Here is a 71731-nt window from a genome sequence, read left to right on the forward strand (position 1 = left end):
TAGCTACAGATGAAGGCTCAAGACTCTATACCCTAAGTAAAGGCACATTCTAATACAACTAGAATCTGCTTTGCTCAAAAACAAGTCACTTAATACTTTTCTATAGTGTGCATTTATCTAGAAGCAGAGGATACGCTCTCCAAAGACAGACAATTACAACATTTACTGTAAACCAGATTTATTTCCTCGGGCAGCATTTACACAGAATTTGGAACACTAATTGGAAAAACACTCACAGAGCACAGAATGATTTAATTAAATCTTTAAGTAGAAATCAAGGCTGGAAATTAAAAAAAAAAGAAACAACCAAAAACCTGTAACATAAAACCATGTCTTCATTTACTTAAAAAATAAAACTCATTAATGAGTCAGGAAAATAGTTTAGCATTAAAGTATTTATTCCATAAAGAAAATTTCTGAGCCATTCTGTCCAGTTCTTTATCATTCACTGCAAAAGCAAATACAACTGTCCTATTTGATATATTTTTCCATGAACTTCTTGTGGAATTCGGATCGTAGAGTATCGTTTACAAACCTTTTATCCTTCTTTAGTTCATCTACCCCCTTGGCACAATTCTTGAACACAACGTCATCATCCCATCTGAAAAAAGAACAGTTTTGAATAATGTGAATATTTCTAGAATTGCTTTGTTTTAGTTTTACAGCTAAGGAATATATATGGAATATATATATATATATATATATATATATATAAAAAAGTACCCCTCAATTATATATATATATATATATATATATATAAAAAAGTACCCCTCAATTCCAGACAAAAATTTAGTCTGATTGATGACATTAAGAATCAAATTATAGTCTTTCGCTTCTGCAGACAATAGACATCACTCTAGGTTCAAATTCTCCCTCATTAACTGGCAAGTATGCTGCTAATCCTTCTTTGACCTGAGGGAAGATTGGCGCAATACTTGGCTGAGTGTATCACCCGAGGTATCCATGTGAAACAGCAGAGACAGAGTGGAACAAGTCTCAGAGCTGCAGAACACTGTAAATACTGTTCAACATAGCCCCTCACTTTCAAGAACACTGCTCTACATTACTGGTGAACGCTTTGATCAAAACGGGGGTTTCTCGTTCAGTCAGATGGGACAGAGGCAGGGAGAGGAATTTTGTTATTGCTGATTGCTTTTTGCTGATGAAATGAAATCAATGGTAGCCGCAGCAGTAAAGAGCTTGCTACTGAATTTTCCAAGAAGTTCCCCCATCCCCCCATATCACAACACTTTGTCCAGTTTTTGCTTTCTGAGTCAGGTTTTGCCATGAAAGACACAGGATGGATCTTACCTCTTCAGACAACTGTCTTAGCCTTAGGATAAAGCACAGGAAGACTGGTGAACAAACTGAAGAGCTAAGACTGAATTAAAAAGTACACAAGAAATTGGGCACGCTCAAGCAGAAGCAAGGACAGCGCTTCTGCCTGCTGACTATAGTACAATACCTTCGCTTCACTTTGAAGACTACTGGAGCCTGGGCTGGGCCGGTTAGGTTCAGCAGGGGGTTACCACTCAGAATATTTTCCATTCGAATCCTCTCTTCTTCAGCCTTTTGCTCTTGTTCCTGCCAATACGGGGAGGAGGGGATTAGAAAGGAACGTAATACAATTGTTTTATCATTTCTGCTTCACTAGGGCTACCAGATGTCCAGGTTTCCCCAGACATGCCCTCCCGACGCAGCTCCGAGCATGAGAAGAGGTTGGGGGTGGGGCTGTGGCGGAATGGGGTGTGACTTGAATGGAACAGGGCGGGGCCATGGGTCTATGTTTTACAATCATAATATCTGGTAACCTTATGTCATTTTTAGAAAGAAAGCGAGAGAGAGAGAAAGATAGAGAGAGAAAGAGAAAGAGAGATATGAATGCAATTTAAATGCACAGGCCTGCAGTACTGTGTAACTCAGTGGTCTCAAATTTGCGGCCCACCAGGTACTATTTTGAGGCCCTTGGTATGTTTATCATAATCACAAAAGTAAAATAAAACAGTTTCTTGATCATATGTCTCTTTAGCTATAAATGACAATATTATTATTAAGACTTAGCCAAAAGGAGTTTTACCTCATGCAAAATTGTCATTTCTTTAATAAGACGTTAACTATTTTTTTCTGAGGCCCTCCAAGTACCTACAAATCCAAAATGTGGCTTTGCAAAGGGTTTGAGTTTGAGACCACCGGTGTAACTGAATGTACAAGAAGTTTATGTCTCCTCATCAGAGGTACTAGAAAAACAACAAATCCCAAAAAGAGGAACGGATGAAAGGTATAACTTAAATATCAAACAGAATCACTCCATTGAAAAGACAAAATAAGACAGGCACAATATTAATCCTTAAAGCGAAAGAAAAAAGCCTCAGATCGCTGGAGAGGTGATCTCACACTCTACCACCCAAACATCACAGGGAAAAAAAGAGCATTACAAATATAAATACTTTCACAATCTCACTAGATGTGCTGCTTAAGGCTGACAATCGTTTCGTGGCTCCAATGATGGTCCCCGGGTGTCACATACCCTGATTTAGCTCACACCTTTTTAGTAGAAGCTCTAGGTGACTTACATTCAAATACAGTAGAACTTCTTTGTCCCCGGAGGGCATCTTGTGGCAATGGAGAGTTGAATGACTTGCCTAAAGGGGCTGGAACGGGATTTGAACCTGGCTTCCTTGTTCTCAGCTTGCAGCTCTAGCCATCATGCACTGCTTTCATTGTATGCCAATAGATCTCACGCATATTCACTGGGGAAATCCTGAAAACCCGACTGGATTGCGGCCCTCGAGGAGGGACTTTTGACACGGCCTCCTATCTCTCGTTTTAAGTGACCTGCATATAGGTATGTTTGGAGAGACAATTTGGGAGGAGTGCAGGCAGAGTCACAAAATAAGTGCATATTTTACCTCTCAACAAGTGTAAATGTGATGGCTATTTTTCAGCCAGGATTTCAGCAGCTTTTTGTAAGGCTATAGAAACCTAGGTTGTCTTCATTGAACAGCTTTCAAATAGGTACATACATGGCCTCCCAACCTAGGTGACCTGTTATAAAATTATTATCTGTGTGTCTCCTTTACTTGGGCTCTAACAGGCAAATTCTAAAAAGGCATCTAACTTAATGTGCAAAATATCCTTAATAGGCTCAATAATTGGGGAAAAATAATTTAATTGGGCGATAGGTGCCTATTTCATGATATTTAGTGGTGCCTAAGTGGGAATTTTTACGGGTGGAACGTGACTTAGGTTCCACTAAGTGTGATATTACAAAAACTTTGGCACCTGAAATGTAGGCCTTTAAAACCCTTGCCTACATTTCAGGCACCTAAGTTTTTACATAGCTGCCGCTAGCTGCGATTCTGTAAACGGTGCCTAAGTGTGATTGACCCGTGGCTGGCAGCAAAGAGAGCCCAAAGAGTTATGGAATGACATCAAAACCGTAATTAGCGATGAAGCTAAAAAAATACTCCAGAAGAGAAAGAACAGAACAAAGACAAGCAAAACTTTCCAGTGATAGAGAAAAAGTATCACAAATGAAACAAGTGTTTCAACGTCAAGTTCGGCAAGTCAAGAATGATATCTCAATATACACGATATTTCTTAGAAAATTGAATTGGAACATGTGAACGGAAAAACCAGATTAGCCTATCAGGATGTTAAGAGATTGCGGCAGAAATTCCAGCCTTGATTGGGGATGCTTAAAGATGCCAATGGAATGATATTGAATGATCCAGAAAGCATTAAAAAGAGATGGACAGAATAAACGGAAAATTTATACAAAAAAAAAAAAAGACAATGAGGATAACATTGGGGGAAATTGAACTGGAAACCGACGCCAAAGAAGAACCAGATATTTTAAAAGAAAAAGTCATAGCAGCAATTAAAGCTTTATCAACAAACAAGTCACCTGGTATCGATGGTATTCCAATTGAATTAATCAGAGGCTCAGAAGATGCTATCATGGCCCTCACTTGACTGAATAGATTTGGAAGGAAAACAGATGGCCATCCGATTGGAGAAGATCACTGTTCATACCTATACTGAAGAAAGGTGACGCCAAGGACTAACAACTACAGAACAATTGCATTAATTCCACATGCCAGCAAAATATTGCTGAAAATAATACAACAAATCATACGATGAGCAAGAATTACCCGAAGTTCAGGCTGGTTTCAGAAAAGTCAAGGAACAAGAGATATTATTGCCAATGTTGGATGGATATTGGAGAAGAAAAAAGAATACCCAAAGCCCCTATACTTTCTTTCGCTTCATTGACTACAGCAAAGCTTTTGACTGTGTGGATCATGATAAAACTATGAAGAACTCTAGCACAAATGGGAATACCCAAACACATAACGCAGCTGATAAAGAGCCTCTACAAAAATCAAGACGCTGCAGTGAGAACTGAATATGGCAACAATGATTGGTTTCCAATAAAATGTGGCATCAGGCAAGGTTGCATCTTGTCACCTTACCTGTTCAACCTTTATGGCGAAGGAATCTTCTGAAAAGCAAATTTGGAGGAAGAGGGCATTAATGGTTAAAATGTAAACAGCCTGCGCTATGCAGATGATACAGTATGTCTTCTTTGCTGCTGGTGATGAGCGTTGTATTTTCTGAGAAAAGCCAAAGCTGGAAGTCATAAAATGGGATTAGAACTGAACATAAACAAGACGAAGATTATGAAGATTTTGAGCTTGAAGGCGATAGAAGTTGTAAAGGAGTCCAATCTCCTGGGCTCTTTCGTAAATAAAGAAGCAACTAGCAGGAAAGAAATACCACGCAGAATAGCATTTGATCACTCTTCATTGAAGGCTCTCAACTAAGTATTCAAAGGCAAGAAAATAACATTCCAAACGAAGATCAGACTTGTCCACACACTCATTTTCTCAGTAGTCAATTATGGATGTGAAAGCTGGACACTATGGAAACTAGACAGAAAGAAGACTGCCTCATTTGAACTTTGGTGCTGGAGAAGGATTTTATGCGTGCCATATACCGCCAGAAGAACAAATGAATTCTGGAAGAGATCAAACTGGCTATGTCACTCGAAGCCCAAATGATGAAATTATGACTTTCTTATTTTGGTCTTACTATCAGAAGAAAAAGATCACTGGAGGACATCATGTTTGGAAAGATCGAAGGAACCAGGTGGATAGGGCGACCTGCAATCAGTTGAAAACAACCATGGGGATGACGCTGGAGGACTAGCACAAAACCAGATTCTTTTTAGATCTGTAATTCATCAAGTCGCTAGGACTCAAACACGAGTCTGTAGCACCTAACAACATAACCTGTAACACATACACTATTCCATGTTAGCTGAGAGTGCCCTCCAGTGGACAAAAAGCCACGAAAAGCACCCAATTGCTTGCAGATTTCTTCTGCATGTTTTTTTGGCTCAGACTTTAACACAAATAAGTACATTTACATCTTTGAATTTTAGGTAATACAGGCGCTGATTCTATAAACAGTGCCTAGAAAAATGGTGCTGGCCACATGTCAATCACACTTAGGCACCATTTAAAGAAATGCGGCTACGTAAAAATTTAGGTGCCTGAACTTGCTAAACACGTACACAAAATGTAGGCCAAGGAGCTTAAGTTTTTGGAGAATCGCACTTAGCTGCACCTAAGTCACGCTCTGTCCATGGAAGCACCCACTTGTGTTAGATGCAGCTAAGCGCCATGCGATAGACGGCGGTGGCAAAGAAAGCAAACAGGATGTTGGGCATGATAAAGAAGGGAATCACAAGTAGATTAGCGGACGTCATAATGCCACTTTATAGAGCAATGGTCAGACCACACTTGGAGTACTGTATCCAACACTGGTCTCCCTACCTAAAGAAGGATATAACCCTGCTGGAGAGGGTGCAGAGGCGAGCCACAAAGCTAGTAAAGGGTATGGAGAATTTGAGCCTCGGGAAACTGGGCTTGTTCACCCTGGGGAAGAGAAGACTGCGAGGGGATATGATAGAGACTTTTAAAATAATAAAAGGATTTAGAGTCAGATAACATCGAGTAATAATAAACTTTCAATGATCATGACTGGAGTGGCCATCCAACATATTACTAATAACTGGAAAGATCATACTTGGTTAAACTTTAATTTTTGGTGGAATTCATTATGCCACATATATAGAATAGAAAGATCAATAGCGACACAAAATGGATTAAATGCCATTTTCCTATTAGTCAGACATCATATAATAATAGGAGGGGGGAGTGATACAAAGATAGGTTTTGTTACATGAATGATGGGTTTTGAGGGAGGGTGGAGAGAGGGTTACATTTATATGCTTAGAATATAATGTAAGATATACAAGTGCCTTGTCTCATTGTATTGATTATGAATATTGTACACTTGATGAAAGATTTTTAAAATGAATAAAGAATTTAAAAAAAAAAGAAGGATTCGACAAAATAGAGTAAGAAACACCGTTATTCACGTTGTCAAATGTGACTCGGACAAGAGGTCATGGACTGAAATTGAGAGGCAACAGGCCCAGGACAAATGTCAGGAAGTTCTGTTTCACACAACGAGTGGTGGACACTTGGAATGCTCTTCCGGAGGAGGTTATAACGGAAACCACCATTCTGGGATTCAAGGGCAAGTTGGATGCACAGCTTCTTGCAAATCACGTTGAGGGATACGGGTAAAACAGGGTCTTCATCAGGGAGCACCTAGCTTGGCCTCCGCGTGTGCGGGTCGCCGGACTAGATGGACCTAAGGTCTGATTCTTATGTTCTTATGTAATTACATTTTTTTTTAACCAACTGTTGAGATTGTTAGGCACCCTTTAAAGAATCAGCCCCTTGGTTCATGAAAGGTAATATATAAATGTAATCTAACAATGCAACAATGACATATTTAACGAGATTAATCTTTCACAGAATTAATTATTTGCTTGTGAAGGGAGCTGTACCCTGTGGACCACCTACTGATGACTGTCACTATAATGGCAGACTTATAGAAAGGGAAGTCACCTCCTTCCCCTCCCCCATCACAAATGGCAGTAAGCTCTGCTGAGATCAAATCCCACCTAAAATTATTTGTAAATGTTTCAGATTTCTGTGGTTAGCCTCTGAGAAGAGACGGTATTCCAGCAGCCACACTGGTTCTAGGAAATGCAGGGATCTTTTACAGCATTTTTTTCCATTGCTATTTCTATATAAAGCTACAATACAAAAGTCACATACTACTATGCATCTTTTCACTGCAATTTTATAAAGGTGAAGCTGCATAAGAAAACAAGTATAAAACTACACAAATTGAAAAGAACACACATAGTGTAACCTAATGACGTTTCCTTCTTTTCTCAGACTTGAACAACTACTCACTCTCTCTCCCCTACCATCTAATTTCTTTCCTCTCCTGCCATATACCCCCCATTTTCCATGATTTCCACTTACTACTCACTCCTCACTCATTCCCCCCTCCCTTACTACTACTACTTATCACTTATATAGCGCTGACAGGCATACACAGCGCTGTATATGTTGACATTTATAGATTGTCCCTGCTCGGAAGAGCTTACATGAAATATAGGGTTGGAGATGCAGAACCCAAGGTGAGAGGAGTTAGGAGTCAAAAGCACTCTGGAAGAAGTGGGCTTTTAACTGGGCTTTGAACACTGCCAGAGATGGAGCCCGCTATAGGGATTCAAGTAGCTTGTTCAAAACATACGGCGCAGAAAGGGGTCTTGTCTGTGTCTCTTATTGTTCTTGGTGTAGGTGTTTCGACATGCACAAACCTATGAGTGCGGACAGACAGATCCTACAAAACTGGCATCCTCACTCCAGCCAAATGTCCCTAATAATGTTCTTCACATTATAAGTACACATTCCAAGAGATAGAGCAGGAGGTTTAATACTTGAATTCTTTTCCCGGTATTATTTCCTTCAATTTCCTGGAGCAAAAGGAATCCCGTCTTCCCCAATATTTCTGAAAACAAATACTCCTTTTTAAAGTTTCCTTACTACAATATAGGTTGTAATATTGTTTAAAAGACCAACCAAAAAGAGCATATAAGTTTTTTGAAGAAGCGACCACATAGGCTTTTTCCTCATGGCAATCTTCTTCAGGACCAAGAGTTAGCATTGTCACCAACTAGAAGGATCTTCCAATAGATTTTCATTGAACTTGACATCTCTTTAATAGTTTGTGCTAGACCTTGTCCATATAGTGGGATAAAGGTGTTGCCATCACTGCAGCCTAGGCTTCTAGCATTATGATCTGTGCCAAACAGGATATAGTTATCCTTTGGTTAACAAGTAGTACCCCAAGTTACTCTAGGACAGAACTCCTCAATCCTTCTGGGGCTGCAACCCCCATTCGAGCAGACGCAGAAAGCATGCGACCCAAGGGCTACTCAGGACTATGAAATTCTATGGAGCTTGCGCCCAGATCATGACCCACGATTTGAGAAGTATCAAAAAACTCAGTAAAGCCACAATATTTACAAGTGGGATATTGGCTTGTTTCTACTTATGTTTCATTTGGAGTACTCTGATTTGAAAAAAAATGGTTTTCTGTGTATTAAACCAGATAAAGAAATCCATCTGACCTTGCGAGCCTGCTCTTCAGCACGCTCTTTCTTGATCTTTTCCAGCTCAGCAAGGAGTGCTGCGGTGTCATCGTCACTGTCCTCCTCGGACTCGTCTTCTTCATCATCTTCCTAATGGCAGCAAGGAAACAAAATATCAACCTGGTTACTTAAATCATACATCAGACACTCCATGTGAACAAGAGATAAAACAGAATGCAATCTTTAAATGTTTACTGAATTGTGAACAAACATGATCTTCAGACAAATCATCTTTAGGACAACGTTTAAACTTTAACAATTCAAGTCTCCCTTCCCTTCACTCCCCCCCCCCACTATTATTCAAGCTTCTGCCTAATTCAGCATTATCATTCTATACACATTGGTTTTCCTTCTTGGCCCTATCACAAGATTAGCTATAAATACCATGGCATTCTATAAGCCACATTAAAATCATGGCAGTAATTGGCAGCTCATTGCAAAATGTCACCTTTCCTGTAAGAGCGCACTCAGATCTCTTCTCTTTTTTTATTTTTTTTTTCCATTTTGGTAGCCATTTCTTTCTGCTCTCAGGAGGCACTCAAAGTATTCCTTCCAGTAGTAGCAGATCGGGGCCAACACACAGGACAACTTCTAAAGGAGTTTGGAGGGGGGGGGGGTGAGACCTGAATAACAGAATATGAAACCTTTAGGATAGGGCAACCAGACACAGCTAGGCCCCTCAAAATATTAACTTTCCCATGGGGGGGGGGGTTGGCACTAAATTATGCCCTCTACTTCCTTCCTTTTTTTAACATATGGGGCCAAAAGGCCACACTGGATGAGAGCTGCACATTTACTCACCAGTCTGCTGAGGAGACCGAGAAATACTGGTGAGCTCTGGGCTGTTTACATTATGATCCCACTTAGTAGTTCTCGATCTCCCATCTGCTGGCAGGAAAGCACATATCCCACTCATTGTGAATGGTCTGGAGAAATAAGGAACTAATGACAACACACAGATGAAAGATTAGCAAGGACTAGAAAGTCCTGTACAATCACCAGTATGTACTGCTGACTTACAGAAATGTCCACTGCTGAAAAAGGGCAAAATCATTTGATCTTTTATTTTCATTCATTTCAGTTTACTGAGATAACAAATGTGAGAGAAGCAAGCAGGGAGGTCACCAAGTTTAAAAAATAGAGTTTGATGCTCAGCTTTGACCACTGAACCTGAATGACAACCGACTTAATTCCTATGGAGAAACATACGTCTGTGAGTGGATCATCTGCGTCAAGGTTGGCTGCTGGGATCTGGTCTAACCGAGGTTTTTTAGACACAGAGGATGATGTTGTGTGCTCTGCAGGGAAACATCATTTAAAAACAATAAATTATGTCTGAATTGGGTATATTAGGTAGCAATAACTATACACACTGCTGAATAATTATGCAAATTCAATCCAACTTCTGCTCATATAACCAGCTCCAAGATTTAATATAATAAGCATCCAAACATATTTTTTTACTTCTAGGGTATTCTGATCTTATTTATTCAGTGTTTGAGGATACTGGGTGATATGTCTCTTTACCTCGAGTTGGTCGGTCTCGGTTTTTTTCCCTTACAACAACTCGCTCTCTCTCTTCCAGTTCTCTCCTGAAATCCCGGCTGCGCACCTCCTCAGGAGCATCCTGTGTGGTCTGTCTAAGCGTGGAGAGAAAAGAAACCCCAGTGTTGGTTAAAAAAATTTTGACATACAAGCGAAGCCAGAATAAGGAATTTTTGCTGAGGTGCAAATTAGATCATCTAATCTAATTTAATTTAGTTACCTTTAACCACAGCAGGTTCAAGACAGAGTATAGAGATAAAAAAATAAGAGGCATTTTTGCTTTTATACTATACCACAATAAAACCTAAAAAAAAGAATATATAGATAATACACATTATAAAGTCAGTATCAAATAACTCCTACCAACAAAAGGATTTGACCCCCCTAGTATCTAAAAAAAAAAAAATCCAAAATACTTTTAAAAGCCAGGTCTTCACAATTCTCACTTCAGTAAACAGCCGAGCCCACAGGCAAGGAGCTTTGTAGAGCACAGTTACTTACCGTAACAGGTGTTATCCAAGGACAGCAGGCATATATTCTCACATGTGGGTGACGTCATCTACGGAGCCCCGATGCGGACAGCTTTTTCAAGCAAACTTGATTGAAGATTTAAAGTTTGCTCTGCTGCTCCACGCATGCGTGCCTTCCTGCTCCACTAGAGGGCGCATCTCCCCCTCGTGGGCTCCAGTTCACTTAACCAGCAAAGAAGCCAACCTCGGGGAGGCGGGCGGGTTGTGAGAATATATGCCAGCTGTCCCTGGATAACACCTGTTACGGTAAGTAACTGTGCTTTATCCCAGGACAAGCAGGTATGATATTCTCACATGTGGGTGACCTCCAAGCTAACTGAAAAGGGATGGAGGGAAGTTGGCAATTTAAGCAAATAGATTATGCAATACCGATTGGCCGAAACGGCCATCGCTCCTGGACAATGTATCCAGGCAGTAGTGGGAGGTGAAAGTATGAACCGAAGACCACGTGGCAGCCTTGCAGATTTCCTTAATGGGTGTGCACCGGAGGAAGGCTACGGAGGCTGCCATCGCTCGGACTTTATGTCCCGTTACTCGACCATGCAGCGCGAGACCAGCCTGAGCGTAGCAAAAAGAAATACAAGCAGCCAACCAGTTGGACAAGGTGCGCTTGGAAACTGGGCGACCCAGCCGATTAGGGTCGAAGGACAAAAACAATTGTGGGACTGTCCGATGAGACTGAGTGCGTTGGAGGTAAAAGGCCAACGCTCTCTTACAGTCAAGCGTGTGTAGCGCCTTCTCTCCGGGGTGAGAGTGGGGCTTGGGGAAAAATACTGGCAAGACGATGGACTGGTTGAGATGAAAATCAGACACCACTTTAGGCAAGAACTTAGGGTTAGTGCGGAGGACCACCTTGTCATGATGGAATACCGTGAAAGGTGGGTCCGCCACTAGCGCCTGTAGCTCGCTAACTCGCCGAGCGAAAGTGAGTGCGAGCAGGAAGATCACCTTCCAAGTGAGGAATTTCAGATGGCATTTGTCTAATGGCTCAAAAGGGGGTTTCATGAGTTGAGCCAGGACCACATTAAGATCCCAAACCACCGGGGGAGGTTTGAGAGGAGGGTGGACATTCAAAAGACCTATCATGAAACGAGAAACTAAGGGATAGAGTGAAAGGGCTTTTCCTTCCAGGGGTTGATGGAAGGCAGCAATTGCACTAAGATGTACCCGAATGGAGTTGGTCTTCAGGCCGGAGTGAGAAAGATGGAGCAAATACTCCAGGACCAAGGGGACCAGGACCGACACCGGGTCCTGGTCGTGCGAGGAGCACCAGGACGAGAATCTGGTCCACTTTTGGGAATAGCAGGTTCTAGTCGAGGCCTTCCTCGAGGCTTCCAGTATTTCCTTGACTGATTGCGACACAGGGGGAGAAGTCAGGGGGAGAGAAACCAAGCATTCAGATGAAGAGACTGAAGATTTGGATGCAACAGTGAACCCTGGCTCTGCGATAGCAGAGAGGGAAACAGAGACAGAGGCAGTGGATCTCTGGTACTGAGTTGAAGTAGAAGGGAAAACCAAGGCTGGCGTGGCCACTGAGGAGCAATCAAGATCATAGTGGCTCGCACTGGTTTGAGATGGACCAGCGTCCGCAGAATCAGAGGAAAAGGCGGAAACACGTATAGAAACCTTCCCTCCCAATCTAGGAGGAAGGCGTCGGCCTCGAGGCGGTCCGGGGAGTACATCCGGGAGCAGAATTGAGGGAGTTTGTGGTTGAGGGGGGAGACGAACAGATCTATCTGAGGAGTCCCCCACTTCTCGAACACCTGTCGTAAGGTTTGAGCGTGCAGCGACCACTCGTGTGGCTGGAGGAGGCGGCTGAGTCTGTCTGCCAGGCAGTTCCGCTCTCCTTGTATGTACACCGCTCGGAGGAAGATGTTGTTGGAGATCGCCCACTTCAAGAGACGCAGGGCTTCCTGACAGAGGGCCCGAGACCTCGTCCCCCCTTGCTTGTTTATATAGTACATTGCTACCTGGTTGTCGGTTCGGACAAGAACCACCCGGTCGTGGAGCAGATGTTGAAAGGCCACAGTGGCGAGATAGATGGCCCGAAGCTCCAGCACGTTGATGTGGCAGCGGCAGTCCTCTGTTGACCACATCCCCTGAGTGCGTAGGCCATCCAGGTGAGCTCCCCAAGCGTACTCCGACGAATCCGTGGTGAGTACCTTGCTGTGTGGAGGGGCGAAAAAAAGTAAACCTTTGGATAGATTTGAAGAGTCGGCCCACCAGAGGAGCGATCGTTGCAAGGAAGGAGTCACTGTCAGGGGACGGTCGATTGGGTCCCGGGTCCTGACGCCATTGGGAGGCCAGGGTCCATTGAGGAATCCTCAGGTGGAGGCGGGCGAAGGGTATGACGTGGACGGTAGAGGCCATGTGGCCCAGAAGAGTCATCATCTGCCGAGCTGATACCGAGGTCAGCAGCGAAATCCTTCGACTCAGACTTACTAACGCCTCTTGACGTGGAGGGGGAAGGAAGGAGCGGAGTCGAACCGTATCTAGCACGGTCCCGATGAACTGTAAGGACTGAGAGGTGCGCAGCTGGGATTTTAGGAAGTTTACCTCGAACCCCAGATCCTGAAGGTAAATAATAGTCTGTCGGGTCGCTGAGATAACCCCCTCCTTGGACGGGGCTTTGATCAGCCAGTCGTCCAGGTAGGGGAATACCTGGAGGCCTTGCGCGTGTAAGGCAGCTGCGACCACCACGAGGCACTTCGTGAAGACTCAGGGTGACGACGCCAGGCCAAAGGGGAGGACTCGGTATTGTAGGCGCAGGTTCCCCACCTGAAAGCGCAGGTACTTGCGGTGAGCGGGGTGCATTGGAACATGTGTGTAGGCTTCCTTCAGATCGAGGGAGCAGAGCCAATCGCCCTCGTCGATAAGAGGGTAGAGAATCGGTAGGGAAAGCATCCGGAACTTTTCCCACACCAGAAATTTGTTGAGTCGCCTCAAGTCTAGAATTGGCCGCAGGTCTCCCGTCTTCTTTGGTACCAGGAAGTAACGGGAGTAGAACCCTTTCCCCCGTTGGTCGGGGGGAACCACCTCCACTGCCCGTAGGCGAAGCAGTTCTCGAGCTTCTGAGAGAAGGAGGGGTAACCGAGTTCGGTTGGGAGGGCACGTCCTTGGAGGATTGTCTGGAGGGTTTTCCCGAAAGTTGAGAGTATCCTGATGAGATCACGCCAAGGACCCATGCGTCCGACGTGACTTGTTCCCAGCGCGGGTAGAAGGCTCTGAGGCGTCCCCCAATGGGAAGGAGGCCTGGGGCTGTGGCAGAGGGGGCCAGCCCCCATCCGCTTATCCCTTCAAAAGGACGGGGATGGTTTGGCGGTCGCAGGCGGCTGGGACTTGGGCGGAGCCCGATGATGAGCTTGCGGGCGTCTGGGTGGAGGCCGTTAGAAGGCAGGGTAGACTTTTGAGGGTAGCGGCAAGGAGGGGCCCTGAATGGCCTGGACGCTGGTGGTTTTGGTTTTTGCCGAACGAGGGAGGCAAACGAGCGTTCGTGCTCCGAAAGGCGTTTCGTAGCTGCCTCGATAGTGTCATCAAAAAGTTCTTTGCCCACGCAGGGGAGGTTAGCCAACTGGTCCTGTAAGTTGGGGTCCATGTCGACGAGGCGTAACCGGGCTAGGCGGCGCATGGCGATAGCGAAGACTGCCACTCTGGAGGAAAAGTTCGAAGCCATCATAGGCCGCGTGAAATAAATGGAGGCGTAGGTTGGAGAAGATCTCCAGGAGCAGGTTAAAGACTCCTTGGCGTGAGGCCGGCAAGTCAGTCGCAAATGCTCCCAACAGTCCAATGAGATGTTTCAAGTAGGACGTGAAGGTGAAAGTGTAGCTTTGTACCCTAGAGGCCATCATAGAGTTCTGGTACAGTCTTCTGCTGAACTTGTCCAGGGTCCGACCCTCTCGACCTGGGGGGACCGCCGCTGAGACCCGGGAGGGGTGAGCCTTTTTCAGGGAAGATTCTACCAACAGCGACTGGTGGGAGAGCTGTGGTTGCTCAAAACCTGGGTATGGTACTGTACGGTACTTGGACTCCATTTTGGAGGGGACAGCTGTTACCATATAGGGGGTCTCCAGATTCCTGAAGAAAGCTGGCTGGAGTACCGGATTGGGCGGTAGGCGAAGGGACTCTCTGGGCGGTGACGGTAAATCTAGTTCCGCCAGGTACTCTTTAGAGTATCTTGAGTCGGACTGGAGGTCTAAGTCCAGAGCGTGGCCCATGTCCTGGACAAAGCGAGTGAAGGAGGGGCGAGACGTTCCCGGGGCCCCGTGTGGGGACGGTGAACGAGACCTCCGTCGGGCGGAGAAGGACGGGGAGGCTTCCCTCGAGTATCGAGGTTCATGCTCTGACCCGCGCTCCGAGACCGGGGAAACACTGTGGCAGTGTTCCGGGGTCGAGGACCTACGTCGTCTCGAGGAGCCCCTCTGAGACGATGCCGGGGTACGGGGTACCGATCGATGTCGAATCGGTGACCTCGACCCGGACTCCCTCGGCGAAAGCCTGGGACCTCGGCTCGGAGCCCCAGTCTGAGGGGGAGTTAGGAGGATGTGAGGGTTGGAGAGTGATAACTCAGTCACCTTCAGCGGTCCTGTACGGGGCGTCGGTGAACTGCCTCGTAGTGTGGGAGAACTCCGGGCCTTCTTAGAGGTACGGCGGTTCGAGGTTTCGATCGTTTTAGCGCGACGCTTTGCCCCGCGGCGGTCCGAGGAGGGAGAGCGTCTCGGGCGCCTCGGGGAGGAATCCGAGGAGGATGGAATGCGGCGAAGCTGGCGCACTTTGCCCTGAGGGTCAGGCTGGTCCGGCGCACGCGAGGTCGAGGTTGGGGCCGGTTGTAGATGGGCAAGTGCAGCGGTCAGCTCCGACGAGATCATCTCCCGGAGCAGGTCCTGGAAAACGGGCACGGACAGCATCGAGGGCATGTCCGATGCCTCGGTGCACTCCACCTGGGGCGACCTCGTATCAGAGTATTCCCGTGTGGTGGAGGCACGGCCCGAAGGCTTGGAAGGCTTCGCCAGGGCTGAAAGCATGGGGCTTCCACCATGCGTCGCCGGTGTCCCCGAGGCTGGCTTCTTCGCTGGTGCGGAACCTGAAGAAGGAAGAGGAGACTTACCCGGGGCCGAGGCTTTTTGCTGTCCCGAGGTCTTCGGGGTCGAGTCTCGAGGTGGTGCCGAGGTATTCGGGGCCAAGGTCAAGGCCGGGGTCGAGGCCGGGGCCGACCTTGAGGCCGAGGTAGAGGGTTGGTCGGCGGTGAAAAGGTCCACCATGCGGGCTTTTCTTCGACGAAGGGCCCGGTTCTGAAAAGTAGCACACTGGGGGCAGGAGTCGGTTGGATGGGCGGCCCTCAGGCAGAGGATGCACCGGCGATGCGGGTCTTTGATGGAAAGAAGCCGCTCGCACCAGGTGCACTTTTTAAAGCCGGTCAAAGACTGGGACATAGAAAAACGAAACTGGCTGAGGCCCAAGTAGCCACGCGGCCGCGGCGACCCGGAAGCCTCCGGGTCGGTCAAAATGAAGCAGGAACAGATAAAAAAATAAATAAAAGCGCGCACAGCGACTAAATCAATAAAACAAGAAAAAATTGCGGTGCTAGAAGGCAGTTGGGGCAGAGCCTAAAAAAACACGTCTTCTAGGCTCAGCGGAAAAATTTGAACTGGAGACCACGAGGGGGAGATGCGCCCTCTAGTGGAACAGGAAGACACGCATGCGTGGAGCAGCAGAGCAAACTTTAAATCTTCAATCAAGTTTGCTTGAAAAAGCTGTCCGCATCAGGGCTCCGTAGATGACGTCACCCACATGTGAGAATATCATGCCTGCTTGTCCTGGGATAACACAAGTTTTTCAAATGTACTCTAAACATAAGAACATAAGAATTTGCCGCTGCTGGGTCAGACCAGTGGTCCATCGTGCCCAGCAGTCTGCTCCCGCGGTGGCCCCCAGGTCAAAGACCAGTGCCCTGAGATAAGCCCTACCTGCTTACGTACTGGTTCAATAGGAACCCGTCCAACTTTGTCTTAAATCCCTGGAGGGTGTTTTCCCTTATAACTGCCTCCGGAAGAGCGTTCCAGTTTTCCACCACTCTCTGGGTGAAAAAGAACTTGTTTGTACGGAATCTATCCCCTTTTAACTTTAGAGAGTGCCCTCTTGCTTTCCCTACCTTGGAGAGGGTGAACAACCTGTCTTTATCCACCAAGTCTATTCCCTTTTAGGAAAAAGAAGACTTAAGGCTAGATTCACTAAGCCCATGGATCCGATCCATGGGTGATCCGATCCATGGGCGGGGGGGCTGATTCACGACGCGTCCTCATACAAATTATTGCAATCAGAGGCACGCCCCAAACCGACTACATGGATCGCTGAAGAACGATCCCGACGCATGTCCAGACCATCTTCTTTGCCTGTACATGGTCTGTGCATGCTCTCCGCGCAAGGATGAGCTGTAAATTTGAGGCATGGGGGAATCACCTTAGCAGAAAGGAAACAGATGAACTTTAACTGCAGTGACTTGTTTGTACTTTCTGGGCCATTACGTTTAATCTCACTAGTAAGAAATGTTCTTTTCCTATCGGCAACATATTCTAATATACAGCTTGGCATATAGCGGACTTTTTGTGTTGATAATTGCTTCTTCTCCTTTTCGTGAGCCCGTGCCACCCCAACTCTCTTGCTCTCTGCTGCCCTTCCCCGCAGTGCAGCTCCGCTTTAAACCCGCGGGTTAAAACCACGGACTCGCACTACAGGGAAGGGCGGCAGAGAGCAGAGAGTCGGGGCAGCAAGAGTAGGAGAGTCGGGGCGCCGATTCCTTTTGGGGCAGAGCAAGAGAGTTGATTGCCGATTCCTTTAGGAGGAAGAGAGCAGAGCGGCAGAGAGCAGGGATTTTGCTGCAGGGCAGGGATTTTAGGGTAGCAGAGAACAGGAAAAGACGTGCACGACTGGTCCACAGCAGTCGCTTCTTTTTTGATCGGCCAGCCCAGTCGGTGTTCCTTAAATTGTTTAGTGAATCACTGCCTTCCTATATTTGCATGCCATTTCCCTCATTTGCATGCATGGATCAGATTGGGTATGGACAGGATCGGCCAAAAGGTTAGTGAATCGGGTCAGGATCACAAAGTGGTTGGGACACAATCGGTGTCCTTAGTGAATCTAGCCCTTAATCCTAGAGGGATGAAGAAATTTTAACCAGAACATTTAACATTAACATTTTAGACCAGTGGTTCTTAAACCTGTCCTGGAGGACAACCCCAGACAGTCGGGTTTTCAAGATATCCCTAATGAATATGTATGAGCAAGATTTGCCTATAAAGTATGTAGTAGGCATGCAAATTTCTCTCATGCATATTCATTAGATATATCTTGAAAACGTGACTAGTTGAGGGCCCCCTAGGACAGGTTTAAGAATCACTGTTTTAGACATATACAACTGGGCCTAATTCATGGACTGGCAACCAATGCAACTGGGCTAAAAATGAGGAAGCTTTTTCTCACCCATGCTCACTTAAACTTGATATAGTGGTGGTAGATTGCAAAACCCATAATCTAGTGAGAAGCATTCCAGAGAGCCCTATAGAAAGAACATTACAATCAGCCTGCTTTTCTGACATCGCTACCTGGATGTCTCACTGTCATCTAAAATTAAATGTGTCTAGGACTGAGCACCTTGTCTTTCCCCTTCCTCTATTCACTATTTCAGTGGATAACGCTCTCATCTTCCCTGTCTCCTTGGCTAGCAACCTTGGAATCATCTCTCCTTCTCTTCGCATGTACAACAGACCACCAAAACTTTACATTACTAAAATCCAGCCTTTCCATTCTGAGCACAATGCCAAGACCTTCATCTACGTCTTTGTCGCCTCTCGCCTGGACTACTGCAACTTGCTTCTTATGGGTCTTATGCTAAGCCATCTCTCTTCCCTTCAATCTGTTCAGAATTCTTCTGCACGCCTCGTATTCTGCAGGGTCATTATGCTCATGTTACCCCTCTCCTCAAGTTGCTTCACTGGTTCAAATTCCTCTTACTGACCTACAAGCGTATTTGTTCTGCAGCTCCTCATATCTCTCCTCTCTTCTCCCCACCCCAGCAACTTTGTTCGTTGGGAGAGTCTCTCTTGTTGGTACCCTTTTTTCCTCTATTGCCAACTCCTGACTCCGTCTTTTCTACCGTGCTGCGCCGTATGCCTGCAACAACCCACCTGACTCAGTGTGTCGAGCTCCGTCTCCGATAGTCTTCAATTCCAGGCTGAAAGCCCACTTTTCTGAAGCTGCGTTTAGGTCCTATCCTGCCAACTTGTAAAACACCCATATCTGTTGTCATTCCCTCTTGCTACCCTCCACCCCCTACCTCTTAAGTCCCTTGTAATTCCCACCCAAGTTTCATAAATTCACCTTTGTCCTCTATATCTGTCATAATTAGATTGTAAGCTCTTTCGATCAGGGACCATCTCTTGCGTGTTTAATATAAAGTGCTGCATGTATCTAGTAGCACTTTAGAAATAATAAAAAGTAGTAGTAATAATAATAATAGTTTATTTTTTATATACTGCCATACCCAGGAATTCTAGGCGGTTCATTATACATACAGTACAAATAGATATTTAAAATTGAAATCATCTAAAATTTCAGCAAAGTTAAAAGCTTACAGTGGGAAGATAAAAACAATTTAAAATGAGATAAAAATTATAAGTAAGTAATAAGATACATTAGGTTGCCAGTCTATTGAATAATTGAGTTTTTATCTGTTTTCTAAAATCAAGATAAGAGAAAGCTTCTAACGCAATTTTGGCAAGCCACGTATTCAGTGTGGCTGCCTGAAAAGAAAAGGTTCTGTCGAGGAACCTTTCGTAATGACAGGATTTTAATGAGAGATATGCATACAAGTGTCCTCTTCGAGAGCTCTTGTTAATGTAACTAGCTGGGGCAGATAACTCTATGAAAGGTGAGCGCTAATTGGTCAAACTAGACAAGGCTTAAAATAAACTTTCTTAATCAAAAGTAGCCACATCTCTTTCCAAGAGGCAGAACCAAAAATTAGCTTCAAATTATTTAACAAAGAATATTATCTTATCTTTTTTTTTTAATCTTTATTCATTTTCAAATCCAACAACAAGTGCACAAAAATATATCATCCAAGTAATTCCAATATAGCACTATAATATCTAACACATAAGATCTAATAGTGTAAAAAACAAAAAAACCCTACCCACTCACCCACCCAAAGAATATTATCAGTACTAGCAGCAAACTTAGGACATTCGGTTATCATCTCATCTAAACTACCCACCACCAACAATTTAGATTTTTCAAGATTTATCTTAAACTATTTTTATAATCTTAAGAAGGATTTCACAAACATATTGTGGTTGCGTCTGCTAGCACGAAAGGACTGGGGCCGCAGCTCTCAAGACTGGAGGGCCAACATGTCTCTCTCCTTTCCCACTACTCGACTGACATTATCTAAGAGCTCCATTTACTAAGGTGCGCTAGCGTTTTTAGCGCACGCAGGAAATTACCGCGCACTAGGTGCAAAAACTAACACCAGCTCAATACTGGCGTTGAGGTTTATTCCGCGTGTTAAAGCCTAACACAGCTTAGTAAAAAGAACCCTGAGGGCTCCTTTTACTAAGCCGCGCTAGCGGTTTAGCATGTGTAATAGCGCGTGCTAAACCGCGGGACGCACTAGCCGCTACCGCCTCCTCTTGAGCAGGTGGTAGTTTTTGGCCAGCGCAGGGGTTAACACGTGATGAAAAGTCGCGCGCGTTAGCCCCACTAGCGCGGCTTAGTAAAAGAGGCCCTACATGTACAGTCTTGTCACACAACATGCATCATGCTGCTGCTGCTGCTATGAGAAGAAAGACTCCGAATGAGGTAAGATTTCACTGGTTCCAATGTAAAAATCACCAAAATTAAGTTTGCATCCATTGAGGAAGATTAGAAACAAGCAAACCATACTTGATTAACATTTTCATCAGGAGACTCCACTATTATCATTGGTTTCTCTCATCTTTGGGGAAATAAAGAAGAGCAGAAAATCTTCTGAATCAAAAACATAAATTTAGAGAAAAACTGCCGTTCCAAAAAAAAAAAAAAAAAATCCCATATGCAAAATTATTAAAATGTCAAACTCTTGTCAGAGTTGAAGTCAAAAATACCTGAAGTTCTAAAAATATAAACTGTGCACAGTAAATTCCAAAAGCAGAACAGATAAACCCTTCTCAGCTGCTTCCCTTTTTTTTTTTTTCTTAGTGGTGATAAATGTGTCATTTGTACTCTTGGGAGAATGCTTTACATATGCGTAGCGCAGAATTCTGCACATGCGCTGGCATTCATAGCTCTCTAATCCTTCTCTTAGCAGAGATTGTGCAGCAAGAGACAAGGAGAAAGTGCACACTGGACTGCATCTTGCTTCTCCTCTACTTGCCTACGTCCGATTGTTCATTGAACCACATAACTGTATACAAGCTGGTACGGTTCAAATGAAGACTCAGGTCTAGGCCAGCAGAGGAGGAGCAAGAGGATGTGGCCCAATTCCCAAATATGCACCTCTTCTTGCCATGCAATTGGGGCAGGGGCATGAGAAAACCAAGCTCAAGTACGGTAAATAGCATACAGGGATGATGGTCATTGAAGAAGGATGGGGAGGTGCCACAGGGAGAGGGGAAGAGTAAGACTGAATGACCATGCTCAGCCTTTCTTTGCTGTCCCTCCCATCCCTGTGGCATGAACTCTCAATCTTGCTCTCCCCTTCATCTAAGGCATCCCCTTTGTGTGCAAGACTGTATGGAAGCCATGGGGATGTCAGAGCAAGGCTGAGCATGTGTATCATAGGGGAAGGGAGAGGGCAGGGCAAGGTTGAGTATGCTATTGTTTTGTGGAGTATGCCATAGGGAAGTGGAGGAGGGGAGGAAAAAACAATGAAATCTGGAGAGAGGAGGGAAAAGAATAAACGATGAGGGATGTGCCTGGGAAAGAGAGGTAGGGGTAAGTGTGCAGAGAAAGAACCCGAATTAGACAGAATTTGGATGCTTGCTGGGAGTTAAAGGGATACAGAACTGCAGATGGAGGTCAGAAGAAAATGGGGAAGTTGGAGACTGAGATGGAAAAAAGAAGGAGCGTATTTCAAGCCTGGGGAAGGATTCATGGGGAAATTCTGTACAAAAACAACAAAACCCCACTAAAAATAAAACTATGAAGCATTATAAAGAATTTTTGAAAAAATTATTATGCCACAGTAGCGATTCCGCCATGGCAAATGCATCGAAGCCCATTTAATTCCTATGGACTAAGGTACGTTTGCCATAGCAGAATCGCTACTGTGGCTTTGTGAAAGGGGCCCATTGTGTACAGAATTATATAATTTTATATAAAATTTCCTCAAGAGTACACCAAAAATAGTAAGGAACCAATTCATATACCAATGAATAATCCAAAATTATATGAACAAAAAGACTTGTGAATTCCTTGCAAATCACAATATTACCACTCTACCAAAATAATATCAGTACAATTGAATATGCCTCTATGGTGCGATATCTCAAATACTGTGTACAATTTTGGTCACTGTATCTCTAAAAAGATATAGCAGAATTATAAAAAGGTACAGAGAAGGGCAACAAAAATTATAAAGGGGAAGGGACTTCCCTTTGAGGCACAGCTCTTTGAAGCTAAAGGATATGGCTGAGGGGAGATATGATAGAGATCCATGAAATACTGAGTGGAGTGAAATGTGGAAACGTAAATCATTTGTGTACTCTTTTGAGAACGAAACTAAGTAGTAAATTTAAAACAAAATTATTTATTCACTCAAGGTGTAATTAAACTCTGGAATTCACTGCCAGAGAATGTGGTAAAAGCATTTAGCATAACAGGATTTAAAAAGGATTTGGACAAGCTCCTAAAAGAAAACTCCATAAGCCATTATTAAAATGGGAAAATCCACTGGGGTAAGTAGCATAAAATCTGTTTTACACTTTTAGGATCTTGTCAGGAACTTAAGACATAGATTGGCCACTAATCAGTAACAGGATACTGGGCTCGATGGACATTTGGTCTGTCCCTGTATGGTGATGCTTATGTTCTTAAGCTGGAATATTTTTTTTTAAGGTATTAGAAGTTCGTAACTCCTGTTCATGTATCTATCCTTTACAATGTGATCAAGTCAGAACTAAGAAAAAGTTAGCAGAAATACATTACCAGAGCTTTACATTTTCTGCAATTTTATTTAAGAAATTTGGCATATCACCATTCAAGAACACATCATGGTGGTGAACAAAGCAGAATTCCTTATTCTTGCAGAATGACAGATCTTGTGCTGTGAACAGTGTGTGAGCTTTGCCCTGTATGGGGAGACTGCTTGTGAAACTCTTTACCTGTATTTGATTTTGGTGTGGGATGGGAGGTCTCTGCTGGAATACTGTTTTGAAAGCTGACTCAAATCACCTTCTTTCCCTCTTCCTCCTCTTGCAGGTTCAAACGTTGGCCTGGCCGCTGTAGTCATTGTAACTAGGACACACAATACAAGTATCAAGCAGTTATTTCTTGGAAGAATGAAAAGGAGCAATTACTGAAAAAGTTTAGATCACTCTCCAAAGTCTACTAGTGCATACTGCGGAACTACCCAGCCTTGGCCATACAATGAAGATCATTGTCACAGAGGGTAGGTTTAGAATAGGGATCTTAGGCTAACAAGGTACATAGGTGCATATGTTGTGCCTGTATTATGCTTAAACAATTTTTATTAATGACAACAGAGCAGCAGAAACAAGAACAACAGACATTGCCAACAGGGTACAATCAAATCCAAGCAGAAAATGAACATTCATTCCATCAAATTCTCAAAATAACATAAGAAACCCTGAACATAATGATGAAACTGCAACAGTTATAGTTCCAACCCTAACCCCCTCTCCCTCCCCCCAACTCTAGAAGTAGTTCCGAGGTTATGAGTGGAAAGAAAACAGACCACTGTAATGACAGGGGTTGTCAAAGCTGATTCAAAGTCTGGCTGCGCATTTGAGGTGATAAAGAATTAAGATAGGGGTCCCAAATAGTGGAAAAGTGTAGGGTTGGGGATGCAGAACCCAAGGTGAAAGGAGTTAGGCTTTGAATGCACTCTCAAAGAGGTAGGCTTTTAACTGGGCCTTGAACACTGTCAGAGACAGAGCCTGCCATAGGGATTCGGGCAGCTTGTTCCAAGCATACGGCACAGCAAGGCAGAAGGGACGGAGTCTGGAGTTGGCAATTGAAGGGCACAGATAGGAGGAACTTACCAGATGAGCGGAGCTCATGGGGGGGGGAGGGAAAATCATAGGGGGATATAAGTGAAGAGAGATAGTGAGGGGCAGCTGAGTGAGTGCATCTGTAGGTCAGTAAGAGGAGTATGAATTGGTCTGAACCAACCATCAAGAGCAGTAATTTTTCAACCTTTTTGTACCTATGGACCGGCAGAAATGGAGGAATTGGTTTGCAGACCGGCGGTTGAGGAGTGCTAGTGTAGACTCGGGTGCCGCTACTGGACTGCCAAGGGAGACCGGGGGGGGGGGGAGGGGAAGAGTGACTTTTGCTATTAGGAGGCTTCTCCTCAGCCTACCTGGGGGCTCGGGAGATCGCGTCTCAGCTCTGTCTTGCTGCTCCGGTTCCTTGCCACGTGTTGCAGCAGCGGGACCTTCATTCCTTTTGGCCGGGTCTGGGAGGACCAAGAGGAGAGTGCAGGCTGGGGAGGAGGTGGCTTGCTGTGCATGCACAGCAGATACCTTCGGGCAGCACAGTCGGCAGACTCACCGCATGAAACCCGCTTTGCCCGCCTCCAGCTCTCCAGTGGCCTTTGACCCAGAGTTGCCCATCGGCTACTGCACCAGGTTCATGCGTGCTTCCCGTTAGCAGCCCCGGCGCTGCCTGGAGGACGGCTGCACTGGTGTTTTTGCCTGGGTGGTCCACGAGGCATTTGCAGTGAGCCACCTTTTTAACTCGATGCTTGCGGGGGACATTGGTCCTTTGCAGACCGGCGTGAGATTTTTGCGGGCTGGCGGTTGAAGAACATGAAGATGGTGTAATAAGTTATGCATTTTCATAAGTAGACAAAGCGTTTTACAAGATGCTTAACCATGCAATATAATCTCTTTATTACAATACAAATCATTCCACTTACTACTGGACAAGCACACAAAGATATCTTTTTGACCAACCTTTCTCACACCTTTACTTATCCACCAGCAGTTGACGGTAGCCTTCTTGTGATCCACCTAATAAATTAACTTGTAGGAACAAACTGACGTATCCCAGCTACTGTGCTGTGAACAACCACTCTATATATTGTTTACTTAATGGCAGAGTACTGGGCCCCAGTTCACTCACAAATCTGCTAGATGCACATCCTAACCAGATGTAACATGCCTATATATGTTACATCTTATGAACTCCAGAAAGAAGTTCTCTTTGGCACAACGCAAGTACTACAGGAGAGCATTAGCAGTAAATTTGAGAGACTTAGATCATACTCCACATGCCCTGGAGTAGAAGCGAGGTTCATGCCTGTCTATATATGTGCAAAACCAATCCACTTTGAGAAATTGCACCTGGAGTGAGAAAACAACAGGCACATATAACTCACTCCTGAACACATCTGTCCACCAAATATCTGAAAGCACATTAAGACGTTCCTTGCCAGTGACAATTTACTCAACCAAGACCTCAAGAAGTGCTTCAGTAACAACTCAAGTCCCAGATCCCATTCTAGGAATCCTCCTAGGATCTTATCCAGATCCAAAACAACACTGGCAAAAGCAAAGAACAATATAAACCTCCAAAATGCCTCATTCAAAACGTACAAGGCAAGCAAAAGAGAATCCATCACCAATGGGTTCCACAGTGGAAAGGAGACAACCAAGAAGAAAGAAAACTGTGGAAACAATGATCTTGATGATGAAAAGTTTATGGTTAGAAATTTTCACAGGTAAAAGTGGGGCATATCCTTGACAAATCCTTGTAGTACACAGTATCAGTTCTATGGTATGGACCCGACACAGTCCATGTTTCGGTATTAAAACCTTCTTCTGGGGTCCCATGTAATTTGACCACATAACAATAAATTGCTTGGAAACATCCAAAATACTGTGTGAGGAAGATTGGGGCGCATCCAACGCGGTCTATGTCCAGCGCTGGTAGGCAATCCAGATATGCCACTGCTTACTGGACTTGAGGTGATAAAGATTTTAGCTACTTGAGCTACAAAGATCCAGTGACAAACTGACACATCAAGCTTTGGTTTATGAAAATCTACTGAATCCAGAATGGTGTCGCTGAGGATCTGGGGTGTTACACTCATTGGATACGAGGGGACAAGAAGATGCATTTAAATCAGTCCATCTCTCTGTAATCAAATCTATATAGGCATCCTCACATAGAGGAATTTAGATTAAAAAGTGTGTGCAATACTGGACTAGCACAAAACCGATTTCTTTTTAGATCTGTAATTCATCAAGTCGCTAGGACTCAATGGCACCTAACGTACAAAATTCTACATTTTATCCACCAAGTAAATCGTCCTCTACACACTACTTTTGTATCAAAATGTAAACTCCTAATGGTCATTATTGAACTTTTTTTTATTTTCAGATTTCAGGAACCAAAACTTGAAACCTGCCTCACACTAATGTAACCCGAAGATTTTTTTAAAAACCGTTTAAATTTGAAGGGGTTGAGTGGAGAAAGGCAAGGGTGGTGCCAAGGAAGGGGGTGGCGAAGTGGACTTTAGGAAGCTCACCTGGGAAATCGCGGGAGTCTGGGGGTTGTGGAGGGCCACCCCGAGACCCGAGTGCCTCGGACCGGCACGAAGTCTACCAGCGGCTCTCTAGGATGTGGAGAGAGGGTCCGGGTTGGCAGGTAAAGGGGCGCGCACATAAGCGCGCCGGGTCTAAGCCTGGCTGCGGCTGGAAGAGGAAAGTTCAGGCTGCTGCTCCTTCACGAATTACTTCCGCGCATGAGCCAAGACCCGGAAGTTCGGGAACCTATGCGGGGGTAAGTGGGAGGCCGTGGTTGGCGCGGCTCCGGGACCGGGGGTGGGGGGGACTATCCCCTTTCCCCGGAGAGGGGAAGAAGGCGCGAGGAGGTGTCTGAGATTTGGGAGGGGGGAGTGCCTGGAAAGCCCTAACTTTGAAGGTTTTGAAGAGGATCCGGGGACCCGGAAGTATTTGGGCGACGCGCATGCGCGAAGGTTGCGCGAGCGGACTGCGAGCACGATCGTGGGAGCGGTAGAAACCGTTGTTTCGTGACTGTGCTTTGTAAACACACGGCTCGGAGGAAAGACATTTTTAAAACAGTTTAGCGAGATCTGAATGGGGGAAATATTAGGCAAAGTATGAATGTGAACCCTTTAGCGGGTTTCTGGGTTTTCACGAGAGGGATGTTGTGCCCGCTGGGCTGCTGTTGGAGTCACGAGCCTGCGAAAAGCGGCGGATCATCTGCGTTCTAAACTGCTGGTTTAGGCAGTTGGGATGGGTCGTTGATAGAGAGGACAGGCTTGTGCCCAAGAGCTCAAATCTGATCAAGTTCAATTCATATTTGGAGCGAAGTCACTAACGCTGGCTTTTACTAAACCGCGGTAGAGCTTCTTACCGTGGGCTGGCGAGGTAAATGCTGGTAGGAATTCAATGAGCGTTGGAGCATTTACCTTGCCTGCCCGAGGTACAGGGGCATTCAATCATTTATCTTCCTGCATGAGAAAGAAAATAGCAGGTTTGTTCAATCCAAGTTTGTGCATGTTGTGGCATGGCTCAAGGTTACCCATGCACAGTTGCAGCTCAGTGAGTCTAACATTCTAGGAGACAGGATGTCAGGAGAGTCCTGGTGTGCATCTTTTTAAATTTGGAGCACAGTTCAGTGATAAGATTTCTCACAGAAGCCAAAGGAGATCCATGAACGCATGACTGCACTTCAGGGTGAGTCTGCCCCATCATCCTATAAAGTAAAATTTTGGAGCAAACAGTTTTAAGTGGGTTAGAGAGTCATAAGAATAGCCTTACTGGGTCAGACCAATGGTCCATCAAGCCCAGTAGCCCGATCTCACGGTGGCCAATCCAGGTCACTAGTACCTGGCCAAAACCCAAGGTGTAGCAATATTCCATGCTACCAAAAGAGGGCAAGCAGTGGCTTCCCACATGTCTTTCTCAATAACAGACTATGGACTTTGCCTCCAGGAACTTGTCCAAACCTTTCTTAAAACCAGCTTTGCTATCCGCTCTTACCACATCCTCTGGCAATGCATTCCAGAGCTTAACTATTTTCCGAGTGAAAAATTTCTTCCTCCAATTGGTTTTAAAAGTATTTTCCTGTAATTTCATCGAGTATCCCCTAGTCTTTGTAATTTTTGACAGAGTGAAAAATCGATCCACTTGTACCCATTCTACTCCACTCAGGATTTTGTAGGCTTCAATTATATCTCCCTCTCAGTCGTCTCTTTTCCAAGCTGAAGAGCCCTGTTTTAGTCTTTCCTCATATGAGAGGAGTTCATCCCCTTTACCATCTTGGTTGCTCTTCTTTGAACCTTTTCTAGCACCACTATCAGCCTCTTTTACAAAGCCACGCTAGAGGCTGCACTACTCTAACGGCCCCGTAGCCCATAGAGATTTAAAGGGCGTCGGGGGCTGTTGCCACGCGGCTTTGTAAAAGAGGCTGTATATCTTTCTTGAGATAAGGAGACCAGAATTGAACGCAGTATTTCAGATGAGGGATACAGGGGCATTATAACATTCTTAGTCTTGTTAACCATCCCTTTTTTAATAATTCCTAGCATCCTATTTGCTTTTTTGGCAGCCACCGCACATTGGGCGGAAGATTTCATCGTATTGTCTAGATGACATCCAGATCCTTTTCTTGGGCGCTAATCCACAAGGTGGACCCTAGCAGCCGGTAACTGTGATTCAGGTTATTCTTCCCAATATGCATCACTTTGCATTTGTCCACATTAAATTTCATCTGCCATTTGGACGCCCAGTCTTCCAATTTCCTTAAGGTCCGCCTGCAATTTTTCACAATCCACATGCGTTTTAACAACTCGTTCCAATTTCCAGATCATTTATAAATAAGTTAAATAGCACCGGTCCCAGTACAGATCCCTGCGGCACTCCATTGTTATACTCTCCATTGAGAAAAATGACCATTTAATCCTACCCTCTATTTTCTATCCGATAACCAATTCCTAATCCATAACTGAACTTTGCCACCTATCCCATGACACTTTAATTTTCTCAGGAGCCTCTCGTGAGGAACTTTATCAAAAGCTTTCTGGAAATCTAGATATACTATATCAACCAGCTCACCTTTATCCACATGTTTATTCACACCTTCAAAGAAGTCAAGCAAATTTGTGAGGCAAAATCTCCCTCGGCTGAACCCATGCTGACTATATCTCATTAAATCATGTTTGTCTACGTGTTCCACAATTTTATTTTTTTATAATGATTTCTTACCATTTTGCCCGGTACTGAAGTGAGGCTTACCGGTTTGTAATTTCCCGGATCTTCTCTTGAGCCCTTTTTAAAAATCGACATAACATTGGCCACCCTCCAATCTTCAGGTACTACAGACAATTTTAGCGACAGGTTACAGAGCACTGGATGGTCTGTGGAAGCTACTTCCACAGAAATATGCAAGAAAACTGAGGATTTAATTTTGTCAGACAGACGAATTAAGGTGTTCTGATTAGCTGAAGAAATGGGCATCTCGGCAGGTACAGTTTGAAAAATAATTCATGAAGAGTTGGGTATGTCCAAGGTCAGTGGAAGAATGCTGATGCCATGTCAAAAGGCCATGATGTTCCAGTGCTGTCAGGAGAATTTGGAGATGCTCCGTTAAGTCCAAGTGAATTTTTTTCATCGTTTGGTGACTGGAGATGAGACTTGAGTCTATCACAGAGAAATCCTGAGTCCAAAATGGAGTCAATGCAGTGGAAGCACAAGTCATCCCCATCCCAAAAAAGTTCAAGACAGAAAAATCTGCAGGCAAAGTCATGGCTACTGTCTTCTGGGATGATGAACTTTTGCTTCTGGAGTTCATGGCACACAAGAAAACCATAACCGGAGAGAGTTATGCCAACACAATGATTGCTTTGCGGGAGTCAATCGAGAAAAAACGAGAACTCACAACAAAGCATTAGTACACATCACAACAATCACAGGCTGCCATTCAAGAATGTGGGTTTCAGCAGCTGAACCATCCATCCACCCTATAGTCCTGACCTGGCCCCCTTGGATTATTTCCTGGTCCGAGTTTTGAAGAAATCTCTCTCTGGACAGCAGTTGTCAAATAATGAAGACATCAAGGAAGCTGTGATGTTCTGGTTTGAAGGTCAAACAACAAATCTTTTCAAAGGGGTTAAAGTCATTGCAGGAAAAGTGGATGAAGTGTATGGACTATATTGAAAAATAAAAACATTTTGAAAACTCTTCTTTCCTACTGAGGTAGATAAATTATTGAACACCCCTTGTAAGAAGATCTACTGTGGTTTATTAAAAAGAGCCCTGAGGAAATTTATATGGTGAAGGGCAGGCACCATTGTATTTGTTAGACCTAGACTAGTGGCTTCATTGCAAGAATTGTCTTTGAGATATAGAGCTCCTTTTACAAAGGTGCATTAGGGCCTTAACGCGCGGAATAGCACGCACTAAAATGCCCCACGTGCTAGCCGCTACTGCCTCCTCTTGAGCAGGAGGTAGTTTTTTGGCTAGAGCGCGCTAATCCATTGCATGCACTAAAAACGCTAGCGCACCTTTGTAAAAGGAGCCCATAATGTTCAAAATCTTTATTTTGTTTTCCAATATTTAAAACCTTAAATCTTTCAGACAACTCTCTAACTCTGCCATATGGCTAAGCGCTGGAATGAACTCCCCTTCTTTTCAGATCCTACAATAATTACCTCCTTTTTAAGAAATACTTAAAAATCTTCCTTTTGCATAAAATTTATTGTTTAAATGATTTCATACTACTATCCAGGAAATAATTTGGTTGTGATGAACCAAATTGACTACATCACAACCAAATGATTTCATAGCACCTGAATATACTGTATTTGATATTGATAATGTAATTCCAGATGTTTTGATCTGATCTTGTTTAGTGGAATCTGTCCTTGAACTTTCGGAGTACAAGTGGAATATAAATGCAATTATACTGTAGCATTTAATTTTCAAAAGGACAATTATGATAAAATAAAGAAAATGATTAAAAAGTAGCATAAGTTAGAACGTTAAGCATGGATGTTGTTTAAAAATACCATCTTTAAAGACCAGACCACTTGTATTCTATGAATTAATAAAGTGTAAAGAAGAGCAAGGTAAAGTGAAAGAGGCTACGAGAGCCAAAAGAACATCTTTCAAAAATGGAAAAAGAATCCAAATAAAATAAGAAGCAACAAACACTGGCAAGTTAGATGCAAAAGATTGATAAAGAAGTCTAAAAGAGAATATAAAGAGAAACTGGTGCAGAGACAAAAATTCATATTAATAACTTTCTGGTACTGTATATACTCGAATATAAGATGAGATTTTAAAAAATGAGGATCTTGTCTTATATTCAGGTTATCGCCCACCTGCTCCCCTCCTGGACTTGTTGCAGGCCTCCCCTCGGCCTGCCATATTGCCTGGCCTGGTGAGGTGGGTTGAGACAGGAGGGATCCCTCCTGTCCCAGCTGACTATACCAATTTTTTTTACCTCCTGTTTCCCTCCCCCCCTCCCCGTGTACCTTTTTGAATTCCTGGTGGTCCAGCAGTATACCAGGCAGTGTACTGGGCATGTGTAAGCTTTTGCACTCTTGCCTGGTGCTGAGCTGCTCACTGAATGGTTGCCGTGAGTTCTAATGAGTTCCATGAGAACTTTGGGCAGCCATTCAGCAAGTGGTTCAGTGTCAGGCAGGAGTGCGAAAGCTGGATCATCAGGGATTCAGAAAGGTATGCAGGGGTGGCGGGAGGGAGGTAAAAAAAAGTTGACAGTTGGCTGGGACAGGAGGGATTACATTACATTACATTAGGGACTTCTATTCCGCCTATACCTTGCAGTTCAAGGCGGATTACAAAAGAGCTAACTGGACATTTCCAGTGAAGTTACAACAGTTTTTTTTGGTTACAAGGGAGGAGAGGTAGCTGGATTAATTCCTGAAGAACTTGCAAATTGGATATTAAATTGACTGTACGTTACTGTGTGATATAACAAATAGATTACAATTAGAGTACAAATAAGATTACGTTACATTTCAGGGATCTGAATACTTGGTTGATGTTTTGGGGAGGAAGAGATTATTTAAGTTGGGGTTTTGGGGGAGAATTTATCTAGGAGGAGGGGGAAGGGTTGAGTTAAGATATCTGGATAAATTTTTTGAAAAGTAATGTAATGTAATGTAATTTATTTCTTATATACCGCTACATCCGTTAGGTTCTAAGCGGTTTACAGAAAATATACATTAAGATTAGAAATAAGAAAGGTACTTGAAAAAGTAGGGTTTTGATTTCTTTTCGAAAAGTTTTGAAGTCACCCGTTGCCGTCAACAGGTTGGAAATGGAGTGGTTAAGTTTTGCTGCTTGCGTCATCAGAAGGTTATCAAACATATTTTTGCGCTGAGTGCCCTTGAGTGGAGGGAGGGCAAAAGGGTTCGGAGTTCTTCTTTGTCTTGAGGTGAGGATCTGGTTTAGGCGGTTGTTTAGATAGGGGGGGCGGAGCCGTTTAATGCTTTGAATAATAGACAATAGAATTTGAATTGAATTCGTGAGAGTGAGAGTCTAGGAAGTGAGAGTCTAGGAAGGCAGTTGTAATATGATCATATTTTCTCAGGGAGTAGATCAGTCTGAGGGCAGTGTTTTGTATAGTCTGATCCCTACTGTTGGCCCACTAGGTTATACAGCAGGCCCGGTGGAGGCTTACAGGACATCGAGAGAACGAGGGGTACAGGGCATGGAGGGGGGCTGAGTTCAGAATCTGGCAGGCAGTGAGGGGGGGCTCAGTGCAGAGCCTGGCAGGGGAGGGAGGGAGTGAGGAGGGCAGGGCACAGATCCTGGCAGAGCACATGAATATTCCACCCCACCCCGTCTTGTATGCAAGTAAACCTTTTTTCCTCCTTTTTTTGGGGGGGAAAGGTACCTTGTCTTATACTCAGATTAACCTATTTGAGTATATACGTTATATCAAAAGTAGAAAGCCTGCAAGGGAATTAGTGGAACTGTTAGATCATCAAAGAGTAAAAAGAGCATTCTTGGAGACAAGGTTTTAGTGGAGAGACTGAATTTTTTTCTTTGGTCTTTACTGAAGAGGATGTAAGAGATCTTCCTGTGCCAGAAATGAGTTTTCAAGGGTAAGAATGGAAGAACTGAAACAAATCTCAGTGAACCTGGAAGATCCACTCATCCAAATTGACAAGTTAAAAAAGGAGAAGTAAATCACCAGGATACTGATAAAACTCAAACATGATATTGCCTGACTTAGTGCGTCGAGTTCCACCTTTTCTGAAGCTGCATTTTAGTCCTACCCTGTCAACTTGTAAAGCACCCATAACTCTTGTCATTCTCTCTTACTAGCCTACCCCCTCCACCTCTTAAGTCCAGTGTAATTCCCACCTAAGTACTGTGTTTACTCGAAAATAAGACCTACCCCGAAAATAAGCCCTAGCATCATTTTCAGGGTAGGTCTTAATATAAGCCCTATCCCCAAAATAAGCCCTAGTCCCGGGATTTGCCGGCAACTCTTCAACCCGGCCCCCTCACCCCAACCATGTAGCCAAACCCCTGCTGATCTTCCATCCTTCACTCCCTGTCGACTGCGAGTGAGCCCTACCTTCAACCAAAGCAGCATTGGGCCGGCAGCACTCTAAACAGGCTGCTTGGACTTGTCCGTCGGGGATTTCATTCTGCTGCGTTACTGATGACAGGATAGGAGTCAGTGTTCTGTTGTGAATTATGAACTGGTTAATAGAAAACAGAGGGCTGGGTTAAATGGCCATTTTTCTCAGTGGAGGTGGTTGAAAAGAAGAGTGCTTTAGGGATCTGTATTGGGACTTGTGCTATTTAACATTTATATATGATCTGGCAATGGGAATAACAAGCAAGATGATTAAATTTGCATATAACACAATACATGCGGACTATTAAAAATTTCAGGAATATCTTAGGAAATTGGAACAGTTGGTTTCCAAATGGCAGATGAAATTTAATATTGTGGCAAACCCAACACCAGTCCTGGTTTTGTCCCACTGAAATTTAGAAAAAAACACCATATCGCCTGGTCAAAGAGCTGACCAGGTTAAGATTAGAAACCCTGAGTCAGCTGCCTACTGCTCAAAAAGCGAGGGGGAATTGGATAGGGACTTTGCTAGTAGTGATAGGCAAGAAATCCCTTATCAGAATAATTCTGGTTTAAAGTTTAGCAAGCCTGCAGTTCCCAGAAAGAAGTCTGCCCTTTAAGACAGCCCCAGAGCAGAGCATATAGAAAAAACCACAAAGCTGCACCCCAGAGAGCTGAAGCCCATTCCTGGAGGAATGGGCACACTGCTGGGAAACTTAGAGAGCCCGGAGGGGAGGCAGGAGCATGGAAGGTGGAATACTCCACTAGAAGTCTGGCAGGGCAAGAAGGAAGGAATGCCTGAAGAAGATGAACAGCCCCTGTTTCAAAGCACTGAGAGAACAGAGGATTTGGAGGCAATGGATACTGCCTGTAGAATTTCCAGAGCCACAGGACTGCATGGAAGTTGGTCCATAATGGTGAAGAAAAGTAAACCTGACTTGTTTGTGTTTCTCTGGGGATTTGAACACTACTAAAACTGCTGCCTGGTTTAATTGAGAACCTTGTAAAGAAAAGGAAAGGGCTGTATGTGACCAATATGGACTTTGCAAAGTGATTTTTGTTTGAGATTTGATTTTGGCCAAACTGTGCTAATAGGCAGCACAGAAAGATATTCCAGCACAAGTTAAGCTCCAGCTAGGAGTGTGTTAATTGACTTTGTTTTGAAAGTTTTGCCTAAAAAAAGCTTTGGATTTTTTCTGCCCAGTGAAAGAGCTTTCTATCTGTGGGAAGCTTAGGAAACTGCCACAACGTGAAGAACCTGCTAGAGCTTAATTCCATTTGCAAGGCAGTCAGCTAATATGAGAAGTGCCTAAAGTTTGGGGCTTGTTTTTTCTTTTGATGACCTTTTCCTTCTTTGTTTTGTGGGTGGAAAATTTGTGAACTTTACAATGAGAGTTTGCCAATGCTAAGTTGCCCTGGTGAATGGGACTTGCTAACCAGCAACTGGAAGCCCAGGTGTAATCAATGGGGTTCAAGTACTGTGCATGAATAAGGAAAGGAATATTTTCTTGTTGGCTTGAGTGAATTGGTGGCTATTTTGAACTGAGTCTGGTCAGAGGACAGAATAAAAGCTACTGAGCTGGTTCTTTCTGAACACTGTGTTTTTGCTTTATTCTTTTATCCCACCTTTGATTCCACAATAACACCCGCTGCACTAGGCAGGGGCCCAGTCAATATCTTACTTAGAAGTATTGGCGCTGCCCCCCCCCCTTAGAGAGGAAACTGTACACTTCTCCCTCCGTATTTGTGGTTTTAGCAATTGCAGTTTCGATTATTCACGGTTTTTAGCTTGCTGGCTTCTCCCCCCAAATTACGTCAGCTTGTGTAGAGAAATTGCTGATTCCAAGCGTTTACAGTAAAAAATCACTGATTCCCAGCACTTTCTTCACCGTGTTTTGCCTTTCCTTCAGGAACAGGCCAGGTCTCCCACCATGTTTGCGGTTTCACCATATTCAGGATGATTTTTAATAGAAAACAGCGAATAACATATGAAAAAGTTATTTGCGGTTTTTCTGTATTCGCGGGTCTGTTAATCCCCTATCACAGCAAATATGGAGGGAGAAGTGTAATTTTTCCCTAAATCAGGGAAAAATTACACTTTTCTCCGTAATAGGGGGTTCCCCCCGAATCCCCCAACAGCAGTGCCAACACTTCTAAGTAAACCGGGGGGTTCCCACACACACACACCCTCGGAGCACTTTAAACTTAACTTTTAATCCGGTGCGCTGATGTCCTGCGTACATTTGTCTGAGCGCCTTTGTCCTCGTGCGATTGTCATGTGCGCTTTCATCTATGTACGAATAAATCACACTCTTCTCTTTCCTTTCTAGTCCTGGATTGTAGATATTAACTAAGGTTACCAACTGGATCCAAATTTGCCTGACAGGGCTAATACACTCCTGGGTTTTCCTCATTGTACGCAGGGACTTGTTTGTAGTATTGCTTTTCTGAGAGAATGCAATGGGGAAATCAGAACTCCAAGTCCCCTGCATGAAATGTGATAGACCCAGGACTGGATCAACCTTGTTGGTGAATCTGGATCCAATTGGCAACCCTAGAATTAACAGGAAGTGGGTAGGGCATGGATACCCAGATCCTGCTTTGACAACATGTACAATGCATACAACACCTAGGGTGCCAGAGCAGAAATTTAGGTGAGGGTCCCAAAGCCCACTAGCAGGTTATATCGCCTTCAGTTTCAGACAGGTATAGGTCCCACTGTGGCAGGGGAGGGGGGCCAGGGCAGTTGCTTTATTTGCAGCCAGGACATTACTTCCTTCTTTCAGGGACTTCCATTGCTTCCCCGGTTTTTCTTTTGGCAAACAAGTCATTTTCCTTGTTTACACTGCTTGCTATGCAGAAGCTGGTATGCCACACAACATTTTTGAAAATGTATGAGGGTGTTCCTTGGGCTTGAAAAGGTTAGGAATCATTGACAATATGGTAGCAAACTGGCAAGGCTAGAACATATTGTCCCATGTAGCTATGGTGAGGGGAAGCATATGGCGCCTTATGGATCTTTCTTAGCCAGATACCAAGAGAAGGATACCCCATTTGTTAAAGGAGAAATACAGTTTTGCACAAGGTCTAATAAAGTAGATATTTCACCTGAACACTTGAGACTCTGCACCTTGAGTTCATGGAAATGGGACATGCAGTGATAATTTCACCTACAAATATTTCTCAAAATGCTGTCTCAATAAGAGCCCCTTTTACAAAGTCGTGGTAGCTATTATCCCGTGGCAAATGCACTGAAGTCCATGGAAACTGAATGAGCTTCAGTGCATTTACCATAGGGGAATCACTACTGTGGCTTTATAAAAGGAGCCCTAAGTGTTAGGAAACTGGTGGAAAGCATGAAGAGGCATGACATGCATTGGCTGTGCAAAGAACACAATCAAATGAAGGAAACAGTTCTCAACAAATCTTAACTGACAGATTCATTTGCACAGAGGGGCAAGCTCTCTAGAGCCAAAGGAAGAATTTGCTATCCTACTGCTGGAGACAGGGTAATAAGCTGACAAGAAGAGAGTGCCAGTATGTTTGGCACAAAAAACCTCCAACCCAAACAACTGACCCAAAATTCACATTTTTAGTGGACACTGTAGTGCACATGCTTTAACAATTGAGATTCAGCTGAAGTAAGGATAACCAGTTGCTATTTCAAGGATTTGTTGTGTTATTAAGAGATTATATGCATTCTTTAAATGTTTTATTCTATTTGACTGTAAATCAGATGGTCCTTTCATGTGCTGTTTGATTGGCCACTAGGTGTCACTATTGGGCAGTATTTGGCTTAGTTCTCTCAGGTCCTATGTGGTTTGGTTGCTTTCTTTTTATTTGTAGGCTCAAACCCATATTCAAAGATTGTACAAAAGATTGTACTTTGAAATTAAATTTTATTAATGGTAAAAGAGAATCAACAGAGTGACATAGAGATTCCCACATGCAGAAGGGATATTGGTCTTAAAGGTTCATGTGCAGTAGCAATGGTTACCAATCTAGAAATTTAGGGCCCGATATTCAATACGGTTTAACTGGGCAGAAGAGATTCCTGCCTAGTTAATTCATTCTGAATAGGTCAGGAGAGGATATTCACACTTAACTGGCCTGGAGGTGGAGCAGGGAGTTATGTGGGCTTCGGTGATATTCAGTGCAGCATCCACATAGTTAACTAGACAGGCCTGATTTTGCCCATTTAGTTATGCATCTACAGCACAGAATACTCTCTGTATCCACATAATATATCTGCTACTGACCCAAATATCCAGTGTCAGTGCTCAGATATAGTCCAGTATGGAATATCTGGGTTTAAATTAGCTGGCAGTAGTTCAATATTGCCCTATTAGGGCCCTATTTATTGAGTAGTCGGTATTCAAAGTGATTTAACTGGCCAGTTACATCGCTTGTGCAAGGTTATCCACTGATATTCAGTGGCACATAACCAATTACTGCTGCTGAATATCAGCACTAACTGCTAAAATCAGTTAGCTAGCTATTTTGTGGGCAGTCCAGGGGTGGAGTCGGCACTTCTATGGTTATGTCTGTAACCCAAGTGTCTTCAGACTCTACAAAACTGTGCTGCACGTTTTCTCTTTAAAGCTTCTTCTCTGCCTAAATTGGTTGCCTGTACATCTTAGATTCAAGTTTAAGATCCTTCTACTTACGCACAAAATTTTCCACACAGGTATTCCTTCATATCTCGCATCTTCTGCCATTCTCTAAACTAAACTAAACTAAATCTTAGGTTTGTATACCGCGCCATCTCCGCAAGCGCAGAGCTCGGCACGGTTTACAGAAGTTAAGAGGAAAGGAACTACAATGAAGGGATAAAGGAGAGGGACTAAGAATATAGAGAGGGACCGGATGCTAGAGAACGGGAGGTAATTAGATTTTTGAAAAGAGCCAAGTTTTCAAGTGTTTGCGGAAGGATTGGAAGGAGCTTGAATTTCTGAGCGGGGGTGAGAGGTTGTTCCAGAGTTCTGTGGTTCTAAAGGGGAGGGATGTTCCAAGTTTTCTTGCGCGGGATATACCTTTTATAGAGGGGAAAGACAGTTTCAGTTTTTGTGAGGGTCTAGTGGGGTGTGGGTTTGAGGAGTTCCAAAAGAGTGGGATAACGGGAGGAAGGACGCCATGTAGGATCTTGAAGGCTAAGCAGGCACATTTATAGAGGACTCTGGAGTATACTGGGAGCCAGTGAAGCTTGGAGAGGAGTGGGGAGATGTGATCGAACTTGCCTTTTGCGAAAATAAGCTTGGCCGCGGCGTTCTGAATTAGCTGAAGTCTATGGAGGTTTTTCTTAGTTAGGCTTATGTAGATGGAGTTACAGTAGTCCAGTCTAGAAAGGATGATAGACTGTACGAGGACGGCGAAGTGAGAATGATGAAAGCAGGATCTCACTCTCCTCAGCATATGAAGGCTAAAGAAGCATTTTTTTACCAGGGAGTTGAGGTGATCATTGAAGGAGAGAGAGGAGTCTATGACGATGCCTAGGACTTTGCTTGAAAACTCAAGCTGAAGAGTGGGGCCGGATGGTAGTGGGATGGAGGTGGGTAAATGATCTAAAATTGGGCCGAGCCAAAGTAGTTTTGTTTTGGACTCATTCAGTTTCATTTGTACAGATTGGGCCCAGGATTGGAGATTCGTTATACATGTGGATATGTATAATGAATTCTCTACACTCCCATCACCTACTTTACAGTCACTTGATTCCAACAGAATGATTCTTCTGGGTCCACTTCAGGCCCACTTAGAATCAACAAGAAACATAGCTTTTTACTTCTTGGCACCTTCTCTCTGGAACCCTCTCCCTGATTTTATAAGATTGCAATAGTCTATTTCCCATTTGAAGACACTGTTAACGACACATCTCTTTTTCATCAAGTGGTACCAGTTGATGTGAATGAGTGGGCTTGATAGGATCCTGCTACAGTTTTTTCTTATACAGTAGTTTAGCATTATGTTTGCGTGTTTGAATGCATGATAATTCTTTCCTTTCAAAATTACTTTGTTTTTATGATGTCCTTTTTCATCTCTCCCCCCTGTGCAGCAGCTTTTCATTCCTCCCTCCTATCCCCCTATGGAGCAGTTTTCCATCCCTCTCTCCCATCCCCCTGTGCAGCACCGACAGACTCCCCCACCACATCCCACCGTTAGCTTTTTTTGCGGCCTGCTCCACCAGAGCTTCTCTGCCGTGTCATCAGTAATGCGGCAGAGGGAGGGCCCGGGCGGGCCATAAGAAGCCTGTTCAGAGCATTTTCTCACTGTCAGCAGCCTTAATTCCTCTGCTGGTATTGGGCCTTCCTCCTGCTTCCACAAAGGGAGGCCTGATGCCACAGAACAGTGAAGTTCCCGGACAATGATGCCAATGCCAACCCCAGGAAAACCCCCTTATGGTCTGCACCTGGAGTGGACCCTTCCACCTCCCCTTGGTATGCCACTGCTGTAACACCTTGCTGGGAATATTCACTGGGCAGTTTATTATGTTACTAAGTGCCACTGGAGAGGATTTAAGTCTGTGAGATATTGATTCAAGCTTCCTGTATGCAGAAAGGGAAGTGGAGATACTCTGGAATAGAGAATGACACAGGGATAGGTATCTGTGCTAAGCTGCGGGATGGGGACAGAGCCAACGGGCTGGGGACAGAGATAGTCTGTGGGGATGGGATGGAGACGGAGCCCGCTGGGACTCATCAATATGTAAAAACTTAACACATTTAGACAATTGGCAACTGAATTCAATGATTAAGAAACACTGCAGAAACTGCTTTTGGATTTGAATGAACTACTGTTAAATTACATTATTTTTGTCGTCTGATGTGCAACAAAATCCTTGTCTGCTGATCAGACTCCTACCATCTGCAACATCCTTTCATCATGTGCCCAGCAGCTCAAGCATCGTACTGGTACTGCAACAGATTCACCCATTGTTGCTGGCATTAAGGAACATTTCCAGCATTTAATAGAGAATTGTTTTCCTGTTCATCCGCTCCACAATTTAGGTTCTCTTCTACACCCCTGTCTGAAAAACAATCCAATTAACCCTCCCAGATGATGTAGAAACAGGCAACTAAGGTCTAGATTCTAAAAACTTCATGTTAAAAACCGACAGGCCGCTGTCACAGCCATTATAGTAGTGATTTTAAAAAAGCGAGTCATTCTCCACAAAACACTCATGCAAATGAGGTTGGCAGAGAGTAGCGAAGATTTGATAGATTTGTATGTGCCCAACACTGGTGACAGCGATGGGCACATGCGCAGAATAAACGCAAAAAATCCTACCCCCAACAAATAGAGCCGCTGAAGTCAAGCAACCCTCCACCCGACAGTGGGAGAGATGCCTACTCTCTCCCGCTGCAAAACAACACCCCCATGGCAGCAGGAGAGATGCCTACTCTCTTCCATCACCAGGCAACCTCCTCGTGCCTCCGATGACCCCATCCCTCTCCCCCATACCTTATTTAGATGGCTGGCCGTAGGGATGCCTACTCCCTCTTGTCATCAGGCCCCTTCTTCAAAATGGCAGGCCTTCCCTCCCCGGTGCATCATGGCCTGGCCTGAGACTCTGATTGGCCCAGGTTGTTTAATAATAATAATAATAATAATAACTTTTATTTTTTCTATACCGCCATAATCTTGCGACTTCTAGGCGGTTCACAATGAAGAATAGCTAAGGCCCTTCCCTTAGGAGGGGCCTTAGGCAGCTGGGCCAGTTAGAGCCTTAGGCTCCTCCCTGGTGCATCCATTTATAGAATCACACCTAGAGGTGCCTAAACAGTCATAGATGCCAGTAGGCATTGAAACCTTAGGTGTACTCCATTTGTGCCAGGGTTTTCTTAGTCTAAATATGTGCACTTAAGTCAAACCACGTCCAAATTCCATCCCGAATCTGGCCCTAGCCATGCCTACTTTCTGGCAACTACCTTGGAGTAGAAGTCTACCAGCTAATTAATTTTTTTAATTGCTTTTAAATGGTCTGTTCCATTAATGATGCCAATTAAGCCAAATTAGGTGTGCTGATCAAGGTACCTAATTTCAGGTGCCATTTATAGAAACTGGGCCTATCTGTATAAAGTGGGAGGCAGAGAATGAAGTGAGGAGGACAACAATATATCATTGTGCAGGGATGATATTGAATGGCTGCATAGTTAGTTAACCGGGCATTTACCTTGCTTCTGCTGAGAATTGGGATAGCAGCCAATGGTCAGTGGTGAATATAGTGCTGTTGACTATCCATATAGCAGTGTCAAATATACATAATTTTTTTTAACACTAGGGCCATTCTAGTTCCTTAGGCATCCATAGGTCAATCTTTATTTTCTGTCATAGCCTATATTTCTATAGTATGTAATTTAGCATTACTGCACTGTCATTAATCAAGGTCTTGTTTGTTTGACCTTTGCTGACTATGTTAACAAGGAATTCAACTTAATCTCCCATCTTTCTTGATAGCTACTTTTCTCTTAGAGATGTGTTAGTTGTCTCAGCAACATGAGCAAGACCTATCCACTAAAATCTTCCATGACTAATCCAAGCCCAATTAAATTGCTATGTTTCTACAAATAGAAAGGTGTGCCCCAGACCGCTTGTGTAAGCTCAGTTAGACTTGGCAAGACAATACACCCTGCTCTTTGCCAGGCTAGAATGAAATGAGGTGGATGTGTTTTGTTTCTTTGATGTGCAGAACCTTTATTCATAGCAAACTATTGCTTATCTATGAAATTGAAAGTCACTGTTTCCATAGAACTTTAGTACTGCAGGTATTCTTAATGTTTTATTAAATCTTGTTATACCACTTGTTCTTACGACAGGTTTACAAATATACAATATATATGTAGAAAAGAACTCCATTTTAACACAGGACAAACCTATATAGATCTAAAAACACACATACAGCATGATGAAACCTACTATTCCTACTTCAGGGAGCGGCTCTTCAACCAAGCCTTTAATGGAAGTAGTAACTAACTTGCTAGTCACACACAAGGAGTGACACCAGTTACACCAGTGGTCTCAAACTCAAACCCTTTGCAGGGCCACATTTTGGATTTGTAGGTACTTGAAGGGCCTCAGAAAAAAAAAACAGTTAATGTCAATTTTGCATGACAATTTTGCATGAGGTAAAACTCTTTATAGTTTATAAATCTTTCCTTTTGGCTAAGTTTTAATAATAATATTGTAATTTATAGCTAAACAGACATATGATCAAGAAATTGTTTTATTTTACTTTTGTGATTATGATACACATACTGAGGGCCTCAAAATAGTACCTGGTGGGCCGCATGTGACCCCCGGGCCGCGTGTTTGAGACCACTGAGTTACACATACTATAATCCATTCCTACCCTAGCTGAGATCATTATCAAGCACCTGTCTGAGCTCATGTGCAACTTTCTTTAAATAAATCCCCTTATTTTCTTACTCATGTTACTCTGTCTTATCTATCTTTATCCCAGGATAAGCACCTTTTCTTGATTGGGAAGTCCTCGTCCAACTGCTATGTCTTTTTCTGAGGAGCCGTTTTCTTTTTTGTCTCCCTCAGATCTCATAGCTCAACAGCCTCCTCCGACCATGCCACCGTTAGAGCAGGTGGCTTCGACGCTGCCTGTCTTCAACTTGAGGCTTCATCCTTCCTCGTCTTCGGAGTCTACCTCCGCACCATTTGTACCAGTTTCCCTGGCCTCGATGCCAATTTTGCACTACATGCTTCAGTCCATTCTGCATCAGGAGTTCGGTAACATGCTTACCCACTTTACTCCTGCCTTGACTCTGCTTCCTGCCGTCCAGCCTGGGCACTCAGCAGCACAATCTGTTTTACTCTTCTCTTTGGACCTTTCCTCAGCATTTGACACCATTGATAACTGTTTACTTTTAACAAGGCTTTAGGAAATCGGTATCTCAGACCAGGTCTTGGAATGGTTTATATCCTACTTTAAAGATAGATCTTCTAAAGTAGTCTTCAATAATACTTCATCTGAATCCTTCTCATCTAAACATGGTATCCCTCAAGGCTCTATACTATCTCCTCTACTTTTTAACATTTTTTTGGCGCCTCTCTTGACTGTCTCACAATCCATCGGTTTCACCACATTTGCTTACGCGGACGATGTCCAACTTCTTCATTCCATCGATTTAAATAATAAGGAAGAAGTAGCCCTCATTAATAACAAATTAGAAAAAATTAAATCTTGGTTGGATGTTAACAAACTTTCACTTAACATTAATAAATCTAAACTAATGATCTTTCCGTTAAAAGAAGGTACAACATTTCAAGCTCCCTTGAAATTTGAATCCTCCCCTATCAAAACTGTTCCAACTTTAAAGCTTTTGGGCGTTACCCTTGACAGTAAATTTTCGTTTCATTCTCATATCAGCGCAGTCGTCCAGAAATGTTTCTATCAATTGAGAATGATTCGTTCTCTTTCTAAGTTACTGGAACCTGCCGCACTGAAAACTTTAATTCTTTAATTGGTAATTCTTTAATTGGTAATTTAATTTCTTTAATTGGTAAAACTTTAATTGGTAATTTCCTGTTTAGATTACTGTAATGCCCTTTATAAGGGCATTACAAAAAAGGAGATCAGACGACTACAGATCGTCCAAAATACCGCTATTAAGATTATTAGCGGGGCAAAGAAATATGATCACGTCTCCCCTCTTCTAATCAACGCCCATTGGTTGCCAATCGAACATAGGATTAACTATAAAATTTCACTTTTAATATTAACAACCAGACTGAATAACCAACCTGATTTTATTAATAGCCTTTTAATCCCGTATGTTACGTCAAAATCCCTCCGCTCAACTTCTCAAAATCTTTTAGTTATACCTTCTTTAAAATCAATTAATACTTTACGCACCAACAATTTTGCTGTTACTGCTCCTTCTCTCTGGAATTTATTGCCTATATATCTTCGTAGCGAATCAGATATAAAACAATTTAAAACAGGATTAAAGACATTTTTATTCCGAGATGCTTTTGGTTAAAATGCCCTTTTAAGGGCCAAGTTTATAATTAAATCTTAATTTTTATTAATAATTTTTTACCTAACCTATTGTTTTAGCCATTTATGTTTTGCCTATCCTATATCAATTGTAGTTCTTCCCCATCCGTCCCTTTGTCCGGGTTTTGAAAAGCTTCCCCTGAAATTGTGCCGGGCAAGGGGTGGGATTAGGGGCAGGACTGGGGCGTAACAGAGTGGGGGTGGGCAACCCTACCCCATAAGAGAGGGACACCCAGGTAAGAGAGGAATTTAGAATCTATGAATCAAACCAAACACAAAAATCTGAAACTAGATAAATTAAAAAAAAGCTTAGCTTTCATTCTTGCAGTGTGTAACTGGAATTCCCACTCTGGAGGAAGCAATACTTGATGTAAAAAAAAAAAAAAGACCAGAAAAAGGGCGTCTCTTTGCAATGTTCTTGTTGCAGGTTTTCGGGTTTCGCTGCGTCTTGTCAGATATGGACTGACGTTTCAGCCATCATGCTTTCTTCAGGGTATGCTGTGAGGTCTGCAATTTGTCGTTGTAAATAGTGGGTCCACTGAACTGATCGGGACAGGACAGTCCGTTCACCAATTTGAATTTTGGTGGGAAAATCAGGGGAGCAGAGGGGGTTAGCATTGGGGACACACACATTCCTGTCTGAGTTACAGGTTTACAATCTATGAAAACTCAGTTTCCTCCAGGACTAATATGTCTACTACAGTGGTCTCAAACTCAAACCTTTAGTGGGGCCACATTTTGGATTTGTAGGTACTTGGAGGGCCGCAGAAAAAAATAATTAGTGTCTTATTAAAGAAATGACAACTTTGCATGAGGTAAAACTCTTTATAATTTATAAATCTTTCCTTTAACAGTTAAAGGAAAGATTTATAAACTATAAAGAGTTTTACCTTATGCAAAATTGTCATTAACTATTTTTTCTGCGGCCCTCCAAGTACCCTATTTTTTCTGCAGCCCTCACATTTAAAGTTTAATATCTTTTCTTTCTCTAAACTGACACATATCAGTCACTATATTGAAAATAAAATCATTTTCCCTACCTTTGTTGGCTGGTGATTTTATTTTTCTGTGCTTTTAACTATGTTTCCAGGGCCTTCTTGTCCTTTGACTGGTTTTCTCTCCGTCTTCACTTTCTGCCTTCCATCCATCTTTGGCATTAACTTAATATTCAATTTTTCTGCTTTCTTTTCAAAATCTACGTTTCCATGCCTTACCTTCCTTTCTATCTCTCTCTTCTTCCATCCCTATCTCTATGGTCTGACATCTCTTTCTTTCCTTTCTCTCCCTCCCTCTTTCCTTCGTTCCTTTCCCCTGGTCTGGCATCTGTCTCCTTCCCTCCACCAACTTTTTATTTCTTTCACCCTGCCCCCTTCTTTATTTCTTTCTCTCTCTCTCTCCATGCCCCTTTCTTTCTATATGTCTGTCTTTCTCTCTCTCTCTCCATGCCCCCTTTCTTTCTTTTTTCTTTCTCCATGCCTGCCCTTTCTTTCTCTTTCTCTCTCCATGCCCCTTTCTATCTGTGTCCCGTCTCCCTTCTTTCTTTCTGTCTCCCTGTCCCCCCCTTTCTTTATTTCTCCCTGCCCTCCCCCCAGCCATTGGGGAACAGGCCAGCGCCGAGGTCTTAGCTCCCTGCTTATCTTCCCCAGCGCGGGGCCGACCAATTCTCGCAACCTGACGTCAATTCTAACGTCGGAGAGGAAGTTCCAGGCCAGCCAGGCAGCGATTGGCTGGCCCAGAACTTCCTCCCCGACGTTAGAATTGACGTCGGGTGGCGAGAATTGGTTGGCTCCGAGCTGGGGAAGATAAGCAGGGAGAGCTAAGACCTCGGCGCTGGCTTGTTCCCCGATTGCGGTGGCTTGGGGGAGGGCAGTGAGACAGGAAGGGAAGCAAATTGGGGACCCCTGCTTTAGGCGAGCCGCAAGCCATTTGCTGACATTCCCTCCAGAGAGACTTCTGCAAGTCCAATTACAGCAGTCGCGGTCTGTACGCGATTGTCCTCTCCACAATCGGAAAACTTGTGAAGTGGAGAGGACAGATCACGGGCTGCAAAATAGTCCCTGGGGGGCCGCATGCGGCCCGCGTGTTTGAGACCACTGGTCTACTACAACACTTTTGGGGACACTAAAGCGATAAAATATCAGTCAGAACCAACGGCTTTGGCAATACAAAATCTGCAATAGAATAGACACCCCTAATGATGTGGAGAGCGTGAAGAAGGACTTAGCAAAGCTAGAAGAATGGTCCAGAATTTGGCAGCTAAGATTTAAAGCTAAACATGCAGGGTTATGCATTTGGGCTGAAAAAAAAATCTAAGGTAATGGTTCAGCTTAGGAGGACAAAGAACTTTTCTGCATGAAAGAGGAGCGGGACCTGGATATGATTGTATGTGATGATTTTAAGGTAGCTAAACAGGTTGAAAAGGCAGCGGTGAAAGCTAAAAGGATGCTTGGGTGCATAGGGAAAGGAATGGCCAGTTGGAAAAAAGGAGTGATGATGCCTTTGGTAAGACCTCATTTAGAATATTGTGTACAATGCTGGAGACTGCACTTTCTTAAGGATCTAAACAGAATGGTGTTGGTCCAGAGGACAGTTACTAAAATGGTCAGCGGTCTTCATCCTAAAGCGTATAGGGACAGACTTCAAAGATCTCATTATGAAAACTTTGGAAGAAAGGCAGGTGAGGGGAGAAATGATAGAGATGTTTAAATACCTTTGTGGAATGAATGCACCAGAGTGAAGGGGCACAGACTTAGGAATAACCTGAGGAAACACTACATGATGGGAAAGAGTGGTGAATTTGTGGAGATGAAAACTATAACTGAATTCAAGAAAGCTTGGGACAAGCCCAATGGATCTCTAGGGGAGAGGTAGATAGCATGGACTGCCTTCTTTTTCTTCTAGGGTTGTGCCAAATATTCATATTCGATTTGATTTGGCTCCAAATAGTGCCTCAAATACATTATCTGTATTTGCAAGAATAGTGATTTAAATTCAAATATGAATAATCTGGGCCTCTACGGTGCTAAATTCCACTGAAATAAACACTTGATCTCTGCTGTCACAATGCTTCTTTTATTAATCCCTCCCCCTTCTTTTTACAAAACTGCAAAAGCGATTTTTAGTGCAGACCGGCACTCTGAATATTCTGCCCTGATGCCCATTATTCATATTTGGCCAAATAATATTTTTCAGCATTTGTATTTGGTACAGCTCTATTTTCTGTGATTAATTCTTGGCATGCCTATACTCCATAGCCCATAACATACTGAGCTATAGCTGTGTCTGATATAATTCACTCACTGACTCCCGCCCCCCCCCCCCCCAACCCACCCTGCTTTACCACCATCAATGCTAGGAGACATGGAGTTGGAACAATTAGTACTGAGTTGGGAACAGATACAGTTGCTCTCTGCAGCTCTTTACAGCTATTTCTGCAGGGTGTTTTAACATGAACCAGGAAGGGAGAGAGGGGAACAGAAGCCCTGCATCTCATCTCTCTTTTCTGCAGTGTGCATGACTTAAAATGCATCTGGGGAAGGCATAGACACCAACATTTAAAATGATAAGGGGGGGGGGTGATGAAAACAATACAGATGTTCCTTCCCTGGACCCAAATGAAGGAGTTTGCTCAATACAGGGGTGCTCAGCACCCACAGCGTTGGCGCCTGAACCCCAGGGAAGGGAGTGACAGAACTTGCTTCTCCCCTCTTATTGGTGCAGGGGGCACTCCGTCTCTACAGCTCTTTACAGCTATTTCTGCAGGGTGTTTAACATGAACCAGGAAGGGAGAGAGGGGAACAGAAGCCCTGCATCTCATCTCTCTTTTCTGCAGTGTGCATGACTTAAAATGCATCTGGGGAAGGCATAGACACCAACATTTAAAATGATAAGGGGGGGGGGGTGATGAAAACAATACAGATGTTCCTTCCCTGGACCCAAATGAAGGAGTTTGCTCAATACAGGGGGTGCTCAGCACCCACAGCGTTGGCGCCTGAACCCCAGGGAAGGGAGTGACAGAACTTGCTTCTCCCCTCTTATTGGTGCAGGGGGCACTCCGTCTCTACAGCTCTTTACAGCTATTTCTGCAGGGTGTTTAACATGAACCAGGAAGGGAGAGAGGGGAACAGAAGCCCTGCATCTCATCTCTCTTTTCTGCAGTGTGCATGACTTAAAATGCATCTGGGGAAGGCATAGACACCAACATTTAAAATGATAAGGGGGGGGGGGTGATGAAAACAATACAGATGTTCCTTCCCTGGACCCAAATGAAGGAGTTTGCTCAATACAGGGGTGCTCAGCACCCACAGCGTTGGCGCCTGAACCCCAGGGAAGGGAGTGACAGAACTTGCTTCTCCCCTCTTATTGGTGCAGGGGGCACTCCGTCTCTACAGCTCTTTACAGCTATTTCTGCAGGGTGTTTAACATGAACCAGGAAGGGAGAGAGGGGAACAGAAGCCCTGCATCTCATCTCTCTTTTCTGCAGTGTGCATGACTTAAAATGCATCTGGGGAAGGCATAGACACCAACATTTAAAATGATAAGGGGGGGGGGTGATGAAAACAATACAGATGTTCCTTCCCTGGACCCAAATGAAGGAGTTTGCTCAATACAGGGGGTGCTCAGCACCCACAGCGTTGGCGCCTGAACCCCAGGGAAGGGAGTGACAGAACTTGCTTCTCCCCTCTTATTGGTGCAGGGGGCACTCCGTCTCTACAGCTCTTTACAGCTATTTCTGCAGGGTGTTTAACATGAACCAGGAAGGGAGAGAGGGGAACAGAAGCCCTGCATCTCATCTCTCTTTTCTGCAGTGTGCATGACTTAAAATGCATCTGGGGAAGGCATAGACACCAACATTTAAAATGATAAGGGGGGGGGGGGTGATGAAAACAATACAGATGTTCCTTCCCTGGACCCAAATGAAGGAGTTTGCTCAATACAGGGGTGCTCAGCACCCACAGCGTTGGCGCCTGAACCCCAGGGAAGGGAGTGACAGAACTTGCTTCTCCCCTCTTATTGGTGCAGGGGGCACTCCGTCTCTACAGCTCTTTACAGCTATTTCTGCAGGGTGTTTAACATGAACCAGGAAGGGAGAGAGGGGAACAGAAGCCCTGCATCTCATCTCTCTTTTCTGCAGTGTGCATGACTTAAAATGCATCTGGGGAAGGCATAGACACCAACATTTAAAATGATAAGGGGGGGGGGGTGATGAAAACAATACAGATGTTCCTTCCCTGGACCCAAATGAAGGAGTTTGCTCAATACAGGGGGTGCTCAGCACCCACAGCGTTGGCGCCTTAACCCCAGGGAAGGGAGTGACAGAACTTGCTTCTCCCCTCTTATTGGTGCAGGGGGCACTCCGTCTCTACAGCTCTTTACAGCTATTTCTGCAGGGTGTTTAACATGAACCAGGAAGGGAGAGAGGGGAACAGAAGCCCTGCATCTCATCTCTCTTTCATGCAGTGTGCATGACTTAAAATGCATCTGGGGAAGGCATGGACACCAACATTTAAAATGATAGGGGGTGCTCAGCACCCACAGCGTTGGCCCAGGAAGGGAGGGACAGAACTTGCTTCTGCTCTCTTATTTGTGCAGGGGGCACTCCGTCTCGTTTGTGCCGTGTACACAAAAGCAGAGGCAGGGCAGAAGGGCTCCACTGCAGCGCCTCGCCTTTGGGCACGCCCGCGCTCCTGCGGTTTCAGGTTTCAGCTGCTCCCAAATTCCTCTCTGCGACCAGAAGAAGCAGGTAGGATGAAGCGAGCGCTGCTGCTGCTCGCGCTCCCTCTGCTCGCGCGGGCCCGCGTGCTGCAGGAGGGCGAGGAGGGCTTCGCCGAGTGCGCGCGCTTCTTCCCCGGGGAGCAGCCGCCCGAGGGCTTCGCCGAGGCCTTCCATGCCCAAATCTGCCAGAGGCGGGGCGGGGAGCCGCGCTTCGCCACGCTCTACAGCCCCCGAGACAAGATCCCCGTCTACTCGGCCTTCAGACCCGGAGACGCGGCGGGGACCGAGGCCTGGACGTGGCTCGTCGAACCGCAGGTGAGAGGCTAAGCGCCAAAGTCGAGCGGGGGGATCCGGGGGATCCGACTTTTACCCCGCCAGTCTTTTTGGCTACTGCACGCACTCTTCCTTTCAACGGAATCTGCAGGGATGGGGCAGTAAAGGTGTAGGAGGGGTGGGGTGCCTTTTTGACAGCTTGAAGGCTCGGTAGGGTGTGCCTGGGCTGAGCCTTGCAAAGAAGGTGTGGCCCTCCTGGGATGGAGCAGGTCACACATTCCTAGGACTGGGGAGACCGGGAGGGTCAAGCGTTTTAAATAATGCTCTTATGCTTAACCAGTGAAATTAAATATTTAAGAGGGCTGCACTGTATTTGTTGGTTGTCTAGTGCCTGTCAATCCATTTTTCCACCACCACCACCACCAAAAGTCTCTTTCTGGTGCAGAGCCCCCCTGTGGTGATACCATAGCAGTGCCACAGGGAGAGAGGTCTTAGCACTACATTAAATCAGGGGTTCCTTCAGTGGTGTAGGCAGACCTTAACATTTTGAGGAGCCTAGAGTTAACACGGATGGGCATTAGGTACCTCCCATCTCATAGCCCAGCATCTCCCCTGCCTCCCCCCCCCCACCGGCTTAACAGATTTCATCAACAGAACAGGTTTTTGTCTTCTCCCAGCTTTAACCCTTTAATTGGTAGATGGTGAAACGGCTGGTTGAACGAGAGCAACAGTGCCAAGTAACCAGGCATTTGGAGATGCTGCAGATCTCCCATAAGAGCCATAGAAACACATTTTGCTTCTGAGCAACAATGCCAAATAAAGGGTTAAGCTAAATCCTCAAGTAGGTAGTAAATATGTTCATTAAAAATTTGATATAGTGATTTACCATCATCTGATTTAAGCGGTTCACAAAACAAAATTAAAACAATGATTTAAAAATAATGAAAAGAACTCCATTAAAGTATAGGAAAGACCTATTTAATCAGATAAGAAACCATTTAGGGCTAGATTCATGTCCCGACCACTTAGCAACCCCAACCCGATTCACTAACCTTCCTTCCGAGCGTAGCCACACCCAATTCGATCCGCACATGCAAATGAGGGGGAACGGCATGCAAATACAGGCAGGCAGCGATTCACAAAAAAAAAAAATGATGGACACTGACTGGGCTGGCTGATCGAAAAATAAGCATCCTTTCCAACTGCCTTGCTCTCTGCCCCAATTCTCCGTTCTTCTCTGCCCCGATTCTCCGCTCTTCTCTACCCCGACTCGCCGCACTTCTCTGCCCTGACTCTCCTGCCCTTCCCCACAGTGCAAGCCCATGGTTTTAATCCATGGGTTTAAAACGGGTTTAAACCACGGGCATGCAAAGTTAAAAAAAAAAAAACAACCCCAAAAAAGTAAAAAAAGTTTCCAGCTCTGCTGGCCACGGAGGGCCAGTGCATACACAGACCATCTATAGATGGTCTGCGCGTGCGTCGGGATCGATGGAGAGCGATCCGTGCGGTTGGTTGGGGGCGTGATTCCGATCGCCCTCATTTGCATGAGGGCGATTCTTGAATCAGCCCCCCGGCCACGGATTGGATCCGATCTGTGGCGGATCCGATCCGTGGTCAGGGAGCTGATTCACGAGTTGCCCTCATGCAAATGAGGGTGATCGGAATCACACCACCAACCGACCACACAGATCGCTCTCCAGCGATCCTGATGCATGTACAGACCATCTGTAGATGGTCTGCATATGCGCTGGCCCTCTGTGCCTGGCAGAGCTGGAAACTTTTTTGCCTTTTTTTACTCGCGAGCCCGTGGTTTTAACCTGCTTTAAACCAGTGGGTTAAAACCACAGGCTTGCACTGCGGGGAAGGGCAGGAGTGTCGGGGGAGAGAAGAGCAGAGAGTCAGGGCAGAAAGCAGTCGCTTATTTTTCGATTGACCAGCCCAATTGGAGTCTATCATTTTTTTTAGTGAATCGCTGCCTGCCTGTATTTGCATGCTGTTCCCCCTCATTTGCATGCGCCAATTGGATGTGGATACGCTCGGGAGGGACACGATCGGTGGGCTTAGTGAATCTAGCCCTAAATCACCAGATTTGAGTATATGAGGCTTATATATTTATCCTTAACTAATATCAGGTCTTATTCAGAATTCTCTCACCGTTTCAAAGACTTTCTAAGTGTATTAAAACAACCGTTCTAGATATTTTTCAGAATCAGGCCTTTGATTATTCTTTTACTTGCTTTTCTCAGCACCCACAAGAGAGGGGCAAAGCTGATAATTTTCAAAAAGAAATCTATGGGAAGGTAGAAGTGAGGCTATCTAGAATGTTTGCACTTTCTATTGGATGAGTGAACTGAAAAAAGGGTAGCTTGTTTGACTTTTAATAACATTTTCAGACTTATTTTTTTGTGCTTTGTCTATCTCAAAAACTGCGTGAATTTTAAACTTTATATTTCATACTAGAAGTTAGTCTAACATTAAAAAAAAAAATCACTTGAGGTGTTAGTTATTTGTGTCTGGAGAAATTTATATTTAATAATTGCCATGCAAGAAAAAAACTCAGTTACCGATAGCAGTTAGATGCTGGTACAGTCTCTCTAGGGAAACAGGTACTTAGTTACTAGTAACGTGTTTATAGTTGGAATATAGGCCTTGGGAAAACATACTGACATTAAAAAAAATAAGATGCCATTATTTATTCATCCATTTGATTTTTTTAGCCCATCTCCCAAAAGAGCTTAGAACAGGTTTCAAATCAGTTATTCCCTTTCTGTCCCGGTGGGCTCACAGTCTGTCTAATGTACCGTGAAGGATTAAGTGACTTGCCCGGGGTTACAGGGAGAAGCACAGGGTTTGAACCCACAACCTCAGGGTGCTGAGGCTGTAGCTCTAACCACTACACCACACTCTCCTCCTGCAGCATATGTTAGTGTTCAGATCTATGCAAATTATCTTTTGGCTCAAGTTTATATCATGATTATAATACTTTAACTCAATTATAAACCAGCCCTTCCAACCATCCAATATTCAGAAATTATCTAACTGGTGTGTATATACTGTATATGCATTTAAGACCTCAGCAGTGTAACCCAGGGCTGCTAGTTTCAGCATTCACTATGAGTATCCACACTCCACCATCTTCATCGGTCTTATTCTAGCCAAAGTTTTGTATAAATTTTAAGCTCAAAATTGCCTGTTAATTTTCTCCTTTGCTTAAATACACTGACTCTTCTTTAATTTATGTTGGCGGGGACTGCAGCCGACATGGTTCGCCTCCAGGCTATTTACTTAATCCAAGTGTCATCTTTGACTTTTAAAAGTTGAGGGGGCTTCAGAAGAGGGCGGGGAGAAGGGAAGGACATTCCGGCCCAAGGGAACCCCCTGATGCTGTGAGGCCCAGGGCAGCTGCCCTGTTTGAACCTCTCTAACACAGGCCCTGCACTATCCATATAGCTGGTATACATGCTTGTGCCTAAATGCTGGACAGATGTGCATAACTTATACTTTTCTCTAAGTTACACATGTAAATGTGAGCCCCACCCATGCTCTGTGTAGAATCACCTGTAAAATACGCGCTGTGTATTAAAAGTTATCCACCTATACACCAGTGTTCTAAACATTTACGTGTGTGAATATAATTAGGTGCCGGTGACTCGTGCTCGAGTCCTAGCGACCTGATGAATTACAGATCTAAAAAGAAATCGGTTTTGTGCTAGTCCGGAAAGGTCCTCCAGCGTCATCCCCACGGTTGTTTTCAATGTGTCAAGCCATCTGACTGCAGGTCGCCCTCGTCGCCTGGTTCCTTCGAACTTCCCAAACATGATGTCCTTCTCCAACAATCTTTCTCTTCTAACGGTGTGACCAAATAAAACAGTTGTAACTTTATCATTTGGGCTTTGAGTGACATTAGCCGGTTGATCTCTTCCAGAATTGATTTGTTGGTTCTTCTGGCAGTCCTTGGTACGCCTAAAATCCTTCTCCGGCGCCAAAGCTCAAATGAGTCAATCCTCTTAGAGTAGAAATTCACATTAAGGGATGGGGACTATGCCTTGCTGTTTAGGTAGGTATTAAAGGGTAAAGAGGGATAGGACTTGATATATAGTACTCCCCCGAAATTCAAAACTGCAAATGCGGTTTTTCGCATGTCAAAAGGCAGGGGAGGCAGGAGAGGGCAGCTGGAGCGCCGGCGGGTGAAGAAAATCACTCATGCTCTGCTCCGACTGCCTCTTCCTGTAGTAAAGTCGGGCTACACCAATCAGGAGCTGCTTTGACACGCTCATGCGCCCCTTCCAATGTACCTGTTTAGTTCTCCGATACGAGCAGCATCTCTAACTTGCTGCCTGCGCCAGCCTTGGCTCTCTCTGATGTCAGTTCCTAGTTGCGGGACCCGGAAGTAACATTGGAGGGGAACACCGAGGCCGGCGCGAGCAGCAGGTTGGACCTGTTGCTCACGCCGGCGAAGAGCTAGAAGTACCATAGGGGGGGAAATGAAGGCGTGCACATGGCAGGGGTGGAATGGGAAGGAGCGGGGTGACGGAGAGGAAGAGAGGTGCTGGCACCCCCACCAAGATGCGCCCGGGGCGGTCTGCCTCCACCCTCACCACCCCCAAACTACGCCACTGCATGTAGAATTAGGAAAGAGGAACCCCAACTATAGCTATGCGATGCGAGGTTCCACATTAGGAGTCGCCATCCAGGAAAAGGATTTAGGTGTCATTGTTGATGATACATAGAAAGCCTCTGCTCAGCGTGCAGCGGTGGCTAAGAAAGCAAATAGGATGTTAGGGATTATTGGGAAAGGAATGGAGAACAAAACAGAGACTATTATAATGCCGTTGCATTGATCCATGGTACAACCAGATCTCAAATATTGTGTGCAATTTTGGCACCATATCTCAAAAAAGATATAGCAGAATTAGAAAAGCCAGAGACAGGCAATGAAAATGATAAAAGGGGATGGGACGACTTCACTAAGAAGAAAGGTTAAAGAGGCTAAGTTGAGCTCTTGAGCTTGGAGATGGCTGAAGGGTGATGTTGATAGAGGTTTATAAAATACTGAGTGGACTTTTGGTCTGTCTCAGTATGGCAATGCTTATGTTCTTAGGTAACTTACACTTCCAGAGGTCCAGTTCTTTTCAATATTTTTGCAAGTGACATTGCAGAGAGCCAGCTACGCTATCTGCTCTTGCCACAACCTCTGGCAACGTATTCCAAAAAATTTCCTCCTATTGGTTTTAAGAGTATTTCCCTGTACCTTCATCGAGTGTCCCCTAGTTTTTGTCATTTTTGACGGAGTGAAAAATCAATCAATTTGTACCCGTTCTACTCCACTCAGGATTTTGTAGACTTCAATCATATCTTCCCTCGGACGTCTCTTTTCCAAGCTGAAGAGCCCTAACCATTTTAGTCTTTCCTCATACGATAGGAGTTCCATCCCCTTTACCATCTTGGTCATCTTCTTTGAACCTTTTCTAGCGCCACTATATCTTTCTTGAGATAAGGAGACCAGAGAATTGAATGCAATGCTCCAGATGAGGTCACACCATAGAGCCTTAAACAACTTTGGCTACTAAGGCAGTATGTAAGCTTTAAATGAAATGAGACACAGAAGATGCCCTGTATAGCAACTGGGAAATTCACTGTTAGGATTTTGAAAGCATTTGAAGAGCAGCTAGCTGGCTTCCCATGCCCCTGCAGGAAATACAGTCATTCGGGCCAAGGTTCTTCTATTGCTCTAAAAATATTTTTCAAGAAAAGTGGATTTTTTTTTTTCCAAACAGATGGTGTTCCCAAAATTACAGCCTTCTATGGCAAGTGAGCACATTATTTACTACTAGTCTTTAAGCCTGTTACATTAACGGGTGCTAGAATAGATGTGTGTGTCTGTCTTTTTCTTTCTTTCTTACTTTCTCTCTCTCTCCTTGCCCGCTTTCTGTCTGCCTGTCCTTCTTTCTTTCTGTCTCTTTCTCCTTGGCGTCTGTCTGTCTTTCTTTCTGTCTCTCTCTTTCCTCGGCTGTCCACCACCACCCCTTGTCTGCTCCCCCTGTCCAGCAGTAGCCCTTCTCCTTCCCTTTTACCTCCCCCGTCCAGCAGCACCCCTTCTCTGCTCCCCCTATCCAACAGCAGCCCTTCTCCCTTCGTTTTGCCTCCCCCTGTCCAGCAGCATCCCTTCACTGCTCCCCCTGTTCAGCAGCAGCCCTTCTCCCTTCGTTTTACCTCCCCCCTGTCCAGCAGCACCTCTTCCCTGCTCCCCCTGTCCAGCAGTAGGCCTTCTCCCTTCCTTTTACCTCCTCCCTGTCCATCAGCACCTCTTCCCTGCTCCCCCTTGTCCAGCAGTAGGCCTTCTCCCTTCCTTTTACCTCCTCCCTGTCCATCAGCACCTCTTCCCTGCTCCCCCTTGTCCAGCAGTAGGCCTTCTCCCTTCCTTTTACCTCCCCCCTGTCCAGCAGCACCTCTTACCTGATCCCCTTGTCCAGTATCCACTAGCCCGGGCAGCCTCAGGGCTTTTGCTAGGCTGGTGCACCTCGCATTATCGAAGTGGGTCGGCCTAGCAAATGCCCCACGGCTGCTTCGTTTGCTGGTCCGGGGGTGAGAAGAGGTGTCCTGGCAGCACAGCAGTCAATCCGCCACTGCCGCTCAAGCGGCCCCATGTGCCTCCAATTGAATTTGGCACGGAGGCAGACATCACTGCGGCAGGGATCACAACCTCCTAAGTGCGCTTAGGGTTTTATTATAGAGGATGATTTTCTTTTAATAGACTGTGATCCTTTCTTAAAGGAAAACAATTGATTTATGTTTTTCATGTTGCACTCAATATACATAACACTAACTGAAAAAAATGGGTTAAATGACTGTATGGCGGGTAAATTGGAAAGTGTCACTACAGGAAAAGACTGGTAAATGAGTTAAAATGTAGAAGACAAGTGATAGAATTGATCACTGAGTCAACATAGGCAAGAAACATTGCTGAGGTGGCCCACAGTCTCAGGATAAAGGATCAGTTATTGAATATGGTGACACCTACTGGCCACTCCAAGGGCATCTTTCTGCTGGGTTATGCTCTGTTTCAACTAGAGGGAAAAATTCCATATTCAAGACTGTTGTATGGGGTGGAGAAGAGTAGCATTAAGCCAGGGAAGGGAGAGGTGCCAAAAGCAACCCTTCTCTAGTTGCCGCTCTGTCCAGCCACTGCCCTGGCTTTAGTAGTCGGGCTACTAAGGAAAGACTGAAAGAGGATGGTGCTGGGAGGACACCCCCTCCCACACACACACCTGTGGTTAATTAAAGCCATGCTGCCTTGGCTTTAAGCTTTAGCTTTCCTTGGCAAAGAGCAGCGCTGAAGCAAGCCAGGTTCTTATGGCTGTTAACGTAGCATCTTCCCTATCCATACTACTGCCAGCACATTGTTCTTCCAGGGGTTACTTAGATTTGTGTAGCCGAAAAGAGATTAACTGGGGTCTTAAACCAAAGGCATGCATGCATAGCTGATGACTATTCACTGTGGAAAACTGAGAAACCAGAACTGGACCGAAGTTGGCTCCCCATTAACAGGGGCAGAATGGCAATAGACTAGACAGATGTGAAATATGTTAAGGAAAGCTTAAATGCAGTAAAAAAAAAAAAAAAAAGACTTATTTATTTATTTTTAACACTTTTATTCCGCTTATAACCTAAGAGGATTACAATTTACGTAAATTACATTATCTTAAGGCACTTTTAGAAACTGCCTAGGGAAATAGAGAAAATGAAAAAAAAAATAATTTATATTTATGTAAGAACATGTCCAATCAGAGTCTTAGTCTCCCTGGTGCATCTCTCCTGCTGAACTTCAATTTGGGTTTGTTTTTTAAAATTACAGTACTCCCCCAATATTCACAGGGGTTCCGTTTCAGGAACTCCCGTGAATGTTGAAAAACCGTGAATACGGTTTTTAGCAGGGGAGACAGGAGAGGGCAGCCGGAGAGACAGGAGAGGGCAGTTGGAGCGCTGGCAAGTGAAGGAAATCACTCGCAGTATGCTCTGACCGCCTCTTCCTGTACTAAAGTCGGGCCTCACCAATCAGGAGCTGCTCTTCCTCCTTCAGGTTCAGGTTCAGTTCAGCTACCGAAGAAGCCTTCCTCGGAGTCTCTGGCCATCCAGGCGGTGAGTGTAGTTCCGCCGGCCTCGATGAGACCACCCTCCAAGCCTTCCAAGCGAAAAACAAAGGCAAACAGCAACCCCACGGGCAAGCTATAGAGACAAAAACAAGGGAGTGGGGAAGAGAAACTGATCAGACCACTGTGTGGACAAACACGTTTAGTCACAATATATAATCTCAGTTAAAATTCACACAAGTATACATTTAAATAAAACAAAATGCGGCAGGCATGTAAAGTCCTTTGTAAAAGAGCATACACTGGACCCCAACACGGTCCGTGTTTCGGCCACAGGGGCCTTCCTCAGGGGTGTAAAAGTATCCTAAAGGAAAGAACAACAATAATATCAATTAAAAATACATACACATTGGATCTGTACTGGAAGAGATTGTCTCTTTAAAAAAAACATGCAAGTATGAAATGTGCCAGAGATAAATGTTTTTTCATATAAAAAATATCTCAGTTTTCTGTAGCTCGTTATTGATCCTGTAGCTTGTATGTTATTGATCCTGAAAACTACTGTGTACGTATCCTTGTAAGCCGCTCGGGGGGGGGGGGGCTATCAAAATCAATCAATCAATAAACAAACAAACTATAAGTTTACTTATTTCTTTGTTTTTTAGTTTTATTTTGAATAAATCTTGTTTAAGGAATCCCAGCCTGGTGATATTATTAGGCTACACAGACCCAATGAGTTTATCTGTCTGAAATCCTCTGGGATACGCCTCAGAACAGTGAAAACCAGAAGCTGCTTGACAATTCTCAGAGTTGAGAGGGAAAGGTCAAGATATTACAGAAATTTGTGCTAACAGAGAGTAAAGGCATACAAAATACAATTCTGATCGCTGCATCTAAAAAAGAAATTAGAAAAGGTACAGAGAAGGGCGACAAAAATGATAAAAGGAATGGTAGATTTCCCTAATCCCTATGAAGAAAGGCTAAACCTCAGGGGAGATATGATAGAGGTCTATAAAATACTGAGTGGAGTGGGTAGATGTGAGTCGCTTGTTTACTCTTTCCAAAAATACTAGAACTAGGGGCATGTAATGAAGCTTCTAAGTAATAGATTTAAATATTTCTTCACTCGTGTAATTGAACTGTGAAATTCTTTGCCAGAGAATGTGGTGAAAGCAGTTAGCTTAGCAGAGTTTAAAAAGGGGTTGGGTAGCTTCCTAAAAGAGAAGTCCATAAGCCATTATTAAGATGGATGTAGGGAATTCTCTGCTTATTTAGGATAAGCAGCATAAAATATGTTTTACTCTTTGGGATCTTGCTAGGTACTTGTGGTCTGGATTGGCCACTGTTGGAAACAGGATACTGGACTAGATGGGCCTTCGGTCTGTCCCAGTATGGCAGCTCTTATGTTCTTATGCACAAACACAGTTTGTATAAAATTAGGAGCATTGACAGAAACTAGATCCCATAAGTATCTTGGTGACAGGTTATTCAGGTTTTTAAGTGGCAGTGACTGTTTTATTCATTTCTCTGATTCTGGGCCCTGTAAATATACCTGAGGCCTGATGTACTAATACACATAAACATTGGCAGGTTAATACATGTTAGGGTGAAAATAAGCTATGGGAGGCAAATGATTTTGTGACTCGTATGTATCCTATAGCTAAGTTTCACAACGTATTTATTACACATTGTCAAAGCTGGGAACTTTGCACATTCCTTACAGCAGCAACATGAAAAAAAATATCTAAAACAAAGACACTTTGCACTGAGGCTACTGCAGCTTAAAGGACCCTCATGAGTCAGATCAGTGCCTCCATGGTACTCCCCTCCACAGGAGTCCTGGTGGGTCAGTGGCCCCCACAATATCCCCTCCTCAGCCCTGCATTTTGCTAACCTGTAAAAACTAAACTAAACTAAACCTTAAGTTTATATACCGCATCATCTCCACGGATGTGGAGCTCGACACGGTTTACAAGAACTTAAAATATAGGAAGAGAAGGAAAAAAAAGGTTTACATGAACTTATATAGAGAAGAGAAGAGTAAGGGGGGATAGAATTACATTTTAGTGAAAAGCCAGGTTTTCAGTTGCTTGTGGAATAATTGGAGGGAGCCCAGGTTCTGCAGCGGGGTAGTAAGGTCGTTCCAAAGACCTGTGATTCTGAAGAGAAGGGATTTTCCCAGTTTGCCTGCATAGCGAATACGGTGTAGAGAGGGAAAGGATAGTTTATACCTTTGAGCGGGTCTGGTAGAGTCAGGATCCCAAAGCCCCTCCCTCTAGACCACAGTTCTTCAACCGCCGGTCCGCGGACCGCTGCCAGTCCGCAAAAAAATCTTGCCGGTCCGCGAAGGATTTGGTCCCCGCTGCAATGAAAGGCCGGCGTCAGCTGACTTGCAACTTCCTGTTGCAGTCGCTGTGCCGTGACTCCTGCCTTCCACCGCGTTTGCCTCCTGCCTTGTCTCCGCACCTTCAGGCCAGCAGCGGCAGCTCTGAGTACTTTTTAACTTCGGCACAGAGCTGCCCCTAAACAGTAGTTTAGCGCGGTTTCATGAGGCAGCCTTGGGGCCTTTGCTAGGCCGGCCCACATCGCATCATCGAAGCGGGCTGGCCTAGCAAAGGCCCCGAGGCTGCCTCATGAAACCGCGCTAAACTACTGCTTAGGGACAGCTCTGTGCCGAAGTTGGTCTGGACTCTTGGGCCGCTGAAGGAGGGCAAAGAGCAGCTTCCTGGAGGTCTCCCTTCCTCTCACCTTTGCAGGTCCCTTTTTTTTTTTTTTTTCCTTCAAATGGCAACGGGCCCCAGCATCGACATCAATCAAGTTGGTTCCACTGTTCCTTGCAAGCGGTTCTGCTCAGCCAAAGCTTCCCCTCTGACATGAGCCACCCTCAGGGAAAAGAAAGTGACCCGCAAAGGTGAGGGGAAGGGGGAAGATGATGGAAGTTGTGGGGGGGAGAGAGAGAGAGAAGGGGCAGATGATGGAATGGAGGAGATGAGAGAGAGAAGGGGACAGATGATGGAAGTGAGAAGAAGGGAGAGAGAGCAGAAGGCAGATGGATGTCAGTTGAGAGGGGAGAGCAGATGCTGAATGGAAGTGGGGAAAGAACACATACTGGATGGAAGGAGGAGATAAATAAAGGGGGAAGAAAATAGTAAGATAATGGAGGGGTGAGGGAAAGGGGTGACAAGCTATGGGTAGACACAGTGAAAAGAGGGAAACAGGACTAAATAGTAAGAAAGAATTTAATTTAAATGGAGGCAGAAAATAGAGAAGGAAGACCAGAGAAGAAAAGGGAAGAGAGAGCAGAGAATGATATCAGATCTGAGTGGAGGAAATGAGAAGAGAGAGATGCTAAAAGCCGCAGGGGGGAGGGAAGGACAGAGATGCCAGACCATGAGGGGAACAGAAAGAAGATGATGGATGCCAGACCAAATTGGGGGGGGGGCAGGAGGAGAGATGGCAGGAAAAGACATACAGTGAATGGAAGGGGCAGATGCTGGACTAAAGAGACAGAGTAGGTTATCACGCCACTGTACCGGGCCATGATATGCCCTCACCTGGAGTACTGCGTCCAGCACTGGTCACCGTACATGAAGAAGGACACGGTACTACTCGAAAGGGTCCAGAGAAGAGCGACAAAGATGGTTAAGGGGTTGGAGGAGCTGCCATACAGCGAAAGATTAGAGAAACTGGGCCTCTTCTCCCTCGAACAGAGGAGATTAAGAGGGGACATGATTGAAACATTCAAGGTACTGAAAGGAATAGACTTAGTAGCTAAGGACAGGTTGTTCACCCTCTGCAAGGCAGAGAAAACGAGAGGGCACTCTCTAAAAGTTGAAAGGGGATAGATTCCGTACAAACGTAAGGAAGTTCTCTGGTAGAAAGCTGGGACGCTCTTCCAGAGGCTGTTATAGGGGAAAACACCCTCCAAGGGTTCAAGACAAAGTTAGACAAGTTCCTGCTAACAAGAATGTGCGCTGGTAGGGCTAGTCTCAGTTAGGGTGCTGGTCTTAGACCAGAGGGCCGCCGCGTGAGCGGACTGCTGGTCATGATGGACCTCTGGTCTGACCCAGCAGTGGCAATTCTTATGTTCTTAGGGCAGACACTGGCTGGAAGAGAGTGAAAAGGTCAAAAAAAATAATTTTATTTCTATCTTGTGATTCAAATATATCAGATTTGAAATATGTATCTTGCTAGACATAACTGGGGAGTGCAAAGCCCAGGCAGTGCTTCTTTAGCTACCAGCTGGCTTAGGGCTCTCTCTGATCAGGGGGCAGTTGCCCTAGTTCCACTCCCCTAACACCATTCCTGTCATGTGTGACTGTAGTATTCTGTTACATGATATTTGTGTAGCATCCTGTAATAATTTGGCTTATTCAGTTTTCTTGATAGTAGAGGGGATATATGTGAAGGGAAGGGGAGACAGGGGTTTTGTTGATCTTTGCCCTGTATTATTTGTATTTATAAAAGACAATTGTATAGAATATTGTTTCTTTTTATACTTTAATAAAATATGTTCAATATAAAATCATAACTATTTGAGGCTTGTGCGGATGGGATCAGATGGTTTGTGGGACCGACCTCGCGGGGACGGGGCGTCAATGGGGTTTTTAAAAATTTCAGTTCTCTCTCATCTTTTTCTCATATATTCCTCACATGCAGTTCCAATACTTGGAACCTTTCTTACTGTTTTGATACTCTACAGTTGAATATAGATCTACAGGTTCTTTATACAGAAAACTTTACTTTGATCTTATGTACTTGAACTGCTCCCTGTATTTTTCAAAATACTCAATAAAAATTATTGAACTAAAAAAAAAAAAAAAAATTTCAGTCTTAGTAGTTTGCCGGTCCACGAAATAATTATTTTATTTCCACCGGTCCATAGGTGTAAAAAGGTTGAAGAACACTGCTCTAGACCATGTCTCTTAAACCAAACAATCCAAAGACTGGCCCTGTCTCATTTCTAGGACCCTGACTTACCTAAGAGGTGCAGAGGACATGGGTAGGGTTTACCAGACTTCCAGATTTACCTGGACATGTCTTCTTTTTAGAGGACTGTCCAGGCAGCTTTTCAAAACCCGGCACTTTGTCCGTGTTTTGAAAAACTTCCAGCTCGGGACTGTGTCGGGAGAGCATCTGCACATGTGTGGATGCAACGCTGTGCCGTCACTTGTGATGTCATTGCATCGCAATCTGCGCTTGCGCAGATGCCCTCCCGACAGCTCCAAACACGAGAAGAGGGCGGAGCTTGCGCGGAACAGGGCATGACTTGGGGCGGGGCCATAGGTCTGGATTTTACCATCGTAAAATCTGGTAACCCTAGACATGGGGGCAGGAGCAATCGCTACACCCAACGGGGAACCCTCTGTTTCGCGTCGTGTCGCTGCATCAGGGGTGATGGTTCCACTGCTCACAATGGTTCACTGCTCACTGAAGCAGCCAGTAGTAGCTAAGTGGTTTTCCTATGCTTTTTTGCTCTTTAATGCTATGCACTGGACCGTAGTGCTATAGTTTTCACTTTTTTCACTGATATCACCATTTGTGGGCGTGAGTGCCCTGGCGTGCTGTTTTGATATCGCTCTGCAGGCTATTACAGTTGCTTTTTCTCCATACATTTTTCTGTTTTCCATGCTGGAGTGGTTTTTCAAGGAGTGGAGTTTTTTGGTCATATGAAGCCGAACTGAGGCCTTTTTCTCCACTTCTTTTTCTGTTTCTTTCTCCTTGTATGGTGTATGGTTGATGAGTGTATGTGAGTAAGAAGGCCTTTTAGTGTTGCAGAGGGTGTATCTTTTTCCATATAGGGTTTTGATTTAAGTTGTGGTTTGGATTATACTGACCCTGGTCCTGAGGCAAAGTGTTTAGTGGCAGGAGCAGTCCCCATTTTCTCCTGTCCTAGCATCTCTCCAATAAATAGCTGCTGCCTACTCTTAATCAAGTTTCAAGTTTATTATATTATTTGATTAAACGCTTTTCAGAATACAAAGCGTTTTACAAAGAAATAAAATTAAATTTCTAAAATCACAAATACATTGTAATTAAAATTAACTACTTTAAATTAAAAACAAACTGGGGTAAACAATCCACACGAAACAATGGGAAAAGGGGAAGAAAGAAAAAAATACAATTTATAAAAAAAAAAAAAAAAAAGTAAGCAGGTTGGGTTAGTACATAGGGAAGGTATGAAGAGAAGGAGAGAAAGAAAAAAAAAAAAATTTTTTTTTAGAACTAGAAAATCTAAAAAGAAGGGGAAAATAATCTGAATTTAATGAAGAAAGAAGAAATTCGGAATTAATCAGAAAATTTAACTTTTAGTTAAAGGCTTCTTTAAAAAGAAGACATTTTAAACTATTCTTGAATTTTTTCAAATCTTGTTCAAGCCGTAAATATAGAGGGAGTGAGTTCCAAATAGATGGGGCAGTAACTGAAAAGATCAGGTCACGGCGAGTACCAATGATTTTTAATGAGGGAACATAAAGGGTAGCTTGAGAGGAAGATCTAAGAACTCTTGACGAACTATAAGGAATCAGGAGCCTATCTATAAATGCAGGAGTATTATTTTTAATTGTCTTAAAGACTAAAAGAGCTATTTTATATGTTATCCTGTATGAAATAGGCAACCAATGAGCGTTTTGAAGCAGAGGTGTGACATGATCGAATTTATTTGAACCTGAAATAACCTTTATAGCAGTGTTTTGTATTAATGGTAGTGTTGTGTCACTAGAAAAGAGTCCGAAAGGACAGGCAGCATGAGCTTGAAATAGCCGACCTAGGGAACTGAGATTTGAGCTTACACCAACTAATTTTTCTAGCAGTGTAGTGTAAGCATGGTAGCAGAAAGACAAACTGCAGGCCTCGCAGCATACTCTGAAGAAAGCCACAGTGTGATGGCCGAAACGCCGGTTCCACCTACTCAGGTGCGACGAGACCCAGAAAACGGCGACAATTATGGTATTTTTGGGAAGCATTTATACCGTATTATTCAGTGTTCCGTTGAAAGTGGGGAATAGAAACGGGTCATGGGTGGGTCAGTTTAATATTCTGTTTCTGTGTGAAAGGTCGATAATTATAAATTTACTATGTATAGGCAGTTGTATAACTGGAGTGGCTGATTATACATGATGATGGTTTGTATGATAACTATCCTGCTGATGAATTTTTCTTTCATTACCTTCCTTGACCACTGGCTCACACAGTAGGCCAAAAATGCCAAATTAATCACTTGAACTACATAAGGACATAAGAATTGCCACTGCTGGGTCAGACCCGTGGTCCATCATGCCCAGCAGTCTGCTCACGCGGTGGCCCTCTGGTCCAAAACCAACACCCTAACTGAGACTAGCCCCACCAGCGCACGTTCCTGTTCAGCAGAAACTTGTCTAACTTTGTCTTGAATCCTTGGAGGGTGTTTTCCCCTATAACAGCCTCCGGAAGAGCGTTCCAGCTTTCTAACACTCTCTGGGTGAAAAAGAACTTCCTTACGTTTGTACGGAATCTATCCCCTTTCAACTTTAGAGAGTGCCCTCTCGTTCTCCCTACCTTGGAGAGGGTGAACAACCTGTCCTTATCTACTAAGTCTATTCCCTTCAGTACCTTGAATGTTTCGATCATGTCCCCTCTCAATCTCCTCTGTCCGAGGGAGAAAAGGCCCAGTTTCTCTAATCTTTCGCTGTACGGCAGCTCCTCCAGCCCCTTAATCATCTTAGTCGCTCTTCTCTGGACCCTTTCGAGTAGTACCATGTCCTTCTTCATGTACGGAGACCAGTGCTGGACTCAAGGGTCTCTCATACGAAGAAAGACTGGGCAAATTGCAGCTCTATACTCTAGAGGAGCGCAGGGAAAGGGGGGACATGATTGAGACATTTAAATATGTCACAGGACGTGTCGAGGTGGAAAACGACATCTTCCTTCTCAAAGGACCATCGGTCACAAGAGGGCACGAACTCAAACTCAGAGGAGGGAACTTTAATGGTGACACCAGGAAGTACTTCTTCACAGAAAGGGTGGTGGATCACTGGAACAAACTTCCGATGCAGGTGATCAAGGCCACCAGCGTGCTCGACTTTAAGAATAAATGGGACATCCACGTAGGATCACTACGAGGGTCGAGCTAAAGAACTAAGTCATTAGCACCCAGACTTAATGGGGTGGGTCAGTAGAGTGGGCAGACTTGATGGGCTGTAGCCCTTTTCTGCCGTCATCTTTCTATGTTTCTATGTTTCTAAGTACTCCAGGTGAGGGCGTACCATGGCCCGGTACAGCGGCATGATAACCTTCTCCGATCTGTTCGTGATCCCCTTCTTTATCATTCCTAGCATTCTGTTTGCCCTTTTTGCTGCCGCCGCACATTGTGTGGACGGCTTCATCGACTTGTCGATCAGAACTCCCAAGTCCCTTTCCTATGAACAGATCTATTTAGCAGCACAACCAAAATATGTAAAATATCTGTTTTTAAGAACATAAGAATAACCTTATTGTGTCAGACCAATGGTCCATCAAGCCCAGTAGCCTGTTCTCACGGTGGCCAATCCAGGTCCCCAATACCTGGCCAAAACCCAAAGAGTAGCAACGTTCTGTTCTACCGATCCAGGGCAAGCAGAGACTTCCCCCATGTCTTAATAACAGACTATGGACTTTTCCTCCAGGAATTTGTGCAAATCTTTCTTAAAACCAGCTACGCTGTCCGCTTTTACCACAACCTCTGGCAAAGTGTTCCAGAGTTTAACTATTCTCTGAGTGAAAAAATATTTCCTCCTATTGGTTTTTAAAGTATTTCCCTGCAATTTCATAGAGTGACCCCACTAGTCTTTGTAATTAGATTGTGAGCTCTCTGTGGTCAGGAAAATACTTATTCCCCCCTCCCCTCCCCAAGTTTGTAAACTTTGGGCCAAACTTTACCCTTACTCCAGATTCTATAAATGGTGCTCAAAATTGTGCATGTAAATTTCGGATGCATGCAATTTAGATAAGGAGCCAATTAGTACCAACAACTGGACGCTAATAATAAATTATTGGCATTAATTGACAGCAATTTGTATTTGCACACACATCTTGCTATTTACTATTCTATAAAGATGCATATACAATCCTGCTAGCATGTAACTAAGAAGGGGGCGTTGTCAGGGGAGGGGCATCGGTGGGTCAGGGGTATTCACTAAAGATGAATACAGTATTCTTGAATTCAGGGATCTAAATAGAAACAGAGAAAAATGAAGGCAGATAAAGGTGTCTGGTTGGATGCGACGTTAAGTATGAAAGATCAGGTACTGGCAGTGGTGAAATCTGTGGTTTTTCAAATGCAATTATTGAGTAGAGTAAAGTCTGTGCTTTCAGGTTATGATTGCCAGATAGTGGTTCAAACTGTAGTAATTAAAAAATTGGATTATTGTAATTCTCTTTATTTAGGCATTTTGTCATCACGCGCAGGGCCTTGCAAATAATTCAAAAGGCGGCCTTGCATTTGATATGTGATAGAAGCAAATTTGAATATGTTACACCAAGTTTGAGAAAACTCCCCTGGTTACCTGTCAAATTTCGTATTGTTTTCAAGGTTCTGGCATTAACTTTTAAAATCATTCATTATAAGATCCCATGGAGGGGCATAATCAAAAGGAACGTCTAAGTCCGTTTTCGTCTAAGTCGCAAGTCGTCCAAAGCAAAAATAACAGCTTAGACAATTTTCAAAAAATACGTCCAAATTTATTTTCATTTCAAAAATCATCCAAGTATACGTCCTGCCAATCTGATCATCCAACTCGCTAAATTGTCCATCTTTATACCACATTTTCGTCCAAGTCAAAAACGCCTAGAACAAGCCCTGTTGGACATGGGAAGAGGCTGCAAAGTGATGGACTAAACACCCAGACATGGCACCTAGATAGTGGGGTACCTTACAGGGCACTGCTGTGAACTTCACAAAAAGGGTGCCATGTCTTCATCTCACTACAACTCCCTTATACAGGGGTGTCCAATGTTGGTCCTCGAGGGCCGCAATCCAGTCGGGTTTTCAGGATTTCCCCAATGAATATGCATGAGATCTGTGTGCATGCACTGCTTTCAATGCATATTCATTGGGGAAATCCTGAAAACCCGACTGGATTGCGGCCCTCGAGGACCGACATTGGACACCCCTGCCCTTATAGGTCATGGTGAGCTCCCCAAACCACCTCCAGAATCCCCTAGGCCCACTTATCTACCACCTCAATAGCCCATATGGCATCAGGAGCCACTTATATGTCAGTAAAAAAGGGTTTTGGGGCTGTATAGGGGAGTACACATGTTTCAATATCTATGCAGTGATTACAGGGGCTTATGGGCATGGGTCCACCTCTCTTTGGGTCCCTAATCCACCTCCCAAGATGGTTTAAGACGCCTCTATGCAGCACGACTAGGCTTTCCTATGCCAGGCTGCCAGGTGATGATGTTCTGGAGGCACAGTTTTCAAGTTGTGATTAATATTTTTATGGGGGTGGGGGTGGGGGAGGGGTGTCGGTGATCACTGGGGTAGTGTGTGGGGGTCTGTATTGTGTGTTTACAGTGTTTATCTGGTCACTTTAGGTGGGTTTTTGTGGCTTAGACCATGTTTTAAATGGTCTAAGTCACAACATCCAAGTTCCGTCAATCCTGTATGACTAAGTCTAAGCCTGCCCACATCCCGCCCTCGACACTCTTCCTGACAAGCCCTGTTTAGCTATGGTCGTTCAGCGGCACTATGAAGGCCTAGGTCATTTATAAATACGTCCAAAACCCGGTTTTATTATCAGCACTTGGACGTTTTTGACTGATGATCTTCCAAGTGCCGACTTAGGCCGGTTTTTGGACGTTTTTATCTTTCGATTATGAGCCCCCTAGTGTCTAACACAATTAATGAGACTTTATCAGCTATCTAAATCACTAAGATCAGAGGGAAAGTTACGACTATCAACAGATGGATTAGCAAATGTACATTATGCCAATATGAGAACATCTATAATATCAGTTGAAGGTGCTTTATTATGGAATAATCTAACAGGACAGCTGAAGTTGCTTTTTGATATTTAAAAATTTAAGAAACTATTGAAAACAACTTTATATGTGGAGGCGTTCTCTTGATTGACCTAGGATCTTGATTGATGATATTTTAGATATGTTTGTTTACTTATTTGTATGTTGGTTATATGATGATTATGTTTGTAGTTTTGTAAACCGCTTAGGTCTAGGTGGGTTAGAAATTTTTTAAGTATTTATTTAAAAATTGATATACCGCATAAAAACTATGCAGTTTACAAAATTGCATACATATTAAAAATGCTATCCATGCCATCTACTAAACCCCTCCTCTCCCTTAGAGATCCAAAGTAGAGAATGACACGGGACAAATTTTTCCCTGTCCCTGTGAGAACTGATTTTTCTGTCCCGGCGAGTTCTTTTCCTGTCCATGCCCCATTCCTGCAAGCTTTGTCCTCATCTGCACAAGCCTCAAACATTTTAAGATCATGAGTGTTCGAAGTTCTGTGGTTAAGGCATAGCTTCCGTTGGGGATGAATGGGGGGGACCTTCCCCACTACACTGAAAACTGCCAAATACCCCAAACACAAGGAAAACGGCAGTTCCCCACACTCAGCCCTCCATCAGAGCCCTTACAGGAACTGTTTTAAGGCTACTCGCATAAGTCCTACGCGGGATTGTCGGCGCTTTTTTTGTCCCCTGCGCTTTAGTTACAGTACTGTGGGAAGGAGGCTCCTGGGGCTCTGGTACCCAGTATTGCTGTGCTGTGTACCCCCAACACTCTTCCCCATTGCAAGCCCCCCTCCACTTAACTCTTCCTCGTCGCATTTCCCTTCCCCCCCCCACACACACACACTGGCATCTCTTAGTTGCTGCTGGTGCCGGCCTCAGCTCTTCCTCTGATGTCATTTCCTGCTAAACCCATCTCCTGGAGATTGATAAAGCCCACATCACTGCTTTTAAACTTTCCCTCATGTCAAATGTGTTGTAAGCAATATAAAGCTTTGCAGATAGTATTTTTAAAGACATAAAAATGCCTCATAACTTGCAGCAGAGAAAAGTGTTCCACTCCGTAACTGTTCACTGTCTTTTTTTTTGCAGTTAGATGACCCTGACAGCAACTTTGGAGAAGCGCTCAGTGAGGAAGATGCTGCAAACAGTGTGGATGGTCTTGGAACGCAGCAAGCATTGATTGAAGATTATGCGTCTTCGGGTTATCAACCACAGCCTCTGAATCCCAGCTGCATGGATAATGATAATTCCCAAACAGCTGCCTTCGCACTTACTGACACTGTCCCAGTGACGCAAGGCTTTGCAGAAGGCTGGTCTGAAGATGTGGAGCTTATAGGAGAAAGGCTGGCACAGCTCTGTGGGGATGACCTGTACTTTATAGCAGGGGCTGTGCCTTCGGATTTCAAGATCAAAGACAAAATATCAGTGCCTGAGTTTCTTTGGTTGGCAGCCTGTTGTAACACTCCTGAAGCATGGTCCATGGGATTTGTTAAACAAATGGCTGACAGAAGCAGTCTAGAAAGTGTGACAATGGAAGAGCTTCAGCAGCGACTCCCTGGAGGGGGACAGGTGTTCATGAGCAGCTGCAATGAGGACTCCAGAACTGCAGAGCAAAAGGGAATATTGCAAACGATAAACCAGCAAAAGTCTACTCAGACTATGCCAACAGGACCCTTCTTCCGGACTGTCCAGTTCATTGCCTGTATTCTCTTTGGGATTGTGAAAAGTGTGTTTTATGTGCTGTGGTTCATTCTCGAGCAGCTTTATAACCTTGTGTCAGGAAGGCTCTGCTGCCTATGGAATGGAGTTACGACTTACACGGGAGCAGTTAGCGCGGTACTTTTCAGTATTCCTTATGACACCCTGCGTGTCATAGGAAATGTTCTCTGTGGCTTTGTAAAAATCCTTGACAATGTGCTGACAGCAGTGGGTGCAATTGTCAGCGTGCCTGTTCACTTTCTCCTTGACATTGCTAGTTTCCCCGTCGACACCATCTGCGCAGTTCCGACTGTTGGCAAAGATATTGCCAGTGGAATCTGTGGCAGCTTCTCCCTGATTATCAGCGCTGTTGTAGGCTTTGTAGATTGTTCTTTTTGTGTCGTCTCTTATGGGCTTAAAAAGTTTATTCAAAGGTCACTTGGACAGACTGAAAGTTATGATGATTCATAGTTATAAAACCAAAACTTTTGGA

The 71731-nt window shown here is 44.3% G+C and overlaps 2 protein-coding genes across 2 annotated transcripts in view; one reads left to right on the forward strand and one right to left on the reverse strand.

The window, feature by feature from the left end:
* Positions 1 to 232: 232 nt before the first annotated feature.
* Positions 233 to 26778, reverse strand: CWC15 (CWC15 spliceosome associated protein homolog). Its single transcript, XM_033949964.1, has 7 exons — positions 26408 to 26778; positions 23016 to 23148; positions 10115 to 10227; positions 9797 to 9885; positions 8567 to 8677; positions 1466 to 1584; positions 233 to 601 (listed from the first exon to the last, which is right to left on the reverse strand). The coding sequence occupies exons 2-7, from the start codon at positions 23141 to 23143 to the stop codon at positions 472 to 474; spliced, it is 690 nt and encodes a 229-aa protein (XP_033805855.1). The 5' UTR covers positions 23144 to 23148; positions 26408 to 26778; the 3' UTR covers positions 233 to 471.
* Positions 26779 to 49981: 23203 nt separating this feature from the next.
* Positions 49982 to 71731, forward strand: part of ENDOD1 (endonuclease domain containing 1) — a 22099-nt gene continuing 349 nt past the window's right edge. The window contains exons 1-2 of the mRNA XM_033947681.1: positions 49982 to 50497; positions 70630 to 71731. The exon at positions 70630 to 71731 is cut by the window's right edge and continues 349 nt beyond it. Coding sequence (XP_033803572.1) covers positions 50216 to 50497; positions 70630 to 71709 — 1362 coding nt within the window. The 5' untranslated portion in view covers positions 49982 to 50215 and the 3' untranslated portion in view covers positions 71710 to 71731. The remainder of the gene's footprint in view (positions 50498 to 70629) is intronic.

The sequence above is a fragment of the Geotrypetes seraphini genome, chromosome 6 (genome assembly GCF_902459505.1).
Source record: "Geotrypetes seraphini chromosome 6, aGeoSer1.1, whole genome shotgun sequence".
Lineage (NCBI taxonomy): Eukaryota > Metazoa > Chordata > Amphibia > Gymnophiona > Dermophiidae > Geotrypetes > Geotrypetes seraphini.

What these genes read in the sequence shown, in the direction of transcription:
- CWC15 (XM_033949964.1), bottom strand. Translation starts at nt 23,143, where the DNA reads ATGACTACAGCGGCCAGGCCAACGTTTGAACCTGCAAGAGGAGGAAGA. An exon ending in CCGAGACCGACCAACTCGAG is followed by an intron (nt 9,886 to 10,114) that starts GTAAAGAGACAT and finishes GTTTCCCTGCAG; the next exon opens with AGCACACAACATCATCCTCT. An exon ending in GTCTTCAAAGTGAAGCGAAG is followed by an intron (nt 602 to 1,465) that starts GTATTGTACTAT and finishes TTCTTTTTTCAG; the next exon opens with ATGGGATGATGACGTTGTGT.